Source organism: Lytechinus pictus, chromosome 12 (assembly GCF_037042905.1).
Source record: "Lytechinus pictus isolate F3 Inbred chromosome 12, Lp3.0, whole genome shotgun sequence".
Taxonomy (NCBI): domain Eukaryota; kingdom Metazoa; phylum Echinodermata; class Echinoidea; order Temnopleuroida; family Toxopneustidae; genus Lytechinus; species Lytechinus pictus.
In genome coordinates, this window is record NC_087256.1 from 10571755 (window position 1) to 10622456 (window position 50702).

At 35.6% G+C, this 50702-nt stretch overlaps 1 long non-coding RNA gene across 2 annotated transcripts; it reads right to left on the minus strand.

Annotated features, from left to right (window-relative positions):
• Positions 1-18924: 18924 nt before the first annotated feature.
• Positions 18925-42561, minus strand: LOC135156155 (uncharacterized). Of its 2 annotated transcripts, XR_010295305.1 has the most exons (4): positions 42011-42561; positions 41764-41923; positions 33775-33952; positions 18925-27419 (listed from the first exon to the last, which is right to left on the minus strand). It is a non-coding gene; the product is annotated as an uncharacterized LOC135156155 (long non-coding RNA). The 2 variants fall into 2 exon arrangements; XR_010295306.1 differs by lacking the exon at positions 41764-41923 and having other exon boundaries at positions 42011-42542.
• Between the last annotated feature and the right edge of the window lie 8141 nt (positions 42562-50702).

Genomic DNA, 50702 nt, shown 5'->3' on the forward strand with positions numbered 1-50702 from the left:
AAAAAAAGTTATGCTTCTGGGTGTCATTTCAAAAAGACTTAATGCACAATTTCACAATCAGCCAATCAAATCAAATCGAATGATTTCAGTAGCTTATTATAATAAGTTTTGTGAAAGAGGTCCTTGGTTTCAATACTAAAATTCCAAATTGGACTGAAATGCATACATTATACTTGATAACCTTTTTTTGGGGGTTTCATTTCATTTCTTTCATATTGTGGAAGCTATTCCTTCTTTACAATATGTGTGAATTTTTATCACATACAGGTAAATCTGTACCTTCACACATAAATCAGGTATGTGTATTTCAATTTCAAAATAAAAATGTCAATTTAATGGGAGTTGTTGGTATGTTTTCACCTCAAGAATACAGAAAAGATGTTGACTAGGAAGCGTACTTAAAAGAAAGAGCGCCAAAAATGGAAAAAAAATAAGATAGCAATGCATTACGCTTACAGGTTGGCCTATACCCTTTCATGGGGATTTCTTCCTCGTTAGCCATTCAAGTTCACCGCTTTAAGTTGAAGGGAAAAGAACATCAATTCTACTGCCTGTTTCTCACCAATGAATGCGAGGCATGAAATGGAGCTCTGCCGGAAGAAAAGTGGGAATATCACAGCGTGCGTTTCTTAATTTTCTGATTTGCAGGTGGTGTGAGGTTGATTTGACTTCTGACATCATTAAATGACAAAACCACTGGCATCCCTTTCATGCTGAAAAGTTTAAGCAGGTAAACCACTTACCAATTGACTTCACCACCCTTTCCCACCTCACACTGTATAAACACTGTTTAAAACTCTGTAAAGCATGTTGCTTAAGCTCGTCAATTAAACAAATTTTGTTTAAGATTTAAAACAATTTGTTTAAACTTTAAGCAATGTGCTTGGAATTCAAACAGCATTTATACAGTGCACAAGGTGGAAAAATTACCTGATTTTGATAAACAAGTAATTTTTGCTTAGGCCTTTCCCAATCTTTCACCATTTCCGACCCTAAATTCGTTGGGGGAAGAGCACACTATGAAATGAATATAAGAGAAAGAATAAGAGAGAGGATTGATGAACAAGACTGGGTGGACAAGCCTACACACACCACCTCACTGCTGTAACAACATTGAATGCCAGGAGATACAGGATTCATTGGTAGAGAAACAAGAGTGAAAAGCAGTGACATTTCTTTCTACTCCAAACCTCGAAGCTCTCAGTGTCCAATCAGCCAAGGGCCGCTGGTTGGGGTTACATCAGTTTACTCCTCTTACAAAACAATAAAAAGAGAGTGAAAATCTTCTCTCTACGACATCCTGTATCACTCCAACATTGCATGATCAGAGGAAAGTGGTAAAAATCATTCTAATATGCTCTAAAAGATATATTACGATCAACTGCTACATGTATGTTTGGAGCTAAAAAAGGCAATATCCCATGACTTAACAACTATCTTCTATCCTACTAGCTATGTAGTTCGAAAATGATATATTTCCGTTTGTTTTTTTTTAAGTTCAATTCAAAACCAAATTTTTAATTTAGGACATAATCCTTAATTCATCATTATGACAGCACTTCTTGGGGTTAAATGAAGTAAGACTTCCTGAAAGATATATATAATATACATGTAAGATGAATCTAAACCCCAAAACATTGAATAAACAGTGAATATTGAAAATATAGGAACAAATTTTAGCTATAATAAAATTTCTAAGATGAGTTCAAGCCAGGCTGCTATACCCACTATAAAAATATAAAATAATAAATAATAGCACAGTTCTTAATAGACAATAACACCTGCAGGTCTCTATGCATGAGGAAAGTGGGAAATCTGGTTAGAATTGTAGATTTAAAATTAAACATTAAATATACATTAAAAACATCAAAGAATATTAAAACAAAGACTAAACCTAACTTAGTTAAACATTCTGAAAGAGGTGGGTTTTTAATTGTACTTTGAATTGCTCAAGCTAGGTAATATTTTGTAAAGTCGGTGGGAAAAAATTCCATTGTGCTGGTGCAGCTTTCTGGAAAGCCAGATCCCCACATATGATTTGGTCTTGACAGTAATTTCGGAGAAGATTTTGTGAACCAGAATGGAGATTACGCTTTCATCATTACATGAAAAAAAAAATGTTTTGCTTCGTGGTCGCATCCTGTTTTTTTTTTTAAGACAATGATAATACTGTAAAGAAATATGTTATAAAAACATTACTTACATTCTCCAGATATGCAATGTCACACAGCAGTAAAATAAATATGATTCCGATGGCCACATTGTATTTCAAGTACGAGGAAGCCATACATAGACGTCACATACAATCTCAGTCAAACAATCATTTGTAATAATCAAAACGGAAGCTCTGAGAATTAATCCATAATACTTTCCACTGATCCAAGGCCAGATTCAAACAATCCATCTATCTGATTTATACCCTACTCATACTACAAAATTACCATAGAAACGGAATTCTCATAAAGTTGATTACATTATGGGCTAATTGTAGTTGATTGCCCTTGCTATAATCTGATTAAAACTATCACGTGTCTTTACAAGATTCTCATGCAATGCACGGCAGAATTACTCCATCTTCTTTCCCCTGTAGTCTATTTCAAGATTTTGGGAAATCAACACATCAAGGATGTCCTTGAAATTGAATAATGGCTAGTCAAAGATTAAGGTGTTTCCCTGGTGAAGAAAAAAATCCATTACATTCTTTATCAAAGCCTTATTTTTTTGTCAATAAAAAAAATAAGCAGTGCCTCCTTACTCTTGAAGCACAACCTAATTTGAAAGTGAAAATATGTCTTTTGAGAGTATTAAGACCCCCCCCCCCAGTTTAATAATGTTTTCCACCTGCAATATATCATTAGTAACTTCATTGATACATTTTGATACAACATAAATGTTTACTAACATTATTCAAGTTCACCCTGTCATTATTAGAGTTAAACATTGCCTTACCCAACAATCAATCATTAGTGATAGAAACAGTATCATCAACAAACTCTTATTAAACAAGTCCAAGCAGGCGCAGCTATTCCCATTTCCTTATAAAATTTCATTATTGCCATGAAGTTGATAAATGATGTCATTTAACTTCCATTTCACATGACAGCATGCCAGGGCACTGACCAGTAATTAAAACAATCTACCAAACAAATTAAAAGTAATATTGAAATCATATCAAGGCAAATGAAAGAGTAATATACATTGCATGTCAGAACTTGTCAAAATATATGCTTTAATTAATCATCCTTTTAAAGAATTGACAAAAATTTAATGAGACAAATCTAACATGCCCATTTAGATTAATGACCATCATTACCACGCCACAGTTTACAGGTGTACAGTAAATCAAGGCTTTTAACGTGTGAAGACGGAATAATGACATTCAAAGACCAATCGCACCATCTGGAATAGATGCTTGCCAAATTGAATTGAAATTAAAACACGCTGAAAATATCATTCTTAAGAATATAAATTATAATTCAAAGGAAACATGCTAAGATTTCAATAACTCCTGTATCATAGCTAGCTCCATTACTTCTACATCTACACAAGATAATGACTGGTACAAATGGTCGTAAAGTGGTCATAGAAGGGTCAAAATTCATGATGACAAAGTCGTATTTCTAATTCTTGGTCAGAGGCAGATGAATCAAACAGATGTACGGCCAAACACAATAAACTAAAAAAAGGAGAAAATATATGATTAAATATTTTTTTAAACTGCATCGCTGTAAAATGGGGAAAGGAATTTCATTTGAAAATAAGAGGAAGGATGTGATGATAGTTTGAAACAAACACTGACAACAAAACACTCATATAAGAATATGAGGAAAATATCACAAGATCAAATAAATCTACCATGGAAGAGTATTTCAAAAGCTCTTTGAGGATAAAGAAAACAGATGGGAAGAAGGCAAATGGAAGCCAACACCACCGATAGGGAAAGGAAGAAGATGGGAATGTGATAGTAAGATGATGTAGATGAAAGCCCCCTAGAGGAGCTCATCTTCCAACATCCTGCCAGGACTACAGAGCAACGGAGGGCCATCAAGGCATGCAACACCACCAGCTTTATACAGCTGCCATTAAATACTCCAAATGAATTACTAATGTCTTCAGAATGAAGCCCGGTATGGTCGCCTCCAGTGGTCTCAGACACATGCGCTTAGTGCCTCTCGGTGACAGTTTCAACTTTGTCTCCTCCGATACCATCTTGCTCCCGCCCATCCCTTCTTATCTTCTTGCCTCATCCTTCTTCCCTCTGAAATAATCTTCCTTTGGTGTCACTTTCATGTAACGCAAAAAGATGCAATTTAATATACATGTATACAATCAATTGTAGCTTTTTGTACATAATTTGCCATAGCATAGATCTATAGTTAAGCTTAAATGTACAATTGTACATGTACTCTGGTATTGCTTTCATGCTATTTCAAACTATTTCATTAATATTGTGAAATTTTCTTATATGATTTACAAAATATTAACAGAAATGCTTAATTGTACAAGTGATTTTATCTCAGTTCTGTCACAGGGCCTAGTAGTAAGCCCCTATCCCTAATTTTCTCAAAATCCCTTGATTTGTCTCCTAGTTTACATTGCTATTAACTACAAAATTTACACATCTTTCCTCTTCGCAAACAATAAACTTTTAGTTTCACACCCAATACCATTAGAATTTCTTTAGAAACGCTTCAATCAATTCAATATTTAACAAGAAGTTTATTATTCTTTTTTTAATACCTTCTCCCCTAATAATTCATCTCTCTCCAAAATCAATTTTCAACTACGTCTACATACATCCGACTTTCATTAATAAGGATATCTGTGGAAAAAAAAATCCCAGAACAAGGAAAGGTATTTGAATATTCTTGAGGCGAAGAAAAGGAAATATATATCCATCTTGAAGGAAGTGTCAATTTTGCTTCAGAATGGGTCACCTGTAAAACACCTGTACTTCTCAGTGGTCATCTCCTTTTGTTGTCTACCATCTTATACCACAAATAAATGAGACTTCCTGATACAATGACAAGCTTTCCTCTCTCCATTATGCTAAAATCCTTTTCCATTAAACCCCAACTCTCATGCTCCATATAGGACCAGAAGGCAAGACTCTGGTATATGTTTAACCCATTGAAAACCAGTGGAGTGTTACATCATCCTTTCAATCAACCGGTAGAGATCACCTGCACTATCTCCTTGACAAATGACTTTCAATCTCTTTATATTCAAATGATATTCTATAATTATTAATTTCAAATCGAACCAATCATTAAATATTGTAACAAAGACATGGAAGAGTGAATGTCAGTAATGTATATGTTATTGTGAACAAGTGAATTCAATAGTAAAAGCAATGAATGATTTCTGTCTCATTTAAAATTCATGAGAAGTAATAATGTGATAAAGTATGCATGACCTTATGAATTAACAAGCATATTTAAATCAAATTCCAAAGTATAATTCTAATCCTGCAATCAAATGTACACATCCCTGCATAAACTTCACATTTTCTGCTTGTTTGAACTTCATTATCTTACATGTATCTAAAATTATGTTCTCCACCACTCTAATCTAATTGTTTCAGTACTTGATTTAAGCTAAATAGAGATAAATGGCATGTTGACTTAATGTATATTTTCTCCTACAATCACAATGTATCACGTCCGTAACTATCTAATACAGTAATTGACTCATTCTAAAGCTGTACAACTGACTTGTATCTGATCTGAATAACTTCTTAATGTATTTCCAATCAAATGATGTGAGCTGCTTTTCAATATTTCTAGAATGACCACATCAGCCTTCTTTCCCCAAATCTATGAATTTCATAATACTGGGAATAGGATATCAATCAAGATCATGGTCGATTTCAATTAAAAAATATATATTGGAAAGATAGTGGTCTAACCCATGACATGGTTTCATACTGTCAACTTTAGGTAAACCTCATACAAAAATTTCGAATTAAATGCTGCACGCATTATATTATTGGATAAGTGTTCTGACTCCAAAACAAAAGGTCTGGGGTTCAAAGCCCACCATTGCACAGCCTGCACTTGTACCCTTTGGCTGGTGTTTTCCTGTATACATTTGGCACTCTCCAACTACATGTACATGTAGGTGTAGTGAATGGGTTCCTGGTAGGAAGTAATTCCTAGAATGCTTGAGCGCCAGATCAGGGTAACCATGCTAAAGCCAGGGTAACAGTATGCAGTGCTTAGAAACATTGGATCAATATAGTACTACTAATGATGATAATGATATTGACAATAATAGGCATTGGTATAGTGCCATCTTTCTAGAAATAATCTATTCTAAGGTGCACTAATACTATTATTACCCTGGTGTTAGCTCCAGCTGCCTACCAGCACTCGGTGAATTCAAGGAATTGGTACTGCCGGGTACCCATTCACCTCACCTGGGTTACCCACAGAACAATGTGGGTACATTTCTTGGTTTAGGAAAACATACCATGGTTGGGATTCAAACCCACGACCTTCTGATTGAAAGACAAGAATCACACCAATAGACTAAGACACCCCTAAATTAAACACTAGATGCAATCCTTCATTATTCCACAATTTACTCTTTAAGTCATATCTTGTAATTTATCATCATTTTAATACATCCATGTACTTCAATTACCTAGCCATTAGACAAGTCACATATTGATAAGTGACATCTAAAATGAGTAGTTGATGGGTGAATGAATAGGGATGGAAGGCTCAACATCCAGCCAGAGGCTAGCATTTGCTAATACTAATCTGAACCAGAGCGGAGCAGTGGCCTCGTTAACTACCGTCTTGTCCTCACACTCTCCCTCTAAGCTATTTTCTGTGTAATTTGGCAATATGTCAACTGAACACACAATGTACCACGTTCAGCCGCTTCACTGGCTTCTGGCGACTTCTGTCCATCTCGTTTCTTTTTGTTGTTATCACAATCATCAGGGAAGGAGCTCACTAACTTGAAAGATAATGCCTGACATTATTACATCCCATCACAACTAGAGGATGTCCATACACTAGGCCTGAATTTCAACAGAGCATATATACACACCCTTTTGCACCTCAAAAGACAATTTGAGGAAAAGTTAAAATGCAATGTCTATGAGCTGAACATGCACTCGATTTAATTTCTGTTCATTAAACCTACCAACAAGACTAAAATGTCAGACAGCTACCATGCAAAATTGGTACAAACTAACTAGTCATTAAATCCAAACCTAGTGGAAAGATGTCTTGACAATGATAAAGATGACTATGCACTTTAATATTTGTTTAACATGTATTTATAACAAAATGACATTTTTTAAAGTGTAAGGCAAAAATGAGAATCAGTCTTCTGCAGATGTGCTCCTAAAATGCAAGAATAGGGAGTTTTTCCTACATATTAAGAATTCAAGAACAGAGTACCTGAACTGTCAAGGAATAACAAAGAAGTCTTTGAATCAGAACAGCAATTTAGTCCTAGATTTGGGACAAACAATATATTTGCAATTTTTTATCAGTTCTGAAACCAGAACGAAACTGGATTGAACTGAATGTTGTTTGTTGCATGACCAGTTGCCATGAACAAAGAAAAAGGTCTACTTTTTCAGCTTAATATTTTCCATCACTGCTAAAGAATCCTTTCCTTTGATAACTATCACACACCTTGTTTGACTCCTATCTCACTAACCATACCATCCCCCTCCTACTCCTATTCCTGCCTGCTTCCTACCGGAGCTAAGCCAAGGGGGTAAAGCTGGGGTTAGCCTTGCCTATCGGTCAGGCCTTGTTAGCAGTCTTCCTGAACTGTCCAAGGCACTGTATTCACTGGCCATGTCATGTCACTTCCAAACTTCAATCTGGTTTCATGGGAAAGGCACTTCCTTCAAATGTCACAGCTCATGGCCATGTTATGGTTTCCTCAGCCAGTGCCCACATTAGGAGGAAGAAGAAAAAGATCAACAAAGAAAGTTGACTGGGAGTTACAGCCGATGGCAAGATTAGAACAAAGGTTTCTGTGAAGTATAACCTGATGTAGACAATCATCTCAAGCAATCAGTATTGTTGTATCAGGGTTTGCTTAATAATGGGACTTTCGCTCTAACTTGTTCAATGTCTCAGAAACACTATGCATGTATAACCTTGAATTAAAAGTGCAACCTAATATCGCCACTATCAAGGATGAAAAATTTAGGATGTACGTGACTAGACAAGCCACCAGCTTTCCCCATATCCTGTAGTATTGCATAAATTTGTCCCCTTTCTTCCACTCTTCGATCTTCCCACCAGAATTCTGCGGACTACTGAAGCGACTCATCATATCAGATGAACACAGTGTAAAGAAGATGGTTAAGAAGTCTTCACCATTCAAGATTTGAAATTCAAATTGGACATCCCCTGTAGGTTTGTCCAGTGAACCTTGCATGGTAGGGCAATGGTAAGAGATGGCAGTTCATCATCATCTGAAGATAGCATGGAGGCACTTAGTGAACGCAGGGATAAACACAGGATAGATGACCCTTGATATCTACCATGATAGTTTGTTACTGACCAAGGTGCTCTCTAACAACCTATTTTGCATATCACAAATCATGTAATGACCTTACAGTCCGATGCATCTCAAATAAATTACAATCGAGCAAGACCCTGGGACCCGTCACACAAAACTTTATAGTGACTGATTGTACAATTTATTTTAATGATTGTACATTGTGTCACAATATGCAATCAATTGTAGAACTTGTTCTATGATTAATTGCAGTGCTTTGTGATATGGGGCACAGTGCAGGGTCATAAAAGGAAAGTAAAATCGTAGTTACTTTATATTTCAAGTTAATCTTGGGCTCACAAATATTTCCATTGATTATCAATATGCGGGAAATTAACATGAAAGACATGTTTAACTTGGATATCAAAGCTTGCTTTTAATATAAATTGTACTTGCATGCCAGATTCTGATGATCTGTTACTGTTAAATTGAATCTTCTGGAATCTACATAAGACATATCTTACTTGAATATCTGAGATTGCTTTGAACACAAATTTATTGTATGAAAGCAAGCTCCAGTCCAACGATCTGTTAAACTAGAGACAGTGTTCCGTTGCATTAAGTGCTAACAAATGCAGAATATTATCAGTATCCATACAGACAAAGGAAACAAATTTTAACTTGTAGTTGTCAATTGCAATACTGAAACCCAACTTCTGTGACATACAAAGGAATATAATTATAGAAAAGGATGTTGCTGTAAAGTATCATCAGTTTGGATTCATCTCTTTTCCCCAAGAAGTAAGCGATGTAAGTCGGTGAAGGGGTGTATACCAATAACAGGAAAGACTGGACGGGAAGTTGTTTGTCTGTAGGGGGGAGTGATTGGGTTATCTAGGATCCTATCAGGGGGTAGGGGGCGAAAACCGGCATAATATTTGTGAGGGGATATCAAGAGCCCAAACATTTCCCTGTCTCGGCTAAGAAGAGCTTGGTAAAAGGGTAGGAGGTTGAATAGATCAAGATGAGATGTAAAGATACATGTATGCAAGGAAGAGATAAAGACGGGAGAGAGAAGGATTAAAGCACCAAGAGGGGTTAGGGAAAACATATTTGGAAGAATGAAAATTATATTAAAATATTGGAATGCTCATAGAATCTTGGCTGCTTATTGCTGGAATACTTCTCTATGGAATGGAAAAAATACATATGAGCGGGCAAGTCAGGATCAGATGACCACGATAATAATATATCGGTATAATGCTTTGAGACAATGTTCTCATGAATTAAGCACATACAAAAGTAGAATAGGTGGAATTCAGATTTAGCGCTAAGCTCGTTTAATTTCTATCCCCCCCCCCCCCCGAATCAACTTGTTGTTAGGGTGGATCTGGATAGATGATGCTGTCTAAATCAAAGTCATCCACTGGGTAATCACTCCACTACAGTCACTCATGCTTTTAACTTCAAATCAATTCCATATTCAAACTGAGAGCAGGAGTGTAGGAAAAGGCGGCCTGTTAAAGAGAGTTATAAGATTCTTCTTTTTATCCATATTTAATGATGATTCCCATCAATTTGACCATTAATTGCAACAGCATTTTGATTAAATGGTATCGATAGCATAATTTTGCATGGAAGGTGAATTGAAATAACACTACAAGAATGGCAAAAAGGCAGTATGAAATATGACTAGCTCTCCTGGGTGCGGCGGCAATAGGTTGGATATAGTGTCAAAGGAATAACGTTGGTCAAGGTACAAAAAAGGTCAAGGAAATGCTCAAATTAACACCACTCCCTCCCTCCTTCCCCACCTACCCCCCCCCCCTCCTTCCCCACCTACCCCCCCCCCCCCGCCACCTTCAAGTACAAAAACTGTAAACTGATATCAAAGGGAAATAAAAGTAGCACCTGATCTGGACTAAATGAAGACGTGGAAGACTCAACAGAAAATTGGCCAAATCAGTCACAAGATAGCTGCAGATAAAGATCACGTTTCGACCCTTGACTGTAAGATCTGTTTGACATCCTTAGCGGAGATGTCATCTGTCAAGTAAAAGGTACTTAGGAAGGGGCACACCTAAAATAGAGGATACCTATAAAAAATATCAAATGATTGCATCTATAAAGATTCTACCTCGTGATGTGAGTTTTATGGCATGGTAACCACCAACAAACTATCTTTTACAAGGTTGGTTGGTTTTACAAAATGGACTAGTTAGCTGATAACCGAATGAATTCATGTACATACAGGAAGTGGTAAAATTTGCTGTCACATGATTACAGTAAATTTGTAACAAAATTTCCTCTCTCAAAATCTTTTCATTTCTCAAAAGGGGAACTTTGACAAAGACAATGTCAGTATAAAATCAAAACAAGGCAGCTTAAATAAATTAGAGTCCATATATTTTGACAAAATGAGAAAATTCTAGTGGATCTGCAAATTTATTTTTTTCTCTTACTTAAAAAAAATTAATTAAGAACAGATTTGATAATTTGTAAAAACTGCTTTTGTTTATCGACTGAAATAACAAATATCAGCCCCCAATATATGGTGCCGATCTTCTGCTAAGAATGTCTTTGATCTGGGTAGCTTAAAGGACAAGATTCAATAACCACTCAGCATTGACCCAACTTTTCTTATCCAACACTGACAACTTTTGTTGGGCTTACAGACCAGGATATAAAATTTGATCTCAAGAAGTTGAAAGCATAGATAACCAGACAAAACACTAAGAAAAACAGATTCAGCAGGAGGGAAATAAATATCAGGAGGGAAACTGATTTCAGAAGGGTAATGATCTACTGATAACACCAAGGCAAAAGGAAAGGGGGCAAAATGATCTTAGAGATTCCACATCTTCACTGAAAAATTTGAGGAAATTGCTGGCTTCTTCTGCCATTGCTTGAGCCAAGATTATTTTTACTTTCTCCCCTTGAGCAGTCCGTCCTATTCTCTGCAAGCGAAATCAAACCAGGATGGCGATAGGCCGTTAACGCTGATTATACAAACGAACTGTGGTCTTTAAGAAAAAAAATGTGGGAATCATGAAAATGGGCCTCTCTCATGAGACTTGGCCCAGATTCTTCCTCATGATAACAGTGCGAGATAAAATATTTACATTACGTTGTGGAATCCGCATCAAGAAAGCCCGGACATTCAATATTCATTCAAGAGTTCAATGGAACCAAACATGCGCACTACATTAATGTTAGGAGTGTATCCATATGGAATCCTGATGACTTGGTGAAAATAAATCAAAGAATAACAGTTATGAATTGATATCTCCAGAGTTTTCATGTTGTAAGTGAAGCCCATCTCACACTATACGATCTGGTGCGACACGATTGATGTCACATAAATGCAACAAGCTTATCCCAATACCTAATATAAATTCCATGAAGCACCACTTTCTCAAAAATTTGATTGTTTTTTTTTTAACCAGTGCATTCATTATATCACCAGAGACAGTGTGGGAACTTATTCAAAGTCATCAAGAACTATAAGCAATGGTTCTTTATGGAAATTAGATGAAAATTACATATTATGGAGCTGCTCACATGTGTTTGCTTTTCTTTAAACCTACATTACTATATTTCTTAAGTAAATTCCTTTTCCTGCTTTCAAGAAAAAAAAATGAGAGGACAGCGCAAAATTATCTCAAATTGTTAATTTTTTTCAAGCAGAGGCCACAATATTTTATAGCCAATGACACTGAAAAGCAGAGAATAGAATTACTTGTCATTGACCGAAGATAGCGGGTTAATGAACTAATGAGCCAATAGAAGCCCTAGCTTCATAGAAACAACCTGTCAGCATGTGATGGACAGGGGTTGACCACGCATAAATATGCATGAGTGGGACTGGAGACATCTCGCTGGTATCAAAACTCGAGTGGCAACTATGCTGGATTACAATCTAGATGCGACTGCGTTCTACCCCACAGGAAAACAAATTGATGGGACTAAACATGACCACGGACAGCATATGAGGGGCTCACAAATCTATAAATACTGCTACTTGTAGAATAACTGAATATCACCTCAATTACATTCTCTGTACTTGTAGTCAACAACTGCATGTACTGCAAGTTTGATCATATCTATTTTTCATTTTCAATTATAGAAAAAAATAAGGATATTAATTTGATCATGATATGAAAATCTAAATTACATAGCTCCATGATTTCGAAACTTACTAGATGAGTATATCTAATTAAATTTTATATCATATAATAGGTAGTAAACAAGTAATGTGGAAAAAGCTCCTACAACTATGCATTATCAGGTCGATCAACATCTAATAAATACTCAGATGTTCTTGATAGTTGTAATGAAGTTATGTAACCTACACTGACAAAAAAACATTGGGTTTGAAGAAAATCCCCCAAGACCAGAAGAATAGTGAATTTATAAACTCTTGATTTTACAGCGTCACATGTGCGTAGCTGCCCAAATGTTATTCATAAATTCAATTAAGTCACTAAATTTAAAGATTAATAATGGTGACTGAAAATATTTTCTGATAGAAGCTAATATGAAAATTATATTAAATGCACATTGCACAACCAAAATCAGTTTCATATTTCAGACAATATCAAATTGCATTTTATGGAATTCATCTCAGAGCTGCTCACATGTGAAAGTAAAAAAAAAAATACAATGTAAAATTTCATTCTTTGATGCATTTTCACCATACATGTACCTTCATATTTTCTCGAGCACATTGCTATGCAAGCCCACTGAATATTTCATTTGAGCTTACATGTAAGCGGCAAAACCCAGGGTAAATAAGACATTAATTTTAATTTTCTGCTTAATAGTGAAACCAACTTGATGCCAAAGTTTAAGTCAGAAACTGCTGTTACATTTTTAATCTGTTTCTTTAATCTGAAACTAGAGATACATCACTTCACCTTCTGGTGACCGTGTGTCATTCACATGCAGGCTTGAGTGAGAGCTACTACATATGGCGCTGCACCCTCTTACTCGAGTACTGGATCGCATCAAATCCTTGACCAAGGATGGACGTCTTACATGTACCTATCAATTGTCCATCCTACAGGGCTTATCAAATAACAACCAGGAGCTCACGGAATGTTGAAGTGTTGGAGAACATCAATTCCTTGGCCCCTGGTGAATAAAAGCCATCCATTGGTAACTTTCATGCAATCCTTGATTCTGATTGGCTTATGAGCATTGTTACCATGGTAGTTACCATTGAGTGGTACTAAAGATACAATGATAGTAACTTGTATGAAACAGGGCCCTTGATCTTAAATGACTTCTCTATCTTTATACCAAAGATTAAACGGCTTGTCATTTTTTTGAGTAAGTCAAAGCTTATTATTTGCATATCATTGTAAGATGACACCACATGTATACCTTGATCTGAAAAATTTGTGAAAGAGTTAATAGCATTTATAAAGAGTTAATAGCATTTATAAAGAGAGACTAGTCCAGACTATATGCAGGACATGTGCTTCTTCTGCTTAATAAATAAAACCCTTTGGGGAGATATTATGAAATTGAAAACATCTTGATATTGTTGGTAAATGAAAATCCAGGCATCAATCTAGTAGATAGTGGTTCTCATCTTATTGAGAACCAGTTATCACATACATGTACATGTCTGACAAGTAATAAACAGCTAGATGATCACAGCTGCAGTTATGACATACATGTACAACTTAAATCGAAGATGTACTTCACAAAAAATATGCAATGCCTCAAAAAGTATACATCACTTTGATTATTTTAACTCAACCAGCCCTGAAACCTTATAGTACACTCAGTCACCTACTCCCACCTCATCCACATCAGTAGAATAACATTGATTTTAGAGTAGAGGAAGATGAGAGTATTAAATTGCGGAGTATGACAGTAATTGTTCTTGTCAAGAACCTCTCCCTTCGACACACAGACATCACGCAGAGTACAAAGAACCAACAACAGACCAAAGAGAATCTTATTGACATGGATTTAATCCATGAAAGGCATCCATCAAATGTTATCATCCCTCTTTCAATCAAAGCATCAATAATGTATTAACCTCTAAATAACATCCAACTCAAAGCATGTGGTACATACCTCTGCAAGTGCACATAATCTTGATTAGGGGATATTGTCTTCATATGAAGCCTGCCATGCTTTTATTATATCACTATACTCTTATCTCACGAGGCAATATAAGTCTGATATGATATGATCACACAATACATGCACCGCACACTACAATCATGCATGCGATTTTATAAATGCACCGCATATACATAGCCTCGATTCTACACAACACACGTGAGCCAATGGGCGTTCCAACAGCCCCCACGCTCCTCGATCCTTGCACAATAGACACAACAGAGGTAATAATAGCAATTGTTATGCATGAATGACCTTCTCTCCCTCTCATCTCTTCTCTCCCTCTCTCTTCTCTTCTCTCCTTCCACATTTTCTGTCCTCCATTGTCCCACCCATGTCTCTTTCCTTCTCTCCTACTCTCCGAATCCTCCCTCCCTCCTCTTCTCCGCATCACCAATCAAACATCAAGATGTTAAAATAAACCAGCTGCCTGAAAAAATACACAATGAAAAAATATTCAACTGTGAGAAGGGGAAAGGATAAAAAAATGTTTCTCATGTCTTGCTCTTAGCTACAATTTAAATTGATTTAAATTAAAAAGGATTTTCTGTCAAACCCTCATCAAATCTAGGTTATGGGTAAAGTAAGTGGATATTACTATCTGCTATTTCATTATTTATTTAACAATTTTATTCATTTTTTTTTGCTCTATAAGGATTTCACTCTCATTTTTGTATTCTTCTTTAATAATTTATTATTTTGGGATAGGTTTTATTAAGACAGTTAACCACAAAAATTTCAACTTCATGAATGTGGAAAATACGAATCTACTTAACTATACAAATTGGCCAATTTAAACCTAAACATAATTATTGTCAGGAAAAAAAACAGTTAAATAACTGATCAACCAATCTGTAATTTAAAAGGCTGTCCAATTAATTGAGATCCATGGGGATGATGAATAGCAGAGGAAATAAGAAATTAAACAAATGATAAAAACATTGAACCTAGACACGTAAATGACGAATCACATCCACTTGATATAGATACCAAAATGATGATATATCACTCTGCTTCAGAAATGGAATTGACAATAAAGCAATTAAGGATTGAACAAACTGGAATGACAATTTAATGATGCTACTACTTCTGTAAGACATCTTAAAGGCCAAGTCCACCTCAGAAAAATGTTGATTTGAATCAATAGAGAAAAATCAGACAAGCACAATGCTGAAAATTTCATCAAAATCGGATGTAAAATAAGAAAGTTATGACATTTCAAAGTTTCGCTTATTTTTAACAAAATAGTTATGAACGAGCCAGTTACATCCAAATGAGAGAGTCGATGATGTCACTCACTCACTATTTCTTTTGTTTTTTATTGTTTGTATTATACAATATTTCAATTTTTACGAATTTGATGATTAGGACCTCCTTGCCTGAAGCACAAAATATTCAAATAATGGAATTCCACGTCTTCAGGGAGGAATGAAACTTCATTTCACATGACAATGACGAGAAAATCAAAATATTTCATATTTCATATAATAAAATACAAAAGAAATAGTGAGTGAGTGATGTCATCAGTTCCCTCATTTGCATACCGACCGAGATGTGCATATAACTGTTTTGTGAAATGAAGTGAAACTTTAAAATGTCATAACTTTCTTATTTTACATCCGATTTTGGTGAAATTTTCAGTGTTATGCTTGTTGAATTTTTCTCTTTTTATTCAAATCAAGTTTTTGTTGGGGTGGACTTGTCCTTTAACAAACAATCTCATCTAATATACTAATGATCTAACTGCAGAATCAATTTAACTGAAATGGTCATTGATTTTAATATTGGATAAAAAACTTGTGAAGATGACGAACTTATATGATAAATGGCATATCTTGAGTATAACCTGAATAGTGTTAATAAAAGATATGTGTTATTTCTATCATGCTAGCTAAATAGGATTCTATATCACAAGGTTCCTGCATTTTTCCTGTCAATCTTCTGCTAATTCTGCCAAAAGATAATTGCATAGATGTTACAAATTTCTTTTAAGTTCTGATACAATAAGTGTTTCACTCAATAAGGATTTTCTTGGTTGTTTTGCTTTATTCATTTGCTTTTGGGCAGGATTTTCTAGGTGATGTAGACCATTCTCCTATTTGAAGTGTTTAATTTTCTTAAACCGTCAAGAAATAAAGAAACAGAGCAAGATACAGGATGGATGTAGAAACTGTTTCAGAGAAAGACTACTGAACAGGAATAGACTTGGAATTTTCCCTAGAGCTGTTTAAATGAATATACTAGTCTTCATGATGTATATGCAGAGCTTATCAATTAAAGAGTGAAATTCATTTTTAGAAAATGCCCTTTGGGTCATTATAAAATGAATATTGAAGAAAAGCAGAACAAAAGGAAAACACATAAAATCCCCTTTAATGCAACAATTCTGTCAGAACTGCCCTGGACCACGAATCATCGCAAGTCATTCCCAGCTGAAGACATGCCCTTTAATACACTGCATAGAAGGTAAAACTACCAGGCTGATTAAATCACCTCGGTAGAAAAACCACCACTCTGTATGAATTTCAAATAAGTTTGCCCACTTGTTCTTGTTCAGCCTGCTAGCTGTGAGTGATTTTCTCTTCCCTATCAACCTGTCAGGAATAGAATATGGCCAAACCACTGGAGGTAACACAGAGGAATATGAAGTCATACAATAAGACCTATATCAGGTACTTGTCAGCCAAGGAAACTGTTAGATGGCTAAATCATCAAGACAGTCATCTATTTGGTAAAAATATTAAGTTCCATTATATTAAAAAATAACAGGATTATATTTCAAAATAGTGGTATAATGTTTAAAAATAGTTGGATTTTAAAAAGACTGACAGTAAACCACTGGAGGTAACACAGAGGAATATGAAGTCATACAAGAAGACCTACATGCATATCAGGGACTTGTCAGCCAAGGAAACTGTTAGATGGCTAAATCATCAAGACAGTCATCTATTTGGTAAAAATATTAAGTTCCATTATATTAAAAAATAACAGGATTATATTTGAAAATATTGGTATAATGTTTAAAAATAGTTGGATTTTAAAAAGACTGACAGTAAAACCACTGGAGGTAACACAGAGGATTATGAAGTCATACAAGAAGACCTACATGTATATCAGGGACTTGTCAGCCAAGGAAACTGTTAGATGGCTAAATCATCAAGACAGTCATCTATTTGGTAAAAATATTAAGTTCCATTATATTAAAAAATAACAGGATTATATTTGATAATAGTGGTATAATGTTTAAAAATAGTTGGATTTTAAAAAGACTGACAGTAAAAATCTGTGAAAAGCTACAGGGGCAAGAAAATCCCTTAATGGTTGTACAAGGTTAATTGGAACGATTGGCACTTCTTTGAAACTTGGCAAAATTAAGAAACAATCAATGAACCAATTCCCTGCATGCATCTCACACAGGTTGCAGATATTGTTCCTGCATGACATCTTTGAATTATCATTGCAATTTGCAGTGATGTAAAGAATTAAAATATTGACATATAGAGAATGACAAGAACAAGGTGGATACGTGATTCGTTGCACAATCTCCCGAAGCCCAGCCAGTTTTTCTGGAGCGTTCTCTCGTCCCCTGCTGAATACATTGACTTCAATACCAGGGAAAAGAACTTGTAAACCTAGCATAAGATCACCTGTCAGGCTTGCCTGCCTGATGCCTGAAAGGTTGGTTGGTTGGGTAGCTGACAAGGTTTCCTTTACCCGTCCAAAGCACCAACCTTCAACAATACTCTTTCAACTGAGAATGACGGAGAACGATTGGAAACGGGAGGAGTAATATGCCACAACGAACAAGCATCGCCCAGGGAGAAATGTAAATTTGATGGCTTGGTCTGTGTGCAACCTTTCAGGTCATGGAAGAGAAGGGTAAGGAATAGTGGGCCCCCGGACAATGAGAGATATAGAGGAGTGAGAGGAGACACACACAAAACGATGAAAGACCAAAACGTAAAAAAAATTGAAGTGTTTAAAAATTGCAAAGATTGGTGAAGAGAATAAGAGGGTAGCAGAAACAGAAATAAGGAGAGAAATGAAGAAAATGAAACAGGAATGACATTGAACTTAAAAATTAGACATGAAAAATCAGATACAAATTCAATCATATTCAAGGTTAGAGAAGACAAATTAATATAAGGAGAAAATGATGAGGCAAAATACAGCATATCTGGCTCCCCCCCAAAAAAAAAAAAAAACTCCAGAAACTTTGAAAACAAAGAAAAACCCTCCAGAAACTATGAAAACTGAGGTACCTTCATTTCTGGGGAAAACTCTGAACATGTTGACACAATATGTGAAGGGGATACCTGTACCTACTTGCCTGAAAGATTCATTAAAGTATTTAGCTGGTTCATTAATTCTAAAATAGATGAAACCATACAATTGACACAAGGTAACTATGCATGTGTTCCTTTTACTTTATCTTCTTCACTCTGTCCTTAACTTTCCTTTCTTCTATTAAACTTTCTCCTTTTTTTTTTCTTCAACATTTTCAATCTTTTCTGTCAAACCTTTTGAAAGATTTTGTGCATGGACTCAATTTCTATTTCATATCTTGCTTGGTTATGCATCAAACTTTGGCCAAACCATGAAGATTTTTTCACAAGCAACAAATCATCTACAAAGATCACAAAAAAAAAGAACTGAGCCTTTTCAGTACATGGTCAACCAGGTTTAAATATGTAGATATCAGGAGTCATTCAGAAAAAAAACCTGATGTATTTTGGAACATTCGTGGTCTAGTGGTTCCGACTCTTGCCTTTCAATCACATGGTTGTGGGTTACAATCCAGCCATGGTGTCATTTCCTTTAGAAAGAAATTTATCCAAGTTGTGCTGCACTGAACCCAGGTGAGGTAAATGGGGAGTTAGAAATATATTCTGCATTAGTGTAGAGTACTGAAAGAGCCTTCCGATAAAATGATAAGGGCTATAATGACGAAATAATTAAGGTTTCCTTTTACACATTATGGAAGTATTTATTTAAATGAAGCTACTTGTTACTAGGCCTACATTGTAGGAACTAGGCCCACCTCCTTGTAAAACTTTGAATCATTATACCATTTTAGTGGATATAAAATGGAAAAACTTGACAAAAATAAACTTGGACAAGGTTAAGAATATTTCATTTTTAACCCTGCAATGTACTGATTATCTTCGAACTTCTGTTCGTTTACCAAGTGACCTCCAGAATCACTCAGTTCTGTATCTCATTGAGCTGGGGTAGATATAGAATGTCTCTTGCTCTATTCAGATAGTACCAACACGAATCAAAATGAATCATATCAATATGTGGAAGACCCACTATGACAAGACATGTGATTATTGGTGTCTCATCAAGAGGGGGGCAAGAGATTACCAGATTCATCCAATAGCCTCATGGCCTTGGGGGAGGGTTTCAGTAAAACACTTCTGGTAGAAGTTTGGGGAGATAACGGCTCAACAGTTTGGTTTCCATTTACAGTACTCATGAACTCTCACTGACCTTGAAGACTACACTAGCTAATCAGAAGCATTCCCCCACTTTTACTTTACAGGTACAGGTGTGAGCTTTCTAAAAATAAGGTAAGCCTATTGCTTCAGCAATCTAGAAAATATTAGATCCCACTGTGATTGGCTCTCATGCCCTTTCATGGGCATTAGATATTTTGGGTGCTCATTTAACTTTTTTCCATTTACATGGTACATGTAATATAGGAATGTGCGGTATGGGAAACTGACCTTGCCTAAAACATTGAAATATCAAGGTCTGATTGAGAAGGTTCCATGACATGCTCCGGCGAATTCAACGCACAAACAGAATGACCAACTTCAACCCTTGATGTAAAACTATACCCTATCCTAAACCTAAAATAAAACCCTATTGCAACCCTTACCTTAACCCTATATCTTTGACGAAATAAAGCCCGGAGCAATTGTCGCCGGAGGAAATGTTGTGTCAACGCCTAAGAATTACAAAACTAATGCTACAACACTGCATTAGCATGCATAACCACAGTATTCAGTACAGGTGTGAAATGCAGTCAGATATCACTCCATCCATCGGAAGGATGCAAATGTTGGTCATTATAAGAAGGAGAGTCAAAACCTATGCACATTTCATATGCCTTAGACACTATTCATTAAAGAGTAGGGTGTTCACCTAATGTATTACACCTGCCGGTCCTTGGCAAAACCAGGGCTCGATTTTAGCGGGAGCCCGGTGGCAAAAGGCTCCCTAAAACCTCTGCGGGCTCCTTAGAAAGTAATTGAAAAAGCCCGGTGGGCTCCCTAAGATTTTCTAGTACCAGCCACCAAAAAAGCAATTTCTTACCAGCACACTAATCCACGCTTTAATCTACCTAAATTATGTTTTCAAAATCATAAAAAAACCTTGAAAATAGCAAGTTTCAAATTGCTTAGCTGCGTCTTTTTTTCTGTGCCACGTTTTTCCACAAACATGGTACCTATGGAAAATAAGAATCGGGCTACACCGTTGCGAGAAACAGTTGCATGTACAGGGGTCCATTATCATTTACGCCGTGTGTAATTTCCAATGCACACATTTCCCTTAGGGATATCACGATTCTGTGTCATGTAGACTTCGGCTCTGCTTGTCAAAAGGGCGCCTATTAACATCCAAAGTAACTTACCTCGGTAGTGAATTATTCCTGAAAAATCATTTGTTTCATTTTTTCAAGGGAGGGGGTAAATATCAGACAGTAAATCATCAAACATGGCAACATCTGATTTTAGGAGGCCGCCGGATTTTACTCACGCACGCACTGACACTTGTGCAAGTCGGAGCTCTCTCTCTCTGCCTGAGCTCTGGGGGACAATTCGGTCAGTAAAGGCCTCAATGATGGTGATTTTCTGTTTCAGATATAGTTTACATTTCAGGTTTTTTTTTTAAACTACCAATAAAGTTGGAAGGTTTCTTCATTGTGATATATATTTAAGTTATTGATGAATACTTTTTCACCGAATTTAGACTCCCCCATAGAAAAATGCAATTTTCGTGGAGATCTGCGTTTTCAAAGAACTGCAGGAAAAGTTAGGGTACATGCATGTACATGTAAGTGCCTACATGTGACATACTTAGCCTGTGTGGTTTTTGTACTGATATAAACACAATATTTGGAGTAGAAATTAGATGATGAATTAATTTCTTTAACATATACATGTATATCCAAGTCCACCGCACAGTCGACACCCACACAAACACACACCAACCCACATCCATGATTCAGCATGAAAAAAATCAATTTTGTTTATGTATTTAATTTATTTCCTTTTTTTAATTTAATTTTTTTTTTGAGGGGGGGGGGGCATTAAAAATGAAAAAAAAGTCATTGAAGTCCTGAATAAATACAACTGGTGCTGATGATTATTAAACAAAAAACGTATCGTGATGGTGTGCTTTAATATTTTAATAAGTAATGACCAGTATTATGCAAAAAAAGGGATAAACTTGGGCTCCTTAAAACCCCTGCGGGCTCCCTAAAAAAGTGCTTGAGGAGCCCGGCTGGCTCCCTAAGAAAAAAGTAAAGGTCAGGCCCTGAAAACTATTTTTTTTTTAAGTACCAGTAGAAAACTACACTGAAAAGGTGGTCTGTACTGAAAACGGAAGAAGAATTTGCCAAAGGTGCAACAGCTAGGGCTACATACCTTCTAGACTGAGAGACCAATAATTCATTCAAGAATGGATCTAGAACAGTCTATTGGGGGTAATAGACAAACTGTCAAACTCATTCTCCCACACATCACTCCAATGCCGTTTGAAATCAAATAAATGAGAGTAAAGTACACATCACTTCAATGTATATTGGACAGAAAGATCTCTTCAAGAATTGAATGTCTTCACTGAAAATAGAAATAAAACAATGGTAAGACTGAAAATATATAAGATAATCAAGCTCATTATGCTGGAAAATCAAGGATTTCTTTTACTTGAATTATTGTTTCTTTAGAGCTATTGTGTAGGCCTGAATACTAATAAAAGAAAACATCTAAGAGACAGAAGGATAAAGACATATAATAGATAGGCCTATAAATAATAGGCCTAAAATTAAATTGCCTTTTGGAAATTTCTTGCTCTCGATAAGTGTCAGCCTATTCTTATAAAGCGTATTTAAAACATCAAACACAGTGCTCTAAAAAATCAGTGGGACAAGAGCTACCACCCAAAGTATCCAAAAGAATTTGATAACATTCCATTACCATCCTGCCAAGATAAAATACAAGATATAGGAGAGTAATATATTGGAGTGTGACATGGTAACAGGCTGACCCTGTATCCTGAAGCTTTAACATCCTCCTTGAATTACACCCAGCAGAAGTAACAATCCATTTGTACAGGTGTATTTTGCAACCATCTTTGCATCCCATACACTTCCCGTGCTGATTGGCCGCGGACGGACGTGAATGATGTCAATACATCAAGCGTTGCTTGAGAAATGACATGAAACAGCTTATAGATGCCATGTCACATTTAATCTCAATCCAATGGAAGCTGCGATGAACAAATGCAATCAACTTACCACAACTTTGAGGGGAGGGGGGGGGGAGATGCGTGTGCAAAATGGTAGAAAGTAAATGCAATCTAGCTACTCAATTTTGCTACACAAAGATTGTTTTCAAGAACAAGCTGCAACAAAATGACTTTAATAATATGTAAGACTAGAAGAAAAGACTCTTCTGATCATAAAGATATACAAAGGATTATCAACAAATAAAAGGAAATTTCATGTGTATGCCTGCAGTCATGTTGAAATGAGTCTCAGAATGGCTTGCCACTTACACATGATTTCTGACAATCGGAAGACATATTTAAAGCAATTCCAAATGCTTGGTGAATTGATTAGTTAGTCACAGTCAGCATCTGTGTTGTTTTTCTTTCAAAAGCCCAGATCAGCTACATGTACCATTACATCTAATGACATGCTGATTATCAATTCGCAAGGACATTATTAACAATACACATGATGGCACATTGAAACCAGTAAGTTTTCTAGAAATAAACATCTTCCTAAATCCAAATATCATCCTGAGATATCCATAATGGAGATGTTTGTCATGTATTCAACTGAACTTGATGACTTTTGGCCGACCTGAGTCAATGTCATTCATGCAACCAAGATGCACTCTCTCTTTCTCACACACACATGCAAACATGCAATTATTCCATATACATTGAGTGAAAACTATATAAAATAAACTACAATATTAAAGCTTAGTGTAGTCAGGAAAATATCAATAACACCAGGATTATTACAATAAATAACTTTTGTCTAACACTGGTCTGTTTACAAGACTATTACAGTGATTCCAGTAATAAACCCATCTGAGACGCAAATGGAACTAGGCCAAGCAAAAAAATTACAAAGCATCTAGCTTAACACGTTCCAATAATCTTCTTTTATGCATTTACATGTATATCAAAGAATGGAATTAATTAAACTGATGAAATTTGATACAGAAGAATGTTAATTACTGCATGGCTGCTACTGTACAGAAAACATTCTGTTAGCTCATCAGTTTAAGTGCAATGGTCTTGTTTAAATATTTTCCCAAGGTTCAAATCACAGCGACGAACAATACCAAATAATAGGCATATAATAATATTCATACAGAATAATGAAAAGCTATATGATTGCACCATTTTCAGCATTGAAGAAGAGCATTTAATAGAAGAAAAGCCTTGTACATACAGCTTTGTATTCATGTACATGTAAAAAAGTTATATAAAAAAAAACACACCGAAGAAACTATACATGCATTTATCATACATGTACGAGGCAAACTCTGTAACAGCAATATACCCCTTGCCTCCCCCAGTCACAAGTGAATACATCTTAAGTTTCCTACAGAGCTCAAACATTCATGGTCAAGGGCTCAATGCAGCAATCTCTTTTAATGTTTGCACAAGACATCTAGCCATTCATATGCTGATCTCATCAATTTAAACATTTAGGTGAAACTGGTGCTTAAAAGGTCAAACTTCATGTAGCAGGGATGTGAACCCACTTGGTCTGTACCACTCATCCATTCCAGTGACTTAACCACTGGTCCACACTCCACAATATAATTGCCTTGAAACACAGAATGTGTGCTTAGCAAAAAATTCACTTCCTTTTCCAAGGAAGTCTAAATACAATCGACCATGAATGTGCTTGTAAAATAAAATCCTTTGCTTGAATAATGAGGTTAAAGTGCAACAGGATTCAGCGATTGTTAGTTTCAAATTTTCAAATTTAAACAACAGTGTGGGAAAATGAATGTTTTTGTACAATGTGTAATCGGATCAATAGGATAATGTACTCCTGAATGGCAAAATTCATGCATGACTTGGTAGCACTCTTGTGGTAATATACATGATTCACTGCATTCTAATGAAAATTAAATTGTCAATGAACAATAGTGAGGTATGTCAAGAAATTATGAAATTCATGGTTAATTACATATTATAAGCCATACAAGTGCTTTAAATACATTTCAGAGACTTAAATATTCAACAAAAAGGAATTAATTACATTTGAATTACATTCTAATGCAGGCACATACATGTATTCTCACACCACATGTTAATATATTTGTAAAATGATGGAATACAATGTAATAAACATTGTTAGCATTATCACCAAACAAATATGATCCAATAGACTGATATCACCCAACACAGTCATTATATCATACTTGAATGTTATCACACACATCAAAACAGTTCACAAATAGATTATAGAATGAAATGATTCATGAATATTACTGAAAGGTTGCAATATATAAGAGTTACATAGTCAGTTATTATTGATGATCACTGCAAGTGAACAGAAATGAAAATTGTTGTTCTCAATAAAAAAAAATCCTACAGTGATTATCATCAAATATTATTCTTCATCATTATCATTATAAATATCATTACATGTATGGTGTTATTACATTATGACCATTATTTCGTTTTGTTTGAATATTTATTTTATTATTATTATTACCATTATCTTTATTTTATCTTCATCTTCATCAAAAGAATGTCAAGCAAATGTAAGTTTTATCATTTTCTGTTGGGGATATGATGGGCTAATGTCAAGCTCTTATGAATCATTAACACTATCAAGTTTGACAAAAATCAGCAAAAGCATTGGTATATATGTTTTTTTAAAGGTCAAGTACACCCCAGAAAAATGTTGATTTGAATAAATAGAGAAAATAAAACTAGGCTGAAAATTTCATTAAAATCGGATGTAAAATAAGAAAGTTGTGACATTTTAAAGTTTCCCTTATTTTTCTCAAAACAGTGATATGCAAAACTCAGTGACATGCATGCAAATGAGACAGTCAATGATGTCCCTCACTCACTATATCTTTTGTTTTTTATTGTTTGAGTTATACAATATTTCATTTTTTACCGATTTGACAATAAGGACAAACTTGACTGAACCATAATGATAACTCCACATGTTCAGAGAGGAATTAATTGCTGTTTCACTTGAAAATGAGAAAATGAGAATATTTCATATAATAAAATACAAAAGAAATAGTGAGTTGATGATGTCACCAGTCTCCTCATTGGCATACCGACCAGGATCTGTTTTTTTTTTCATTTAGGAGAGGGTGTGAAATAATTTGTCTGTTGATATACTGTAGGTACTACAAATACCACTTTCAGTTGTCTGACAAAATAACATTTCATTTATTTTTTTGTAACTCAAGATACATGGGAAGCTGTTTGCATATGTCACAAATTAAAATCTTTGATGGATTTCCCTTAAATCTTTAATATCTTTTAATTATTATTTTTTCTATTTTTACAATTAACTTTTTGTCAGGGTGAACGTCCCCTTTAAAATAAGTTTAGCAATCAAATAACAAATAAAAACAATATTAAAACAAAATAAACACAATACCCCTTCATTTAGCAAAGTTATCATGTTGTAATAAAACACAAAATTTGAAGTGTGTAAATTATAAAACCACCTTTGAGTGGAGCAAGTTCAGAACAAAAGGCTCAAACATTATAGCAGCAAATTGTTATAAAAGTTTTTTTTCTTATTTAACAATATTTTAGTCACAAGTTGGAATCAGGAAAAGACAAAAGAAGTTACAAAGAAAATTGCATCTAGATAGAAATGGTACTGCACATGTTTAAGAGAGTTATCTTTCCAACTAATACAACAATGAGAATATAAGTTTAGAGAGAACAAATAGGAACAGGAGCCTTCCACCTTTATTACAAAATTAAAGAGATGAAATGATGAATTAAATAATAAAAGCAAAAAGCATGAAAAACATTTAAAAGGCATCATTTTTTTCCGATAGCTTACAAAGAAAAGGTAGGGATGAGAAATATTGAAAAAGAATCATAACTGCACAGAAAAAATATGGGAAAGCATGCAACATTTGAAAAATGAAAGCTGCTATACATGTAATATTCTTTTGTGTTAAATGAAAGATAATTGAAAATTCCATGAAATTTTTACAGAAATTGAAATTTATAAATTATATTCACTGAATTGCAATGATTTTCATTTATTTTGTATGGGAAACAACATAACAGAAAGGAATGGGAAATAGGAAATTATATCAAAGTAAGAGAATGACAGCAAAATCAAAAATTGAAATGTTAGTATGAAATGGCAAATCAAAACAAAACAGCAAAATGAATATGTAAAGAATTAATAAACACAAAAAGGTGTTAGTATAAATCAAAATAAAATAGGTAATGTGATTGATACCTCAGCAATTCCTAAGGGTAGTTTTCACAAACCCAAGGAAGAGTGCGCGGTCAAGGAACGAACGGCTGGCTGATCAACAAAACAGCTGAAAGAAAGGGGGTACATTAGTGTTAACACAAATAAAAATTATAATTTATCGTTAGCTAACAAATATACCAACACTGTTTAATCTCAAAAAGAGTTAAGAATTACACTTGCCTGAATCATAAAACCCAGTGGGGCAAGTACATGTACATTAGAATTTTAAATAATTATGTTTTATTGTCAGTTTAAAAAAAATGCCAACTCGATTTAATTTCAAAATTAATCAAAATATAATAATCTGTAACTAAATTATGGAACCCATGGGGGAAACTAATCAAAATTCATAATCAACTTTTATTAAGCATACATGTACATGTGGACATGCAGAATGTGTCTCGGGGTCTTGACTGTTAAACTGTGGAAAACAGCTATGGAAAATTTGGGAAACCTAAAGCTCTTCATATCTTGATACAATACAATTTTCAAAATACATTCAACTATACATGTAAGTCTTTTCTTTTCATGGGGTGATAATTGGTGAATATCCTCAGATTTTTTGATAAGTATTGATAATTATATTGACCAGAAATGTACATGTATGTACATGTAGCTACCTCATACATGTACATTTAATTTAAACTAATTTCACCTAAAAACCTGTAGTTTAGTGTGGATCGTTTCAATGCAAAATTTTAGAAAGTAAATTATGAATAAAGGATTAATAGTACATCAGTATAAATCTTTATCATTTCAAATCAAAGTCAGTATTGCAAAAAGCAAAAGGAACAAGGATCAGAAATTTATTAAATGGGGGAAAAAAAAGAAAAAAAAAAGGTATTAATGTAGTTCTACATATACAGTGTGTCTTACTTGGCCAGAATCTTAACTTTTAATAAAAACCTACTAATTGTAACAGGAATAGTCATTTATTATACAAACAAGTGGAATGCCTCAGGCGGTCTCACCTGCATCACGCGATTCAATATAGCAGCAGTGCTGACTTTGAAAACTACTAAAACTCGCACAAGATGTTCAGTGATACTTGGTTACTCTTATGTACACGTTTTATGAACTACACTAATACACTTACAGAGATATGATGGTAATTCAACAAATACCCCCAACATGGCCAAAGTTCATTGACCTTACATGACCTTTGACCTTGAACATGTGACCTAAAACTCGCACAGGATGTTCAGTGATACTTGATTACTCTTATGTCCAAGTTTCATGAGTCAGATCCATAAACTTTTAAAGTTATGATGGTAATTCAACAGATACCCCCATTATGGCCAAAGTTCGTTGACCTTTGACCTTGGTCATGTGACCTGAGGATGTTCAGTGATACTTGATTACTCTTATGTCCAAGTTTCATGAATCAGATCCATAAACTTTCAAAGTTATGATGGTAATTCAACAAATACCCCCAATTCGGCCAATTCATTGACCCTAAATGACCTTTGACCTTGGTCATGTGACGTGAAACTCGTGCAGGATGTTCAGTGATACTTGATTAACCTTATGCTTAAGTTTCATGAACTAGGTCCATATATTTTCTAAGTTATGATGACATTTCAAAAACTTAACCTTAGGTTAAGATTTTGATGTTGATTCCCCCAACATGGTCTAAGTTCATTGACCCTAAATGACCTTTGACCTTGGTCATGTGACATGAAACTCAGGCAGGATGTTCAGTAATACTTGATTAACCTTATGGCCAAGTTTCATGAACTAGGTCCATATACTTTTTTAAGTTATGTTGTCATTTGGTGTTGACGCTGCCGCCGTCGGAAAAGCGGCGCCTATAGTCTCACTCTGCTATGCAGGTGAGACAAAAACCTAAACAGCAAAATCAAATTAATTTCTTTTCATTTATACAATAAAAATAATTAATATTAAAAATATAGATATGTGAGTCACAGAAAATAAACTACATGTACATACATGTATCAAACGTTTTACGTCTTTTTAAGAACTTAATACATCTCTACTACTTTAACCTGTTTACGATAATCTTAAAAGATCTAGCATGTGTTCAATCAACAATCTCATTAAAAAAAAACCTCTTAAATACAACCGAGGATCGGAGTATTTCTTTGAAAAAGTATGTTTCTTGGGTGAACAAGTGAATGCTACACCTACATGTACCTACAGTACTACATGTACCGGTATGTAGTTTCTACATAAAGGTTAGAGAAAGGTCACACTTACAGTACATGTAGATGGAGGATTCCAAACAGGAATTCAAGGTTTTGGGTTCATTAAAGCTCAATTTGGTATCCCTTCCTTATTACAAACCCTTGTTCATACATTGTATAAATATAGATAATATACATATTTTTCACAGTCAAACAAAAGACAGTATATAACGTTTTTTTTTTTTACATTCATTTGAATGCCTCTGGTATACTATTTACAATCTGTATATTAATTATTACACTAATGCTATGTCAGGCCACGTTATATGGGTCAGGTCTAGCCTGATTCAGTGCCTGACTGCTACTAGTGGAAAGTTCAACAAGATAAGACACAGAGACAGAGTGAGTAGGGTTGAGTTGAGGCTCATGTACATGTATGCCTCATTTAACAACAATATTTATCCTTGCCCCTGTTATTTGAATAGTACATACAGTAGGCTATAGAGTAGACCTTACATTGTGTACCACAATAAATTTAAAGATATCATGGGCATCATTGCCACAATGTACAGTAGGTGTTTAGATCAGCTTGATAAATGAGACATGATAGCTTGTTTGACTCGGTAACTTTTTTTGTGTGTCTTCAATGCAATGAGTGCCACAGACATAATGTAAATTTTTTGTAATTCATTTCATTTTAGGACAGCAGCAATGGATTTAAAAGCCCTAAAACTTATTCGCAATCACTCCCTAATGTCCCTGTTACATTTGCAAGAAATGGAATAAAACTGGAAAGAATTGTTTGATACCAAAAGCCTAGCACAAGTTTGGGGGGGGGGTGGGAGGAATCCTCTTCACACTCCAACCAATAGAACAGGAAGTGATATCCTGGAACGAAGCAGTTCCCTCTCAGTGGTGTGATGATGAGACCAAGCCCCTCATTAGCACCTATTTCCTATACATCCCAGCATCAGTTACCATTGACAAACTGACCTATACACCTATGTAGGCACACCTACCTCTCCGCTACACAAGTAGTACATGTATGTACACCCAATATTGCAGGCCCACTCAGTACTCATACCATTTTGTTTCAAGAATCAAGATACAGTGCATTCTCTATTAACTTTAAAAAATGGTACATTGTAAACAACTCTCAGCTCTTACTGTACACTTCAAGTACAATACAGTAGGAACATGAACTATTCACGAGACCAGGGATTTCTTTTAACATAAATATTTACCCATATTCACTGTATTTAATGAGAAAAAAATAATTATGCACAGGTGTGCCTATATGCTAAAAAAATAATTTCATTTTAAAAGTTTACATGGATTTCAAAATACAGCTACTATACTTTCAAGAGTGTCCAACATGTACTGTAGGTTAACAGGTTGTTCTTGTGTACATCATCACTTTATACACAGTCATACAAGTACATACACAATATAAAAAGTGAAGATATTATCACACACTTGTGTATGTACATGTATATAAATCTTATTGTATATCACATGATTCATTATCATACTTGGCAGGTATCTACTTGCTTTGTTCTACCCATCATACTTGTACACCTGGTAGAGAAGACTCCACCTACCTTGAAACGCTATTCTACAGGAAGTATGAACAGGGTCAAGGAGTGATTACAGGGGAGAAGGGGAAATACCCAGCTTCCTTCGCACCCATCCGTGTGGAATACGATTCAAATGAAGATATTCCTGGTTCTCCAATCACGGGTCAAACCCACTGGCCTGGACGTCCTACACACTAAACTTTTCCTCTGGAATGTTCTTTATTTCTCGTTCTTGGGATCAATTCATCGACTTGGCCCAGGCACAAGATCAAAGTCTACTCATTTTACGCAAGGTTAAACTTCTCAAATCGCTAGCAACGTTGGGGAGTTATCATGCCATGCTCACATGTTCTTATATTTCTATTTACATTTGTACATTAACATTACAATACCATATCTGTCATTTTACAAATTGCAGGTCCAGGGATCTGTTGGGAAGGGGGTGGGACTGCTTTAAACAGTTGAAATAAAGTAATTTTACCAAAGGTACATGTACATTGTAGGAGCAATACAAGACACATCACTGAATCTGCAATTTTGAATTTCAAAATTTGCATTAAAAAACAATTATGAAAAATGCTATTAAAAATTTGCCACCTTTTATCTTTCTTCCTCCTTCCTTCCTGTTTTTTTTAATTCATGTATAATTTGTGGAGAGGAAGAACATCTTGATTATCCTAAAAACAAAATTGTGGATAGATTTTTCATTTAAAGGACAAGTCCACCCCAACAAAAAGTTGATTTGAATAAAAAGAGAAAAATCCAACAAGCATAACACTGAAAATTTCATCAAAATCGGATGTAAATAAGAATGTTATGACATTTTAAAGTTTTGCTTAATTTCACAAAACAGTTATATGCACATCCTGGTGTTGGTATGCAAATGAGGAACCTGATGATGTCATCCACTCACTATTTCTTTTGTATTTTATTATATGTAATAGGGAATATTCTATTTTTCTCCTCATTGTCAAGTGAGACAATGATAATTCCTCCCTGAACATGTAGAATGAGCATTGTTTAATACTATATGATTCAGTCAAGTTGGTCATTATTGTCTAATCTATAAAAAAACAATATATTATATAATTCAAACAATAAAAAAAGAAATAGTGAGTAAGGGACATCATCAACTTTCTCATTTGAGTTGTGCATATCACTGTTTTGTGAAAAATAAGCAAAACTTTAAAGTGTCATAACTTTCTTATTTTACATCCGATTTCGATGAACTTTTCAGCATTTTGCTAGTTTGATTTTTCTCTATTTATTCAAATCAACATTTTTCTGGGGTGGACTTGACCTTTAACTTCGTGGAACTCCCGTCCCAACATTAATGAGCAAATTAAAATTGGCTAAAGTAAATTTCTAAAGTGAAAGTTCCTACATGTATGTTGACGTTGAAATAATAACATGTACCTAAAATTCATGTCCAATCCATTTCAAAATGATTTTCAGGTTCTTCACAAACTTTTATTCATGTACATTTGGGAACAAGATAAACTGCCAATGTATCAATAATTCCTTGGAATATTAGATGGCAACATTCACCACAGGAATACAATATTTCTATGGAAGGAGGTAGGGTAGGGCTATCTTGGATATGTGCCAGACGTCTCCTAGGCAGATGTTCTTCTTTCTTGGAAGGTTACAGACTGGTTGTTATAATCTCTATAAACGAGGGTTAAATTGCATCATACATACATGTATGTCATGTGTTGCAAACTTAAAGATTTCAAATGTCTCATTTCAAAGATTTCTGTAAGTATAAAAGAGCACATTGCTGATAGTAGCGCAGATACTTCCAGAAATAGCACAGATACATATTCCCTTCACACTCAATATCCCGATTCTCGCTCTCTATGAGTACAAATTGTATCATGGGGCTACTACATAAAGCTGTACTTGTATGATTTTTTTAATAAGATATGTTCTTGTGCTACATGAGTTCCCCTTTAATATTGTACTAGGTACAGTATTAAGAAAAGTGGGAGTGGACTTCTTATTTACAGTGTTACTCTAAATTTTGACTAATGGAAGAACAAAATTTGCGTTTAAATGCTCATTTCATTAAGACCAAATTTAAACTTCAGCTGATTTGAATTAGACTGATTGCATAATTCTGTTCCAGTTGTTTGCAGACAGGTTTAACTGTATGAAAAGCTTAATAGAACAGCCCCAGCTGTCTTCCATGTACATGTATGTTGGCCTAAAAGTATAATCTACTACTTCCTTGACATTACCTGATTGGGAGTATTTCACAATTTTTAACACTTATAATAAAGGAGTGTGGTGACAGTGATCGGATAATGTAGCATTTGAGCAGCATTGGTTTCTGTTTGGGTTCACAAAGGAACCAAATATCAACTAAAAGTCAACCAAGGTTTCAACTATTAAATACAAAATGTCAACATCTGTTACAAGCATGCCATAATGTCCATTGAACTTAATAAAATAAATTAAAAAATAATTGGTCAAACAAGTGCGCACAAGTCAACAATCCAACTGAAATCGTAAACTGAAAAAAAAAGAATAACTTAATGATAAGAACTTTCATTTCCAATGCTGCAAATAACGAACAAATCCAACAAGAGAGTTCCCCAGGATGGCCCTCTCCTGGCCGACATGCAGGCTAGGTATCCAGGCACATCACATGGAACGTGAAGGGGGTGTGGGTTTGTGTGTGTGTGTTTGTTTACGCTACCTGACCAACAATTGTCTCTTCAGTGCGGCCAATGGCCTCCAGCCACCTCTCACGCAGAATGGCTGGACGCTTAGGAACGCGATAAAAATGACGGGGGTCGTCAGTTCCCTTGTAGCGAGAACGAAACTTGCAATTAGGAAAGCCGCATGTTGTAGGCATGACTCGATGACAGGCCTACCTGCAAGTGGAAATAAAAAAGATAAAAAATTGTAAATTTATGATCAATACTTTTATATTGTTAAAATATCATTCATGTACAGTACATGAGTACTAAAGACAAACTGAAGAAAAATGTAAATTTCGCCATGCTTTACATAAACCGCACATCCAAAGATGTTGCAGCTATAAATAACATCCCGCCAATATTTTGGCAGCAGCAGAGGAAACAAGCATAACAATGCCCAGCCCCATTCAAATTTAACAAGACGATTTTAGGGCCTACTAGAAAATGTCACCACTAATTTTGGAACTCGGTTTTTATGAACTGAAGTGCATGAAGCGATTCTCTTTTGTGTGTCTGAAAGAATGTCATCTACATGTACAATGTACATACTGTACATATATTGTGAAGCTACCAGCCCAATGGTCACTGCCATACAATGTTCAGAGCGATAGCTGAGAAAACAAGCTCCTTGAAGATCACTGGACTAAATGTACGTGCAGGCAGGGCCAGAGCAATGAGAGAGAAGGCGGAGGGGGACTGCCCTAAAATGAGCCCCCCCCCCCCCTTTTTTTTCACATAGTGGGGATGAGAATTCATTAAAAAAAATTGAAGGGAAGAAAAGGAATATTTAAACTAACTGACAGGTCTATGCCAAGTACAATAACTCTTTTAGACCCTAATTTCCATCAGGGGGGGTCATATCCCCCCCAAAGTATCCTGACACTGTCCCAAGCTGTACAGGTACAGGTACATGTACATGTACATATTCATGAATAGCAACATGTACATGAACCTGTTCACGTAGGCCTTCATTATCCTAGGGCCTAGAATAGATTGCCACTTCAGATATTAGATGATCTTCTGGCAGCAGGACCTGCCTGCATGAACTTTATGGCGATCATCCCCCTTCCCCATTCTAATATGTACTTCAGGGTTTGGCAAGAATGCAGAGAGTCCCATTTTTAAAACTCTTTGGTACATGTATGACTCAGCCTACATGTAGTATCAAACCCACAACCTGCCATTGAATCTTAAAATGTATAGTTTTCATGTATCACCAAGCCTTGACTCTCTATCTGACAGCTTCAAAACTTTTCAAGAAAAGAAGATTCCTTGCATATTTTTTTGTACATCAGGAAAGAACAAGGAACTGGAGTGATGGACTGTGAGCTATTTCCTGCATTCTGCTTTCTTTGGGCTATAACCAAATAATGCATTTCTACAAAACAGGAAATCAGCTTTGGCCCAAATGATTTTCAATCTTATGAGACGCACACTGGCAGAATATTCCTAACCAACATATTATTTTAGTGTAATAACTATTTTGAAATCTTGAAGAATGTAATTATTGTAATAGAAGATGATGTTCTACATATTGTACATTGACATGTACATTGGTGATCATCCAAATCAGAACAAACATTATACCGGTAATTAATGATTGAAGAACAAAATGGGATTGGTTGGGAATATGATGAAATTTTACAAAATGATGGTGTAATTTTTTTTTTAAGATCTCTTAAAAGTTTTGTTAATCCAAAATGAAAATGAAGATAAACATGTGCAGACTGGAATTTTTCAAACCTTTTGCAATTCATACGTAGTCACTGTTATTTTTAATCTTTAGTGTAGATTCTAATTTGTATGGTTGCCTTTTTATTGTCATACATGTGGCAAAAAGCCATTCATGCCTGCAATTACATAGTAACAGGCTCTATAATTCTTTGAATACAGGAGCAACTTTGAAACAGTTTAAAAAACAAAATATAATTTGTCCTCTATAAATGCAGTACACAGTTCTTGTTGCAATTTATGGGAATATTTTCTCCCAGTAAAGAAGGATGTAAATAAAGCTGGATGACATTGAAGAGGCCTCCATGATTTGGATAGTGTGGGACTGAGTGACAATAACAAACTGGAAAGGAGTATTATCTGGCCTCTCGATCATGTTATGACTCAGCCGAGCAAGCAGTTTAACTATATTCCCTATGAATCTCAGAGAATCAACAAGTCCAAGGTTCAAATCCCCATGGATCATTTCTATTGAGGTTTAATATAAAAATGGGGGTACCAGAAAACACCTTTGCCTTGTAAACACCTAAAAAGAGAACTACTGTGTACATGTACTTTTTAAAATAAAGTTTATCACATCAGTTGCACTACAATTTTGAGATCTTTGACAAGGAGGCTACTTGTGCATCAATCAGCATTCTAATATAAAAGGAGAAAGTATTACACTGAAAGACAGCAAAACACACCAAAATTGAGAAATAAAAAATGACATTGCAGATTGCACCCCATATTCCAATTTCCAAGGTTAAATAAAAATAGAACCCTGGTCTTACATTGTAGATCGAGCTGGTGCTTACAGCACTGTGTGCATTCAAGGAATAATGTAATCCTCCAGGGTACATGTACATGTACCCATTCACCTCACCTGAGTAGAGTGCAGCACAATGAGGATAAATCACTTGCTATAAAAGGAAAACATGCTTTCATACTGGCTGGGAATTGAACCTATGACCCTGTGTTTGAATACAATAGTGGGAACCACCAGACCATAATGTACAAGAGTTGCACACTAAAGGTGGTTTCAAACCGCCTCGATCACAAGAATCCCCGTTAAATTACGAGAACTTTTTTAGGCTGAAAAATACCCATTAATTATTCCTGCATTCACACCGCCCTGAAACATACCCTTCGGGATAAGTTCCTGAAGTTACGAGCATGCGCAGTATGGTCTGATAAGCAGCAAGGCGCGAAATTCAAAATCACTAGCCCAGCAGCAACCCATGCACGGCGCCCGCGCCCAACGACACGCTGGGCTAAAAGTTCCCGTAATTTGCTTTCAGACCGCCAAAATACCCACGACCTTGGAAAAATCCCCGCGAAAGTTCTCGTAATTTCGCCAAGTACCTACTATTTATCGGGTATTTTCTTTCGGGGATATTACGCGTAGTTTGCTTTCAGACCGCCAAAATACCTGGTATTTTCTGATCGGGGTAAATTTCCCGATCAGAGAATACCTGGAACTGGCGAACTTCGAGGCGGTCTGAAACCACCTTAATTCATAAACACTGCTGGTATACATGTAAATGTACAGGTGGGCCTACATGTAGTATATGTATCTACTATCGTATAGTCCCATATAAATATATTGTAAACCACAATAGTTTTTGCTATATAAACGAGCCTTTGTAACAGACATGCCTATTCACTTAATAATGGTGTGATCACTGTGAAAAGTCTGTGATGAGTATAATATTTCCCCCATTAACATTTCCTTCCTGAAAGTAGCTCACCAAGGTAAAGGGGTGTCTATTGTCAATCTCTCAAGAGTAAGACAGAGACTATTATGAAATAGCCTTGGAGCATAGCCACAGACTCATCAAGAAAGCAACACAAGGCTACAAATAAAGAAAAAAAACAAGACAGTCTATGACCTTTCTTAAGAAATGAACAATACATTTTTCTTGAATTTCTTCAAGCCTGACCAAAGAGTTATAAGTACATGTAGGCCTACCTAATTCCAGTGTGTACACAATATGGGAGAATGATCTTTACCATTCTCATAGAGAAGACAATTCCGAGGTTTACATTTTTCAAATAGCCATAATATTAACCACAAATTTTCTTGTTCCTTAAACAATCTCTTTCAATCTTTCAGCATTCTGATTCCTTTATTATTTTTTTTCTTTTCACATAAATCATTTCACTATCAATGTTTATTTCTCATATTATTAAGTCTTTACATTTCCCAATGCATGCCTACATGTACATTTGTGCACTGCAACAGGTGATAAGCCAATATGCCAATTTGAACAGTGAACAGCATCAGCTTACGACTGCTCATAATGGAGATCTTGACTCCTTACCCATGCAATGCAGTTCTACAATAATACCCATATGATGACAATTAGGCCTATTATAAATTTACTTCTCTTTGCAATTTGAACACTTGAAGGTCCTAAAACTCCAAGCTATAATTTTGCATAGAAACTAAATGATTTAATTACATTTCCAACTTCCAAGCATCCTTTTCAAAAAATGAAAATCAAATGGTAATAATTTCTTAAACAAAATATCATAATCATGTATTGTAAACTTTGGTTTTACACTATCCTAAAGCACAAGGACCTGTGCTGTGGCAAGGTAAACCGTGTGATAGAGCTCCTTGGAGTTCAGTTCCTCTTTTTAGACAGGTAAATATTTCTCAGAAATACTGTTGGAAGCTTCTCCACAAGGCTCACATGTGTGACTAGGGTAAATGTATGCAGTGGGAGACAATAAAATAATGCATAGCACACAGTCCCTAGCCGTGGCAAGGTCGCGACACTTAGCAGGGTCATTTAAGGTCAGGCAGCAGACATACAATCCAAACCTATACTCAGTGAGTGGAGGTTTCCCTGCCAAGGCTGGAGCATCAAGCATTCTCCACACATGTAAGCTCCATGATGTGAGCAAGGGGACTTTATAAATTATAACAATGGTTCCAAAGAAACCACTACCGTAATTCATGAACATGGCTAGAAAAAATATATATGATGGTATGACTACAGTGTGGTACAATGTATATCATGAAGTTGATGAAATGCCATGTGATGTGACCCAGCAGAATTTTGGTCGAAATCTCTACAATATCAATTATCGTGAAGTCAATCAAATGCCAGGTGACAAAACAAAATTAACCCATTGGCTACCATTTCTCATACATACTGTAGGCCTACATGTATACCACATAGGTCCACTGAATAGGCAATGGGTCAATGAAATCAGCATGAATAAATGTGTGTAAATCCACTTAGAAACTTTTTTTTTCAATATTAGCATTAATTGTGCAAAATTGACACAATTATGAAGCATTTATTGCCCTGGTAAATGCCAAGATACATGCGGACACAGACTCAAAGTTCTACTGTATGCACTATGCTCATGAAAGCAAATCAGGTCGACCTACATGTACCCAGTCTTCACCCGCAGAGGGTGGTATTAAATGAAGACAAATGTCTTGCAAAAGGACAACAGTTTATGTAGTTCCATGGAAGTGGAGGGATTTGAACCCCTGACCTCAGGATTCAAAGAGTGAATAGTCAGTCATTCAATCCGTTTCAAAAGTGAACAGTATTCAGCACCAGTGTACAATATACAATGTAGTACACTTGTTGAGTTAACAACACTGACTATACATGTACTTTGGAATGTACAGCATATATCTAAACCTATCGAGCTACATGATGTACAATCCAGACGCTACAGCATGCCTTTCATGCTGGCACAATTATTATGACCTCTGTCCGGGGACAATCTTCAGGATAACGAATTACATGTAGTTGAGGTCAAATACAAAAGCTTGTTGAAAACAACAGCATAACACTGACAATTTACAGTAGTTAAGATGCAGGATTTTGGAAGATTAAAATTTAGTCCATTGCAGATTGCTAGTGTATTAGATGCCATTAAAAGTATGATTGAGCCCCCCCCCCCCAAAAAAAAAGGACTTTATAATGCTAACAATAATATGCAGCATTTACATCTACATGTAGCACTTAATACAATGTTTGTAAGTGCTGCTTTTGCCTTTGGCAGAATGTGGGCAGCACATGCGACTAACAGCAAATAGCTTGTTAAGTTCTGGCTTTTTTTCTCAATGTAGATCTACATGTAGGCCTGAGTGATTATCTAATGCATGTATTCTTCATGTGCAAGCATTTAGTAAAAAATAATGCTATGCACTTTGAAGCAGTCTACAAAAAGATTCATTTTCAATTTCAATCAAATTTAAGCCTGATTTTATTTTACATGTACATGTACATGTGAAATTACTCATTTTAATTGAATTAACATAATATTGTGTAGGCCCATTTGCGGTTCGATTCAAAGTTCTTAAAGGACATGTCCAGTCCACCCCAACAAAAAGTTGATTTGAATAAAAAGAGAAAAATCAAACAAGCATAACACTGAAAATTTCATCAAAAACGGATGTAAAATAAGAAAGTTATGACATTTCAAAGTTTCGCTTAATTTCACAAAACAGTTATATGCACATCCTGGCTGGTATGCAAATGAGGAGACTGATAACGTCATCCACTCACTATTTCTTTTGTATTTTATTATATGAAATATGAAATATTCTAATTTTCTCTTCATTGTCAAGTGATACAACGATTAATTCCTCCCTGAACATGTGGAATTAGCATTGTTTAATACTACATGTATATATGTTTCAGTCAAGTTGGTCCTTATTGTCAAATCTATAAAAAATGAAATATTGTTGTATTCAAACAATAAAAAACAAAAGAAATAGTGAGTGATGGACATCATCAACTGAGTCACCTAGTTGTGCATATCCCTGTTTTATGAAAAATGAGCGAAACTTTAAAATGTCATAACTTTCTTATTTTACATCCGATTTTGATGAAATTTTCAGCACTATGCTAGTTTGATTTTTCTCTATTTATTCAAGTTAGCATTTTCCTGGGGTGGACTTGACCTTTAAATTGTGTCTAGTTTTAACTTAAATATTGTTTTCTAAAAATCTTTTATTTTTTTCTTTAATTCTTTTATTTCAAGAATGAAAAAATTTGACAAGAAGATTTTCTTGCAGATTTGGTCAAATAAAATTGTTACAAATAATGGGCTTTTGGGGGTCAAAAAGTTATTGTTAGATTCTTTGAATTAAAAAAAACTTATAACCCTCCTATCTTTGCAAAGTTCCAAGGTGTTGGCCAAGTCTCAAATAAAAATGGATTAAGGATGATGATGATTACCGGTAATGTTTTTTTAACCTTGTCTGGACAGACCCACTGAGAGTAAACATAAGAGATCATTTGGGTGTGGAAAAGACCCACTACGAACAAGATTTTAAACGCATCACACAATTTTTTAATAAGGTTACAGGCTAAATAATAAAGTTTATCCCAGGGCTTCATCCAAAGCCATGCACGGCCAGTCTTTGATGATTTGGAATCAATTATTGGTCTGGGAACAGCATTATAGGCCTACTTGGTTTGGGTATTTAGACAGAAGACCATTCTAAATTAACTGACTTTCTCCATAAATGTAAGACTGTCCAATAATACTACATGTTTGTCTGCAAACTGTTGTGTTTTTTTTCTATCCTGCTGACAAGACTTCTGGATCTTCTCTTTTTTTTAATTAAGGCATGCATCTTATTTCTTTTTGGCAATGATTGCAAATAAATAATCCTCACTATGACATCTGGGGGCTGTACCCAGGTAGTATTAATAATACTAACCTCGCACTAGTGTGAGTGTACCCAGGTCCCAGCAAATCATTCTTAAGTTCCTTAACCAAGCTTACAGGTGTAGCTTGAAATAAATTTAAACTGCAGCTTTCTTTTATTTTAGTCATTATTACAGAATAAAAATGAGCTAGTACTTAGTAGTACAATATGCAACATGTGCATGGTATTAATCTGTCTATCATAACATGTATACATGAAGAGAATAGACAATATAGAAAATTAATCCAGAAAGTAAGAACAGTTTTAAAAAGACCCAACATCCATGCACGTTTAATGTTTCCACTCATGCACATGTACTGTAACATTGACACGGTTAAATACACTCACATACCGCCAGCGAATGAGAGGAAGAGCATGTTGCATTTGATCTTCCGCCAAAAATATTAATATTTTGATGTCTTCGAAGAACATACCACAATAAACAACTGTATAATTATCAAGAAACATATCCGTGTGCACTAACTCCTCAAAAACTAAATGCTTCTTTTAATGTGGATAACTCATGGTCAACAAACGTGAATTGACAATATAAGCATGAAATTATTTAAATAAACGAACTCACCTTTCGAGGAATCTGGCTAAACAAAGACACACAGTTGATCGCACGAAGCTACAAGCCGCGACCGTTTTTCAAAGAGATCGCACTGTCGGGATTTCTCGCGGTGGCTGGTTGTGTGGTATACACACTGCGTACGTGGACGAGTTACGAATGGAGTGGTAGCCTGCTAAAAAGAAAGAACCTTGTGTGAAAAAATCCCACGTTAGTTTATCACAAACTCCCAAGCAATTCTCCAAAATTATTTCCTTACTCTTTGAGAACACGCCCGTCCATTTGAATCGAATCCTTCAATGGTTGGTCGTAAGCAGTGACTCCTTTAGGGCAAGTTCATGAATATTTCGCCGTGGTACTTCGCGTTACGGACGGGGTCACAAGTGGAAGAACCACACACCAATAAAAGAAAGAATGGTGTGCCGAGACTTTGTGTATGGGGTGTACGGTATGCTAACTCAATGGAAGTAGTTCGATCATGTGTGTAGCGAAGAATCATAAACTTACCGGCTGGACTACAAGCGGGGCCGCTTCCAGGATACAAGTCGGAGACTGCCAATTTTACAACTGAATGCAGTTAGCGGACTCGTCACCAAAATAATGACTAAAATTTGATGAGGAAAAACTCCCGCTTCCAATAGTCAACAAGAAAACTTGTAGCTTGGAGTTATAAACTTAGGGATCGATTAAGGCAATCATTTATTGGTAGTTTACAGACCCAATGTGGTATCTCTTTATCATAAATTATTTACTCAGTCAGAGTTTCCCTTGGCGCGCAGCGGGAGATGGATAATGCTGGTATCTTGGCCCTAACTTGTTTGTAGCGAGCAATGCATTGCACCAGGTAGATGGATGGATGCAGTTTCCTTGGATACTAGCGAAGAAAGGCGGGGCGCGGCGGTATAGATACCATACCGTGGTGATGCGGGATGCGCACTGTCGGAGCTGATGTACGGAGACTTACTTAGATAATAGGACCTACTGATAAGGTTTGAATAATAAAGCTGTGGAAGAAAAATAAGATGCGTTGCGAGGGAGGATTGGAGGTTAATGATATCCATCCAGTCAGGGCATCATATCCTAAGGACCCTCGAACGATAGGATAGTTTTCCGCTGCTAATGAGTTGCTGCTAAAAGAGGTGGATGGTATATTAGATCTGAAAGGCATTGAAATATTTAGAAGAGACTCGATCGAGCCTTGCGATGTCTGATTTTTTTTATCATGGGTGGCTAATGACTTCGGGGGAGAAATGTAATTACATGGCCGAAAAGGGTAAGATGGTGGATATAACGCACTGTAATTAGAATATATTTTGAAGAATTGGTACTGCTGATGGAGGTAAATATTGATAGTGGTATAGTGGTTGTGGTAGTATAGCATTGACACTATTAGAGAGGATTGAATAAATAAGATAGTTGGTAACCAATCTGTTGGTGATTTGTTTCCGACGGATAAAAGGGCCGGGGAACGGCGGGGGAATCAACCAAGTTTCTGATGATTTTTTTTACAAAAATGAAATGCTTGATTTTGACTCAATAATTTTCTTGTCCATGTCATACATTCACCGACACATTGCTGGTTATTTTGATCAATCAAGAATAGTGTAAAGATATCAATGGCAGCCTATAGTTTCATCCCATTTCATTTCCGACAAAACACAAATCAAGAAAATACAGTTTGGTCAAAAGAATCAAGTCAATGCAATAAACAAAATCATTACACTTAAAATGGCCCATGAATGATACATAATCAATAACAACGAATTATGCCACATTTAATCTGAATTTTGTTTAAAATGGAGACTTGCGGTGGTATCGATGACAGTGGTAGTGGTAGGTCTCACTGGCGAATCCAAGGGGGGGAGGGGCCCTGTTAAATAAAAATTTGTAATGTAAAACTGCTGGTAAAACACAAGTGTGCCCACTTTTTTGGTTTGTCATTTTTTCCTTGGGAAAATGTGCCCCCCCCCCCCTCTTTGGAAAATCCTGAATCCGCCCCTGGTAGGTCTATATACTAGTGGTAATGAAAATGACCAGTGGGTGATTGGTTGAAGGCCCTATGGCTGACGATCATGATGTATATCAACGACATTAATATATCATAAGGCGAGACGAGCTGAGTGGGTCTAATGACTGTAATAAAGGAGTGGTAAAATTTCGTATTGATTGGACCCCCTCCGTAAAAATAATCCACATAATAATTTCAGTTAACCTTTACATTAAAGAAAAACTTAACTACGGACATAAATATATGTGACTATTTACACCACAGTAGTACCTATTCTTGTCATCATTGATTATTGCAAGCAAGTCTGCATGATAATCGAAATCATCATGTTTCAAAATGAATAGACTCTGATCAAATGATTTTACTTACGAATTTACGGTCATTGGTAATATTCTGGTCAAACACTGACGTACATGCGTTGTAAATATTTACTTGGAGTTAAAAATTATTCGTCACACACCCACCCCCTATTCTGAAACTAACATACACAGTTTATTGAACCAATTTACGACCAAAATATAGTCCTCCCTTTTAAACAGACATTTTGTTTTCAACGAAACAATCCTGAACACACAATTTGGCAGGACACTCGTTTGGGACTTTTACATTTTAATGGCCAATCACGTAATGCATGAGTGTGCATAATAATAAAACAATAAAACTTTTTCAAAATTCAGGAGGGTTCGTTAAACAGAATAAAGACAAAGTTATTATTTTTCATGTCTATAGGCATTATTAATGTTATCTTTGTTCTAATTGCATAATCTCTCGTGAGTCGTGACACTTCACACATAGATGATTCAATGAGTTTTATTGAAAATGTTTATCAGTAGTTACTTTAAAGGAAAATCCATTACTAAGTTCAGAGCTAATGCACAGAAAAGATATTTGCAGTGAAATTACTTGTTTTATTTTTTGTCCACTAAACTCTAATTAAACTTTGTAACCATATGCCTATTGGGGTTGAATGAACACACTTCAAAGACAAAACATTGATTTTATTTTTGCATAACGTCTGCCCTAACGGTGACTTTTGAAAAGTGAATTAAATTGAATTGAAATTTTATTATCCCATATGGGCAATTCGTGACGATCAACACCTTGTGCATTACAAATACACATTTTTACGAAGGAAATGAGGTTTACAAATCAGATGATAAATAGAAATCAACATGTCAGCAGATATTAAACTTAGATGAAAGTGGCATATAGACGTCATTGCCTTTAAAACAGGCTCCATACCCTTTTTTTCATTTGTTCTGAACATACTGAATGGTCTTGTGATAAACTTTTTTGTATTGCAATATCAGAAACAATGAACAAAAATTACAAATGGATGATAATTTTTATCAAAGAAGTTTTTCAGTCTTGATGTGAGTTAACTTTTAATGAAAATCCTCCTGACAATCAAATTACATGGATTGAATCTCGTATCAAGGTAGATGGCTATTTACTTAAAAAAAAGATTGGATAATAAAGGTATTTTAAAAATAACTCATTTGCTGAATCAGTATGGTGACTTTCTTACACATTCGAATTTTGTTTGTAAGTTTGACATTCAATGTAACTTTTTTTTATCATTATTCTGTCTTTTCTGCTATACCTGTCAAATGGAAGAATATGTGCAAAGGCCCTCCTAAAAAGACGATAATTATGCAGAAGGAAATTATACGTAGTATAAACAAGGTAAATATAGTATGTAAATTTATTTATAAAATGTGTGTCGAGAAAATTTTTGAAACTCCGATTTCACAAAACAAATGGAGGAGCATTATTTAAGAACCAAGAACCAATTGCTAATTGGGATGGTTTTTATATGATTCCTTTTAAATGTTCCTTAGCAACAAACTTAGATATTTTCCTTACAAAATTTGTCGGTTTCAACACATATTGGAAAACTGTTGGTATATCTGATTTGTGTCCCTTTTGTTCAGGAAACACTGAAGCTATTGCTGATTTATACCTAATACAATATATTATATTGTAATACAATACAATATATGATATATTATATAATACAATATAATACAATAATACGATATATTATATAAAATATATTATATTTGGCATATACAATATCAAAATTAAAAGAAGAATGACTTCCGTCTGGTATGCCAAATAAAAAAAATCATTAAAAGATAACTTAATTGCGCTTTTAATAATGTATTTTTCAAAATCAACTAAAATCGACGAGTACCTTGGTCACATTTGCTCTACGGCGGCCGTACGGCGAGTCGAAAACATTTTTTGTACCAACTACATATAGGTGGCTTGAATTAAAATTAATAAAACGGCTGTTTTCGACTCGCCTAACGGCCGCCGTAGAACAAATGTGGCCAAGGTACTCGTCGATTTAGTTGATTTCGAAGCGCAATTAAGTTATCTTTTAATGATTTTTTTTTTATTTGGCATACCAGACGGAAGTCATTCTTCTTTTAATTTTGATATTTTATATGCCAAATATAATCTATTTTATAGCCAATGTTTCAAAAGAACAAGACGAGTTCATGGAGTTGCAATATGAATATGCAACAATTTTTTTAAAAGATATTGGTGGATCCGGGCACATTGAACTTATTTAAAATTTTGGTTTTATATATACATCAATGTACTACATGCATTTTGTATTATTTTGATAACGATTTGTGGAGAAAATGGAATAAGGTTTTTCTTTGAAAGAGACAGAGAAGAAAAAGGAATGCTTCCAGCATTGTTGGCTTTAAATCTTCGCTTTAAAAATACCTTTTTCTAAATTAACTTTACTTTATATCTTCAACAACTGATTGTCTATATTATTGTAAACGTGATTATTATAATTCATACTATGTGTGCGCTAAGGTACTTCATGTTTTCTTAGCGCCTCTAAATATTCATTATTATTGTTGTTGCTACTATTACTATACTATTATTATTATGTTTCGTATTTTGTCCCCTCCAGACAGCGCCAATACCCAAAACATACCCCAAAACAAATATACATACACGAAATTCAGCTTCACCATGGGGGGATATGTTCATCCACATTACCCGATCGGCTGCTAAAAGCAGACTTTTGTTGGGTTTTGAGTCTAATCTTACAAACAGGATAAGGTTTCTCATAAAGCCTAAATAAATAATGCGAGCGCGAAGAGCAAGCTTCAAATTTTTGATATTTCATGTAATCAGACCTGAACATTGAACATGTTGAACATTCTTATAAATTTTTATAATCATGATTAAGATCTAGGCCGAACTAAGCAATGCGAGCGCGATGCGCGAGCTAATTTTTTTAATATGGGCCTATTGATCTGAAAAGGAGGAAAATGTTTGATATTCCAAACTGAAAAACTAGACATTCTAAACACTTTTTAGCAAGGAACATGGCAGTGTAAGTACGTTTAAAATAAAGAAAAAAAATTCCCATTTATTGCGAACGCGAAGCGAGAGCTGAAACTTTTTTTAAAAACGTTGGAAATTCTATTCACTTTTTGTAGTCATGAAAAGGATAGGAATCTTCCTAAATAAATGATGCAAGCGCGACGAGCGACTTGTTTTTTCATTTTTTCGATCGTTAAACTGGACGTTTTTAACACGTAAAAGAACAAGCTGTGTATCTCAATAAATAATTAATGCGAGCGTTAAAGCGAAAGCTGAAATTGTTGATATATTGACCAGAAAGGGAACATGTTATCTTACTGTTTATTAATATCATGAACAGGATATGGATGCAACTATAAATGATGCGCGCGCGAAGCGCGAGTCGATTTGTTTTCGCAATTTACACCTTAAACGGACATTTAAGCACCTTCTTTAATCATGAACAGGATGCCTATCTAAATAGAATGTTAATGTGAATGAAAACTATGAAAATTTTACATATGATTGGGACTACTGACCTGAAAAGGGGACATTTTAAGGATTGTTTCGGCCGCATACATTCGTAATTCCGAAGCTTCGTTATTCCGAAGGTTCGGTTATTCCGAAGCATAGGCGGATCCAGCTTTTGGCGAAAGGGGGGGGGGGGGGCGCACTGCCGAGCGGCGCACATATTTTTGCACTTCACCGGCGCCATTAAGGAAAATGTTGAAAAAGGGGTAAAGTCTGACCCTGTCAAATGCTCTTTTCAAAATGTAGGATTTCCAGTCATGCCATTTTGCATGACCACACGCAGATAATATTTCCGGGGGGGGGGGGGCAAGACTCGAAAATTTGGTGCACATCTCACATTTGCACATTTTTCATAGTTTTCATGAAATGTTAAGGAAAAAAATTGTTTTTCACAACAGCAGATCGCGAATGTGCCCCCCCTTCCCCCTTGCTGCGTACGACCATTCCCTGAAGTCCACTTAAACATATCATTATAACGGAAAATATACATCAATTTAAACATATTATCTTTCTAAAACATATATAGAGAGAGATTGAAAAACTTATTAAAGAAAGAAACAAGCAAAAAGTAGCACAAATTATGCATGTTATGTGCGATTTCAAAATCTCGTGTATTAACCCTTTTATTGCGATGAGGCCAATACTTTTGTATATTAATAGAGATACAACTTTTTTTTACTATATGTATATATATATATACACAGGGGCGTCGATCCTTTTATTAAGATTTGGGGGGGGCAAAATCATGAATCAACTTTCCAAAGGCGCTCGATATCACACAAACATACAAACTCACACAAACACACACACACATATGCATATTATATATATATATATATTTATATGACTCATGAGATAGAAACACATATCTCACCAACAAATTAATGCGAGCGCGAAGCGTGAGCTGAAATTTTTTAGTACACTGACCTGAAAACAGGAAAAAGGTGCCTGTTTAGGACTGTTTGTAGTAACTCATGAGGAGGATACATATCTCACTACACAGATAATGCGAGTGCCGAGGGCGAGCTGAAATTTCTTTATATTCTGACCAGAAAGCTTGATATTCTATGCATTTTTGGTACCAATGATTAAAATGGGTATCTAAAAAAAAACAATAGATGCGAGCGCGAAGCGCGAGCTTAAAATTTTGATATTTCGATCTGAAAAAAATGACAGTTTAATGGACGTTTGTAATAAAGAACAAGATTATATCCAGCAAAAGATTATTGCAAATCGAAGCGGGAGTTCTTTTGACGTTTAGTCCTGAAAAAGGGACATTCTATTCAACTATTTAATCATGAAAAGTATGGGGTTTTGCTACAGAAATAATGCGAGCGCGAAGCGCGAGCTGAAAATTTGTATATTCCAATCTGAGAAGCGAATAATTTAAGCACGATTTTAAATAAAGAACGAGTTGTGTAGCTCAATCTCAATATACGACTGGTTGCGTAATTATACACTCCCGGTACTAGCAACGGGTTTTAGCAAAGTTTTGGGCTAAAATATCGAATCATCTTCATAAAACACGATAGTAGCTGTCTTAAACTAAAGGCCATAGAGGTGGCACAATGTGGAATGTGTAAAGAAGAAAAGTGACTGACCTTCTTTTTATTAAAGCATTGGAAAATAAGATCAAAATTAAAGGATTTGCTCTACGCTTTTGAATGATTCTGGGATTTTTCAAATAAATTAAAGATTTCCTGACATCTGTCATTCTGTGGGCAACTGCCCCGCCCCAGTCCACTCTGTAAGGGCATGCGACCCAGCATGCGATAAGCTTTGTTATGACCATTCAACAATAAAATGTATAACCAGGTGCCGCTGATCATTTTTGACCGGCGCCGATCTAGATTTGGTTGGCAATAGGCCCTTCTTCATTATTCTATCGGCGCCTATTTATTGGAACCAGGGGACGCTGATTTTTCTTTACCGGCGCCGATTTATAACCAGATGGCGCCGTTTATTCTTGCTCGGCGCCGATTTAGATTTAGGTGGAGCTGATTATTATTAATCGGCGCCGGTTAAGACTCTGGCAGCGCCGATTTATAACCAGATGGCACTGATTATTCTTGTCCGGCCCCGATTTAGATTTAGGTGGCGCTGATTATCCTTGATCGGCGCCGGTTAAGAACTCAGGCAGCGTCGATTTTTCTGTACCGGCGCCGATTTATAACCAGATGGCGCCGATTATTTTTATCTGGTGCCGATTTAGATTTAGGTGGCGCAGATTATCCTTGATCGGCGCCGGTTAAGACTCTGGCAGTGCCTTTTTTTCTCGACTGGCGCCGATTTATAACCAAATGGCGCTGATTATTCTTGTCCGGCGCCGATTTAGATTAAGGTGGCGCTGATTATTCTTGATTGGCGCCAGTTATATGCAGGCAGCGCACTGCTGATTATTTTTAACCGGCGAAGTTGTTGGGAAAAGTGTAGTTAAAAGAAAAGATAAGGAAGATGATATAATTGTGCTTTACTGGGGGATAGTCTTTCCTTACTGTTGCTAATATTATATCAGTGTATAATTTTTTTTAAGCGGCGCCTTTTCTTTTCTTTCTTTTTTTTTTTATTTTTTCAAGCAGCGCCTTTTCTTTCTTTTACTTTTCTTTTATTTTTTTTGAGCGGCGCCTTCGGCGCCGCTCAAATATTAGGGGGGGCGCGCACCCCCTGCGCCACCCCCCTGGATCCGCCACTGCGAAGGATCGTATTTCCGAAGGTTCGTAATTCCGAAGATTCGTTATTCCGAAGGTTCGTTAATCCGAAAACGAAATAAGGTTCGTAATTCCGAAGGTTCGTCTATCCGAAAACAAAATGAGGTTTGTAATTCCGAAGATTCGTTTATCCGAAAACGAAATAAGGTTCGTAATTCCGAAGGTTCGTTAGCCCGAAAACGTAATGAATAACGAACCTTATTTCGTTTTCGGACTAACGAACCTTCGGAACAACAAACCTTATTTCGTTTTCGGATTAACGAACCTTCGGAACAACGAACCGTATTTCGTTTTCGGACTAACGAACCTTCGAACATCGAACCTTATTTCGTTTTCGGATTATCGAACCTTCGGAATAACGCCACAAA